The 72,089-nt window shown below is 34.1% G+C and overlaps 2 protein-coding genes across 2 annotated transcripts; one reads left to right on the top strand and one right to left on the bottom strand.

Annotated features, from left to right (window-relative positions):
* Window positions 1-24,447: 24,447 nt before the first annotated feature.
* LOC124890026 lies at window positions 24,448-38,618 on the top strand. The gene is made up of 4 exons (XM_047401920.1): window positions 24,448-24,588; window positions 29,335-29,509; window positions 37,469-38,031; window positions 38,117-38,618. Exons 3-4 carry the CDS (start codon window positions 37,484-37,486, stop codon window positions 38,196-38,198), a joined length of 630 nt encoding a protein of 209 aa, XP_047257876.1. The 5' UTR covers window positions 24,448-24,588; window positions 29,335-29,509; window positions 37,469-37,483; the 3' UTR covers window positions 38,199-38,618.
* Window positions 25,943-26,702, bottom strand: LOC124890023. Its single transcript, XM_047401917.1, has 2 exons — window positions 26,355-26,702; window positions 25,943-26,143 (listed from the first exon to the last, which is right to left on the bottom strand). Exons 1-2 carry the CDS (start codon window positions 26,700-26,702, stop codon window positions 25,943-25,945), a joined length of 549 nt encoding a protein of 182 aa, XP_047257873.1.
* Window positions 38,619-72,089: the final 33,471 nt, after the last annotated feature.

Genomic DNA, 72,089 nt, shown 5'->3' on the forward strand with positions numbered 1-72,089 from the left:
CAGCTTCTTTTTAAGGCATTCAAATACCTTCAAGCAATCATCATCGAAGGAAAACTTCACTTCTTTCTCCAAAAGTTTGCAAAGTGGATTTGCAACCTTCGAGAAATCTTTTATAAACCTCTGATAGAAGCCAGCATGTCTAAGAAAACTACGCACTCCCTTCACTGAAATGGGAGGTGGTAGTTTCTCAATAACTTCCACCTTGGATTGATCAACTTCTATCCCTTTTGCTGAAATTTTGTGACCGAGAAAGACGCCCTCCTTCACCATAAAATAACATTTTTCCTAGTTAAGCACCAAATTGAATTCAACAAATCGTTCCAAGGCTATACTCAGGTTTTCCAAACCCACCTCAAATGAATATCCCACTACAGAGAAATCATCCATGAATACCTCTATGGTGTTCTCCACCATATCTGAGAATATAGACATCATGCACCACTGAAAAGTGGTGGGTGCATTGCATAGCCTAAACGGCATCCTCTTAAATACAAAGGTGCCATATAGATATGTCAATGTCGTCTTCTCTTGATATACAGGAGAAATACATATTTGGTTGTATCCAAAATAACCATCCAAAAAGCAATACCATCCCCTTCCGGCCAATCGATCAAGCATTTGGTCCATAAAGGGCATAGGGAAGTAGCCTGAGCGAAATCAATGCATTCCTTTTATTTGCAACCATAGTCATGTCCCATTTTTTGGACACGCATTAAACTTGGCTCACCCATTTGCTGTCAGAAATAGGGTAAACCACTCCTACATCCAACCACTTAATAATTTTATTCTTAACCACCTCTTAAATTGGTGGGTTAAGACGATGTTGATGCTCTATGATTGGAATACAATCTTCCTCAAGTTGTATTTTATGCGTGCAGACGCCAGGGGAAATGCCAATAATATCTACGATGTTCCATCCTATAGCTCTCTTGTGCCTCTGAAGTACTAAAATAAGTGCATTTACTTATTGCTCACCCAAATCAGCTGCAATAATAATAGGTAGTGTGTTTTTGTTACCCAAAATCATGTACTGTAAGTGCCCAACTAGGTCTTTCAATTTCAACACCGGTGGCTCCTCAATGGATGGCTTAGCTGGTAGTGTTTGTCGATTAGCAAGGTCAAGGTCTATCATTTTAGGAGCATAAAGTTATGAATCCATTCCTGACAAGGCACAAATAGTCTTTTCATACTCCTCAATGCCTTTATGATCAAAGTTCATCAGAACTACGGCTAAAGGCTCGACAACAAGTTACTCCTCTCTTGACACCTCCTATTTGTCCTCATAATACACATCAACTATTGAGAACACACTTATTTATTCCTACTGCATCATTGATTTACACACATAAAACCGTACAACTTCATCATTCATCCTAAATAAGAGCTCATTCTCTCTCAAATCAATCAACACACTTTCAGTTGCGAGAAAAGGTTGACCCAAAATTATGGGCACCTCAAAGTCCACCTTGCAATCTAGAATTATGAAATCTGCAAGGAATATAAAGCTGGCTACCTTCACCAACACATCATACAAAATGCCAATAGGCTATTTTACTGACCTATCCGCCATCACGAGTCGCATGTTAGTGGGTGTGGGATTTCCCAGACCCAACTTTCTATATACAGTCAGGGCATCAAATTAATGCTTACTCCCAGATGATAATGCCTTGGCGAATTCTATAGTCCCAATTGTATAGGGAATAATGAATGTGTATGGTTCTGGCTTCTTCTGCACCAAGGTCCTTGTAGAAATAGTGCTACAATGATGGAGATTATCCTCCAATTCGTAGCTCATTGCTCTTTTCTTACTTACAAGGTTTTTTTTGAATTTAGCATATCCTGGCATTTGTTGGAGTGCCTCCACCAATGGCATATTTATTATCTACTTCTTGAGTATTGCCATGAATTTTTTGAATTTTGTATCATCAATTTTCTTCTTTAATCATTGAGAAAAGGGAGGTGGTGGTCTTGGGATATTTTTCAAAACTGCCTTCTTTTTCTTTTCTTTCTTTTTTTCCGGAGTATCATCAAAATTATCCAGCTTCTCAGACTCCACTGGACCTTCTTCTTTCGGTTCATCATTAACTATCTCATTAACTACATGTTTGCCTACAGGAGGGCTAGGTGGGAATCTCCATACATGAGCCATCATTCCACTGATTTTGGACCGTATCACTTGGTAACGTTCCGCTCTTCCTCTGGTTAAATTCTGTGGAGAGTTGGCTCATCTGCTGCTCCAACTATTTGAATACAGTGGAGTGCGAGTTTACCAACTGACTAATAGATGATAGTTCAGTCTTCATAGTAGTCACAACAGAGTTGGTAGCTTCCACTCTCTTCAATAACTTAGCCATCATGTCCTCTATGGACATCTTTTCAGAAGTTATTGTAGTAGCCTCACAATTTCCAGGAGGGACATAGAGCCCACTCCTATCATTGTTGTTCCTCCAATTTCCCTACTCCCTATATTTATAACTAGACTTATCATAATAATTCCGTCATTAATTCCTTTAGTCATTGCCTCAAAAACCCCCTTGATTATTAATATAGTTTGCCTCTTCTTTTGCACCAGCATTAACTCTATACTGAGATCCCACAGCTTTTACCTTCTCAGTCTTACCTGATAGCAAGTGATTGGTTAGCAAGTCCATCTGTGTTTTAAGGTGAGCCATGTCTTGGTCACGCTCCTCATCTCTTCTGCGTTGTTCCGCAGTAATACCCCCAAACACAGTGGGGCTAGCTACTACAGAGTCTCTGGTATGCCATGCCCGACTCTGTTTGGTCATTCTTTTTAGCATCTCTGAAGCCTCTGGGAATGTAAGAACAATAAATGAACCACCAAAAATATTATCAACAATTGGCTTTGTCACAGAGTTAAGAGCCCTGTACAAAGTCTCCATCAAGTGTATGTTTGTCATATTGTGGTTCGGATATTGTGTCAGCTTCTTCTTGAATCTTTCCCAGGTTTCATCAAGGCTTTAATTGGGAGCTACCTTAAGTTGCTGATCTCATCCCTCAACTGTACCCTCCTGGAAGGTAGAAAGAACCTTTCTAGGAAAGCTCCTTTCAACTGCCTCCAGTTGGTTATAGAATTGGGTGTCAGCTCATTTAGCCATAAATTTGCCTCCCCATACAGAGACAATGTAAACAATCTAAACCGGATAGCATTCTAGCCCACTCATGGGTTATCAAAAGCTTTACAGATAGTGACAAAATTCACCAGATGCAAGTTTGGGTCATCCCCAGGAAGGCCACCAAATGACCTCTTTATATTGAGGAGTTGAATCATAGTACTCATAATGTTGAATTTAGTCCCAGGTGCCAACGGTGGAGGAATGATTGAACCTGTTGCACCTGCTTTACCCACTCCATCATCATCATCATTGAGGTCATATTGGATCAGCTGGTACTCTTACCTTTCTTGGAATGGATGGTTCCTATTAACATTGCGTCGTACTGGTGCAGCTACTTGCTCTGCACGCCTTGGGTTACCAGGGTTTATCAACTCCTCATCTCCTAAATCTTCATACTCAGGATTTTGATGTCGTGCTTGTTAACCAACATTTTGCACATTCACCTGAGCTCTAGCTAAGGCTGCCAATCTGTCAGCCTCTTACTGTTCTGCCATTTTTCTAATTAGTTGTGGTTTCAGATTAAGTGGTAATAATGGTTCTATGGAACTTCTGGTGCTTGGCATACACTACAAAGATCCTGCAATAAACAAAAACAACAAATAAATGTAAAACTAAAAAACTTGACTAACAATCAGTTAGCACACTCGACTTTAATTTACTACCGTATTCCCTGGCAACGGTTCCATTTTTGATAATGCTCAAACTACACCTCTCTAATGAGAATGTAAGTGATCGTTGACAATATAAAACCCAACTAGGTTGGGGTCGAATCCCACAGGGAATATGGTGTGAACTTAAGTCGTTAGCAATTTAATCAACTGATAGCTGGATGTTTCCTGAAATAGGGGTTTTTAGTTTAGCAAGTAATTGTTGGTCACTTTAGTTACAGTGTTTGTAATCAAGAGTTTATAGAAAAACCATAATTATGTTCACTAGGGGTTTTGGTACTTGAAAGATGCTAATGGTGGTTCAAGATTCTCATAGTAGGTAGGACAACAAGTTATCTTTACCGAAGTTATGCCTAAATGTCTCTCGACCTACTTATGCATTTAATTACCTAATCCTCTTGGACTTAGGGAATTTATATTCATGACTAGATTTTACCTCAGATTAATCAACCTTGTTACAACGTCAATTATTAAATGGAAGTTTTAGTGGTTCCAAGTCCCTGTTGATAATTCACTTCCCATTATATTTGATTTCTTTCTCAAGCAAATCAAAGCAGGTGTTATCTATTATTTACAACCAATAGACGATAATTAAAACCTCAGAATTATCAAGGAGTCCTACCACCTTTTGAATCTTGAACACTTAGAACCTTATCAAGACTTAACCCTAGATCCCATAATTCAAGTTAAAGGAATTTAGCTGCTCATGGTGTAATAATTGAAACAACTAGTTATATTCATGATTTGAAAGATAAACTTACCACAAGATGAATAGAAACTAGAGATTCTCAGATTAGATTATAATAGTAATCCCAAAATAATGATGATAATCTCTTCAAAATAATTGCTTGTTCAAGTCAAGAAACTAGAGAGAGAAAATGTCAAAATACGTGTCTCCAAAAGATATTCCAAACTCTCAAGAAAACCCTAAACAAGACTTTAAATAGTTCAAACTAAATAAGGAAACAAAATCACAGAGTTTAATAATCCGTCGAATTAGGTGACGACATTCGTGACAACCTATCAGGAGGCTGACGACTTATCACAAATGTCGTTAGCTCCTCTTTGCTTTTAATACTCGCTGCTTTAGGCTGACGACAAACTGTGATGTTCTATCAACTTCTTGATAACTTATCACAAATGTCGTCAAGTCTCTACCTTAGCTCTCATGTTCTGCCTTGGGATGAAGATAATTTTGACGACCTATTAGCTCCTTGATGGATTATCACAAAATATCATCATAACTCTCAACTCAGGTGCATTCTTTATCTGGGGCTGACGATGAAACTGATAACTTATCACATGGTTGACGATTTATCAAAAATGTCGTCAGCCACACTTTTTTTGAATTACTTCAGATTTTAAATCCTTTACTTCCATCCTTGTTTGTTCTCTAGCATAATAGATTCTACTATAAAATCAAGCATAAAACAATCAAAAATGACAAAAGTTTCTTAATACATTGCAATTATTCTTAGTTTAAAGCCTCAAATATGTTAGCATTATCTCACACATCACTTTCCACCCTTAGACTGATGGGCAAACTGAACGCACCATTCAGACCCTTGAGTATATGTTGAAGGCTTGTGTAATTGACTTCAAAGGTAGATGGGTAGATCACTTTCCATTAATATAGTTTGATTATAATAATGCTACCATGCAAGTATTAAGATGGCTTCGTTTGAAGGTTTGTATGGGAGAAGATGTAGATCATCAATAAGGTGGTATGAAGTAGGTGAGACTCAGTTGTTTGGGCCAGATCTTGTTTATCAGGTGATGGAGGACATGAAAATTATTAGAGAACGACTTAAAATAGCCTAGAGTAGACAAAAATCCTATGCCACTATTAGAACAAGAGACCTAGAGTATGAGGTTGGTGATTGGGTGTTTCTCAAAGTCTCTCTTTTGAAGGGAGTTATGCGATTTGGGAAGAAAGATAAGCTAAGTCCTTGCTATATAGGGCCATACTAGACTTTGAGAAGTATAGGTGGGGTTGCGTATGAGTTAGAGTTGCTAGCAAGTTTGGGTTCTGTTCATTCAGTATTTCACATATCTATGTTAAAGAAATATATTGGAGACCTTTCATTAGTGTTGCCTGTAGAGGAGATCAAAGTGACAGACTCTTTATCCTATAAAGAAGAGCTCATAGAGTCTTGGATCACCAAGTTAGGAAACTGAGGAGAAAAGAAATAACCTCGGTCAAAGTATTGTGGAAAAATTAGAAAGTTGAGGAAGCAACTTAGGAATCAGAAAATGACATGAGAGATAGATACCCAGAATTATTTGATCCGGTGAATGACAAAATGAAAGGTACAATCCTTGTCTTATTTCTTTATGGCTTTATTATACTTTAAATCGTGGTTGTTTGTGTTCTGCGTCATCATTCGGGGATGAATGATCCCAAGGGGGGATAACGTAACACCCCACAAAATTGTCAATGCATTAGCTTGTGGTAATATGCTCTTAGATTTAAAAGACTAGAATAGTGTCAAAGAGACTTAGTCTCATTTTTGGATTCCAAAATGAGTAAAGTTTAAACCATATATAATTTACCTAATTTCAACTTTTGATCATGTGGGAAATTTAATGACTTTCCGTCAATATAAGATTCACCCAAATTCGATACCCGGGCAAGAAGTTATGGCTAATTTAAGCCCTAATCATAAAACACTATAATTTTGGTGCTTGGTGCATCGTGGAGTGGGTCTATTTAGCAATTGTCAAATTTCAGTAGCCTAGCACAATTGTGGCACATCGCGCTGAAGCTACAGGTCCCAACCAATGGGACAACGCGATGGCTTCGCATTACGGTGATCCTAAGAATCCCATTCGTTAATTTCTAGTGAGCCATCGAGATTGTGGCACGTTGTGGTGGCCCATAAAATTGGGCTCCCAGTTATATTTTTATTCCGTCTAATTAAGGGTACATTAGGTATTTTCTACCCTCTTTTCAACTTAAACATGGGATTTTAATCCCAAATGACCTCATTATTGATATTTTCATCAAAAACCATCAAGAATACTCCTTAGGGTTTCAAACAAAAAAACCCAAACAACTCAAGATTCAACCGTGGATTTTTAAAGTGATTGAAGATTTGGAATTCCCAAGCCATGGGCACCAAGAATCATCCTTTAATTTCCTAAATAGAGGTACGTGGGGTTTACCCTAAAAACTACAAGGGCTTAAAACCATTAGAGCATGATTTTTAAGATTTTATGCATGAATTTCAAAAGGGTTTTGGAAACTATGTTCTAATTTACATACTCCGAACGTTTTAATGTTACTATTGTTTTGACCTTGTGGTCTTATCCCTCAAATTTATTTACATGTATATGTATATGTATGGGTTTTGAGATTTACCATTGTTTGAGAGCATAAATTATGAACTCCCTCTCTTGTATTGGATTAAACTTTATGGTTTCATTGGATACAAGTTGAAATGCACATTTTATGATTTGAAAGATGTTTTCTCAATGTCCTTGTATTTGAATATGATTTCAAATTGTTGAGAGGGTGTTTCTTCATATAACTATGTGATGTTAAAGAGAAAGAATTGCATGAGATCGAGACTTTTAACATGACCACCTTTGTTTATTGAATCATTGATAAAGAGAATTAACTGCAAAGTTTTACATGAGTTTCTTCAAAGAATTGTTGATATGGTGGTCTTAAACTTCAAGATTTGAAAACAGAGATATAAATTACTATAAATGGCTCAAAGAATGTGATTTGCAAGTCAATGGTATGACGATACCATATATGTGTCTATGCCATGACAAAGTTAAAGATTTCAAAGTATGTTTTCAGAGCATGCATGTTTAAAGAACTAAAAATAGGCATAAAAAGGGGTAGGTGGTTACCTGAATAAGGAATGAGTTCAAGAAACTCTTAGCCTGAAACCGTATTTTTCGATACGGGTATATTATTATTGTATGCTCGCGACGGCTGTGTCGCATAGTAGACTCAGAGACTCCGACCCTTGCGGCACACTTGGGTTGGGGGCTTGGCTGCCGAATTAATGGAAGATCCCATATAGCCCATGGGATTACAGATTGTAGGGTACACCACCTAGCGCAGAAGTAAGACAAAGAGTGTCACAGATTTTAGATGATTTCGCCAAGTCTTTTAAAATGCCCATGTGATTTCTTACTATATGGTATGTGTATGAACTTCTTTAAATTTCTCTCATATATATTGAATATAAATAATTATTTTGGATTTGCTCTGCGTACCAGTACATCTGTATTGACCCCCCTCCCCTACGTTTCAGGTTCTGAGGCTCAGTTTAGGGGTCCAAATAAACTGTAGATAATTCAGACAGCAGATCAGTATATGCAGTGGTGAGCCTTCTCTATTCCAGAAGGCCTGCCCCTATCAGATTTTGTCATCTATTACAGTTTTGGTCTACTGGGGGCCTTGTCCCAGTTTTTAGATAGTCTTTAGATTTTTATGTAGTAGAGATTTCGCAGACTGTTCCAGATGTTCTTAGTGATTTTTGGATTTCATTCCTCATTGTTAAACTTAGTCCAGAGTATGACCATGTTTTCGTATCAGATTATATTTTTGCAACTTCTTTTATTATGTGAATGTTGTGCATAATTACCAGATAGAGTAGGACGCCTGGACCTTCTTGGTTCGGGATATCCGTCACGGCCAGGCCCTAGTTCGGGTCGTGACAGGCGATTTCTAATTCAATTCAAAACTTTCAATTAAGGTAATTTCCCCCCATGAAATCATCTTCAATTTCTTCTATTCCTTTTTTACGTTTTTTTTTCAAAAAAAATATTTCACATAATTAAAGCTATCTGAAATTTTGAGTGTTTCTTCGATTATACTTTTTTAGGCTTCATTTTTTGAATTACCATTATGAATAGAGATTCTAGCCCTTCTTTTAGTATTGGGTTTTCTCAATTAGAAAGTATCAAAGAATCTCAACAACTTGTAAACTTCGTTCCTAGAAATTTTGACTATGAATTTGTTGGTTTTGATGAAAATAGATCAAAACATAAAAAAAATCCCCAAACTATGAAAAAATTACGAAAAAATCATGCTAAGAAGGACAAGAAAAAAGAAAGTGGTTCTAAGAAAAGAGGACCCAACAGTTCTGCAAGTAAAGCTCCCGCCAAGAGAAGAAGAATTGTCGAAGCAATTTGTAGAGATGAGCTTCCTAAGGTAATTGCATGTTCAGATCTGTTGAATATTAGTCCGAGATACATATATTGACTTGGACGATACATTTAGAAATTCATTGTTTATCTGGTTCTTTGTTGCTAATTTTATATGTGTCTTGTGTTTTCTTTTTATAATGAAATTAATATAACAAAAGATACAGGTTCATAAGTACATAGATACATGTTATGTTGACTTGTATCTATGAGTTATTGTTAATGTTTTGATATGTATATATTGTTGTTTAAATTTTACTGAAATTCTTATTATAAGAGATACAAGTTATAACTTAATAGATACATGTTGTGTTAATTTATATCTGTGACTTACTGTTAATGTCTTGAAATGTAACCAGTGTTGTTTAATTGTTATTGAAATTCGTATTACACAAGTTTATAACTACATAAATACATCTTGTATTAACTTGTATCTAAAGTATGATGTTCTTATAGTTTTTGTATATATTGTACTGTCTAAATACAAATTTGTTGCATCTCAACTAATTTTATCATTATTGCTTTTTTATAATTTTAGGAATTGACTTACATTATAAAGGAAATTCCAACTCATCCTCTTAGATTTGTAAGTTCATGCAATTTAAGATTTAAGGATGAAATTAAAGAAGTTGTCGGCCAAGAAGTTTTTAACTTATTTGAGAAGACTATTTTTGATGTTATCTCGACATACCTCTTTCCAATTATATTGGACAAATAACAAAATATCTTTTTATACTCGAGATCAAGCAACCAAATCAAGAAGAGATACATGTGTTTGTCAAAAGGCCAGATTCTTAGATTTTCCATCTCTGAATTTTCTTTGATAACTGGCTTAAACTGTTTTGGTAATGTTGATGATTTCAAATATGATGATTCTTCTCCGAGTTGGCTTATGTGAAGGCATTTTCCTCAATTAACAAATGGGGTTGATAAGGAGGCATTAGTGGAACGTTTTCTGAAGGGAAATTTTAAAAACAAAGAGGATTCCCTTCAGATGGCAATCCTATGCTTCATCCATACATTCATTTACTCATAGATGAATGCTTCTCCCGTTCCATTTTCTGATTTCAAAATGGTTGAAGATAAAATATATTAATTCTTTCCTTGGGGTAAATTTTATTTCTATAGGTTGATGGCCTCACTTAGGAAAGAATTTTTTATGGAGAAGCAGCTTTATAGGTTGGGTGGAATCCCTCAGGTTCTTAATGTGTGGATGTTTGAACTATTTTCAAATGTTGATACCAAAGTTGATGTGAAAGAGGGTAATAACATACCTCGTGTATTGAATTGGAGGGTTGTTGCGGTCCGGCCTCAGTATAATTAGTTTATGATCAGAATATTTATCAAGGTATGATACTAATTGAATTTTTTTCATATATTTCATTATATTATTTTTAGTTGTTATCGTAATCATTTTTACTGTATAAAATTTTGGTACATAGTGTTCATATTCCAACATTGTTCCTATGGCCGAGGAGTTGGATAAACTTGATTTTCTGACAATTAGTTTTCCATCTGATCACCCTGGCACATCTTCGATGCCATCATCAACTGGAAATCCTGACAAGAGGAGTTAATAAGTCAATTTACCCCAAGTTTTCAAAGATCATGACAGTTTTGATGACTTTAGTATGACACATCAACAATTTTTTATGAAAGAATCGATACACGTATCTGGTACAGTATCTGCTTCTCTGTCAAAGAGTAGAAAAGATGTTCCTGTAGGACGAAGATCAAAAAGTAAAGAACAAAGTCAGAGTTGGGCCTCAAAAGAAAAATAGGCGACAGGTATTTCTATATCAACATCTGTTATAGTCTTTTCATAATGAAAATGTTTCTATATCGTGCTCTTTTTCATACTTAACAAAATAATGGTGAATCGAACAAATGCAGAACAAAGAGTAAATAGGTTGATGACTATACATTCACAAATAGGAAGGAGCTTTTGGTTAAAGTTGACTTAGATTCATTAGAGTCCAACATAAAGACATATGTGAAGACATACGTAAGGATCTATATTTTAAAGTCGTATAAATTTTTCGTTAGTATACATTTTAACTAACCAACTATGCATATTTATTAGATTGATATAAAATTGAATGATTTGGAGCGTGCGATGAATGACAGATTCTTTGAAGTTTTGATGTCATTGTAGTCGAAAAATAAAAATGTGGAGAAGGTAACATAATTTAAAACAACACACAGTTAATCAATACTATATTGAATTAATTCTTGCTGCTCATCCATACATTGTAGGAAAATGTTGCAAAACAAAGCCCCAAAGTGGGTCAATCTTCAGAAGATGTTGCTGTTTTTGAAGGTTATAGTAATCCCATCAGTCCACATTTTATCTGGGAAAAAATAGAGGAAATGAAGGTGGCCTTGGATACATATTTACTATTTTATATATCATACACTGTTTATATATCTCAGTGTTTACTGACTTTGCATGAGTATTAATTATATTGTTTTTTATTTTTTAAACTAATATTGTATTGAATAATCTTTTTCGTTGATAAAAAATCTGCAGGAAAACATTGTACAGTAGATTCGGCAAGATGGTGAGCCTTCAGATGACGTTGTTCATATTATGGTACCAACTAGTGCAGACAGTCCAGTGAAAGAAATGGATAAATCAGTTGAAATGAAGGAGGATAAATTCAATCAAGTACCATCACCTTTCAAAAGGTGTGAACAACAAGACAAGGTAATTAACATTCATTATGTGTTTTCTAATTAATATGACCTTTGTTTCATGTTTGAAACGATAAAATGTTAACTAAGACATACATGTAATAGGTTTATGCTTGTCATAATTTATTCAATGAGAGATACATTTTTTACTTTTTATATCTAATTTAACATTTATGTATCTAGTACAGTTAAATCAATTTAGTAGTAAGAATCTAATACAATTAAAAAAATAATGACAGTTCTTAAATATATATCTCATGATTTAAAATGAAATATAATGTTACTGTTTCAAATTATATTTACGATGCTGAAATTGAAAAATAAAGTGAGATTGTGGTTGAAGAAATAAAACTAATAGATAAGATTTTTCCAGTTTGAGAGCTTGATATGACATTGACAATTTACAAGCCTCCACCCAAAACTCCTGATGAGCATATGATTAGTGACACCGCAATTTTATCTGCCTTTCCTACACCAAAAAGGTTATGTCAGAAGTTAAAAAGACACTTGAGAAATGGAATAGGAAGCCGTCAATGATTTACCATTCACCTTTCTTGACCCATTTTGGATCAAGTTCAAAAGGAAAGAAAAAATTTCCTTTTACAAAGAGAAAAAATATCCATTTGAAGGTTATGAAATTAATGGGGATTCACCAAATGTAGAAATGAAAGTTTTTGAAGAATGGTTTAAAGAAGGCCTTTACATGCAACACATGAAAAAGTAAGTACACAATTTTTTATTATAAATTCATTCATAATATAAAGTTGATTACTTTTTTTTGAAATATATTATACTCTTATGTTACAGGAAAGATAAGAACGATCACTATAAGGTTAAATGTTCAAATCTTGGATTTTGTCAACTAGATTTCTTAGTTGCTTTTCCAAAATCCAAGAACTGGTTCTACCTGATGTACCAACCAAACAAGTGCTGGAATGATGAGGTATTTTCATAATGGATATCCAAATTCTAATTTTGTGACATCGTGAAAGTACATTTTCATTAGTATATGATGTGCATTTCAGTTTGTATGATATCTATGATGATGTGTTACAGACTATCACATGAGATTGTTACTTTGACTGCCTAAGTTAGAATAATTGTTTAAGCTAAAGATCATGCAATGTTACCTTGTATCTGTCAAATCCTAATGATGTCCTGACAGTAAAGATATTTTTGGGATGTTTTTACCTAAATGTATTTTGTATTAGATAGATAACAACAAAACATGTATCATTCTATATGAATATGTATCTTGTTCATTTTTTTCTATTTCAGTTTCCTGTATTTTTTCTCTAATTACCTCGGATATATAAATAATTTAATTTGTATCTCTTTCAATTTTAATCATTAGAGTTGTTTGCTCTAATATGTATTCCATTTTATTGCATTTTAAACAACATGTTGATGTCATCATGTAGTACTTACAAAATAAGTACAAGAACAAGAATTTTCCAATCAACAGATACACTACAATAGATTGCTTTTTCAAAGTGTTCATCGATAAGGCACATGTGAATTACTATGAAGCTAAAGTTGGTAAGAATCTTGCAACTTAAGATGCATCTGTAAAGACTGATGAGGTTGCTGATATGGAGATGTCATTGATTAACACCATAAATGGGTTGAGTCCACATGCAGGACAACCTTGACATCTGGTTAATGAGGTCCTTATACCCATTAACTATGATGGTGCCTTTCACTAGGTATTGGCAGTTATTGGTTTAAAGGATCGATCCATTCATGTGTACGATTCAATGGCCTCTTCATGGAAAAGACTAGAAACAAGTGAGATTGAGAAGTTGGTTGTAACAATTCCGACTTACCTTTAGTACAATGATTTTTTTTAGCAAAAAGTACCAATTGATTGTACTGCACTGGCAACCTACAAGGGAAAGACCGAACGTGATCCATTTCAAGTGGAATACATATCTGAGGTAGCACAACAAGATTCTGGAAGTTTGTAAGTATTACATTTCTTTTTGGTTGGTTTCATTAGCGTATACGTGTATATTGGTGTTTTTAATTAAATTAGTAATTGTGGAATATTTGTAGCTGTCTATGCTGAGTATCTAAGTGAGGGATTGGGCATTCCATCTTTGGTTATTAATGCCCAATACCATCGTCTGAGATATGCTACTCTTTGCAAGTATGGATTTGAAAAAGCAGAGCATGACTATTTTAGTGAGAATGACAATCCACCAAGTCCAAGGAGCAAGTTCGCACCAAAAGAAACATATCGTGTTTTGCATATTCACTAGTTGTTTATTTGTTAGCTAGTTGACTATTAAAAATATTGATGATGTTAGAAACTTTGATGATGAAGGTGATTTTAGATAAACATATATTATCTTTCTTTAATGATTAAGTACTTATATTTTGTCATCCATTATAACACAATGATAAAGTATTTAAATATATATTTATGTTTCGTTATATGTTTTTCTTACACTTTTTACAGACATTGTATTAGATACATATTTTAAAATATTTTACAATTGTATGTATCTAAAATAAAGAAACATAGATTACAATATAATGGTACTAACTATCACAATATTGCATTATTGTGTATATATAACATTTTTTGTTCCTACTAATACATGCTATCTCTAACGTGCATAACAATTTATTGCAGCACTTAATAGATCTAACTGTTAAAACTATTGACATATTAGAGTTTACAAGTGATACAAATTATTTGAACTTATATCTATTATTTTATATGAGATACATCTATCAAATTGTATGCATCTATTATAAGGAAACATGTTTTACTATATAATGATAGTGACCAACAAATTATTAAATTTTTATGTATCTATAACTGTTTTTTGTTAATCGGAATACATGTTTGACTATACCCTGCATAACAAATTAAAGCAGAACTTATATGACTACATCTTAATAATGCAGACAAATTATATTTTACAATTGATACAAATTATTAAAACTTGTACCTATAAATTTATGGAAGATACATCCTATAAGAATGTGCAACTTTTCAATCACTTAATATGGCAAAATTACTAATATACAATTTAATAACATTGTCAGTTCGATATATCTTAATTTCTATATGATGTGTAACTCCAAAATACATCATAATAAATATATATAACAAATTAACAAAGGAACAAAAAATCTATTTATTTCGGTAACTGTCATTCCTAAAAAAATTAACAAAAACAACAGTAACATCAATTAAAATGTCGAATCAAACAAATAAAAAATCCAGCAACAAGCTGAGAAACATTTCAACATAATTCATTAGCCAACTACATGGTCACCCATCCTTTGAAAAAAAGTTACAAGTACGCCTGTTGTGACCTTCATAACCACATCTCCCGCAACAATTCCTACTGGATGTGATTGTTTCACTTGATTTTTTGTGCCTTTTTAAAAACATTACAAAAGAAATTAAAAAAGGACGTAGAATATAATTATTGTGAAGAAGATAAAAAACAAGTACAAAAAATAAAAATACTTTGTAAAAAACTACCTAAATTACAATTTTCAGATGAAAATAGGAATTTTACATACATAGTAGAAGCAGAAGCAAGTGAGTATAGCTATGGAGGAGTACTCAAATACAGGTATGAAAACAAAAATATAGAATAGTATTGTAGATATTATTCAGGAACATTTAATAAAATAGAAGTAAAATGGGAAATAAATAGGAAAGAATTATGTTCATTATATAAATGTTTATTAGCATTTGAACAAAACAAAACTATTCCTATTCTACACTTATCAAAAAAGTCAAAAAACTAAAAATGGCTATACAATAATTTACATCTTAAAAGTCAAAAAGTAAACCTAACTTTTCACCAAAATACAAAAATATTTTACATGTAGCTTTTTTCTTGTCTTCTTTTCTTGGTTTTTTATATTTAGATTGGGATATCTTATATTTATTATATTTCTTATGTCTTTTTCTTTTCTTGTAATATTTTTTCTTCACATTCAAATTGGGGTGCTATTTTATCTTTGCAACATGCTAAATTCTTTATTAATGTTTTTTTCATTTTTAATTCTTCCCTATATTTTTCACATATATTCCTATACCATTGTTGTAAAAATTTTATCCTTGCACCTAGAGTATCTACTATTTTTGCTTCATTCCAACTTTTTATTCATTATTATAAATACTAATGAATAAAATAGACCAATCTCAAAACATAAGGAACTAAAACAAATATTATCTAAGAAACGAAGAGAATTAAAAATAAGAAAAGAAAGACTACAGTATAATTTAATTGTTGGAGTATGTCAAAAATCAATAAAAGCACAAAAAAGAGAAATATCATATTTAGAAGCTCTAATAGATAACCTAGAATACATACATCAACATGACTTATATACAATCAAATAGATAAAATGAATAAAGAAGAATTTATAATAGATGAAAAAATATATGAAAATCACGAAGGGTTAAAAATAAGAATAGTATTTTCTAATTTAGGAAGAAGATATAAGAAAATAGGTGAACATTTATATTTAATGTTAGGAAAAAAAAGAATTAAAATTAGAAGATAAATTAACAGCTATGGTAAGAATAACAAAAGAAAATGAAGAAATAGACAGGAAAAAATAAATAGAAAAAATAAAACAACAAACTACGGATGAAATACGAAAAATAGAAGAAATAAAAAATAATAGGATTACTGAGTTAGAAAAAGAATTACAAGTACTAAAAGATCTATATGAAAAAAGACAAAGAGAAAAAGACGAAAAGGATAAAGAACAAAAACTACTAGATGAAATAAACCAATTTAAAGAAACATTACAAATAAAAATAAAGAATTAAAGACCAATGAATTAGAAATAAATACAATAGATACTGAAAAAAATAAATGATTATGATTCAGAAGATAGTGACACCTATACTGTAACACCCCAATTTTCTGAATCGGAATGCTACAGGTGCTCATGACCCCGAAGGACCATAAATAAACCCATGACTGATATCTGTACCTGTAAACTGCATAATATACGTATAAAATGCAGAAAACATGAAAAATAGGCCATAAGGTTCAACTAAATAAAGTATCTGATAAGAACAATGTCTGAAAATGGTATAACAATACCAAAAAAAAATCTGAAATTACTATCTAACATGCTATAGTCTGGAAAGCCTCTAAACTGTCTGAATAAGGAGTTAGTGGGACATGTCCCCAACTAACTCCATCTAGCAACTGAACTAAAGTAGTAAATAAAGCAATAATCATATCGTCCTCGAATGAGAAGGACTCACTGCGAACTCTGAACACTGGAATGCTACTGCTGATCTAGAGCTCGTGCCTATGAACCTATGGTGTAATATAAGAGAAAGCACCATAGTGCAAATGTGTCAGTACGTATGAATGTACTGAGTATACGAGTGAGGTAGGCTAAATGCAAAGAGTTATGTGCATGAACAATACTGGCTGATATGAACGCGAGAATACATACATGCATACGTAACTGTAACTGAACTTGTGGATACTGACTACTGAGTCTAAATACTGACAACATGAGTGTACTGATACTGAGATACTGAATATATGAACGACTAATTCTGACAATTCGAATTATGAAGAACTGGTCTGATTGACTGTGCCTAACAGTCTTGAAACTGAATACTGAGTATGTAAATCACTAATAAGTGAGGAATTGATACTGTATTACTAAATACTGAGGGACTAGTACTATGTTACTGATACAAGAATAACTGTATATGACAGTTCTGATTATAAAGAACTGGTTTGGTTGACTGTGTTTGACAGTCCTGAAGCTGAATACTGATATCATGAATTCTGATAACTGATGTGACTGATAACATGAGTTCTAAGAACTGATATAACTAATAGCATAAGTGACTGTATCTAACAGTCCATAAATTTGAAGGAACTATCTGAGTTTTGTTCTATTTCTGATTTGACTATATCTGACAGTCCTGAAATTTGAAGAACTATCTGAGTTCTTTTACTGAGATTGGGACTGAAAATGTGGGAAGTAGTTGTCTAACCGACATACCGCAATAACGCATATAACTAAGTTAGGGTCCAGTCTCTGCTCCAACTGGAGGGGTGTTAATACCGCGCCACTGGTAAGGACAGCTGCGAGTGACCCTTATCAGGCAAGTACTCAAATAAGAACGGTGGGAACCCTAAACTGACAGGTTAAGCCACCTTATCAACCCTAATCTGACAGGTTAAGATGTCTCAACCTACGCTAGCTACGTAGTTCTGGAACACAAGGATGACTGCTAAAAATCACACCCTGAACTGGCAGGTGAGTTCCCATTCTTAGGTTCACTCGGTGCTAACTTCTACTCCTATCTGAAGGATACTGAACTGAATAACTAAGCTGAACTGAATAACTGAACTGAACTAATTAGCTGAACTGATACTGATTAATTAGACTAATACTAGTGGTATTGCTTAGCGAATTTAAACTAAGTTTACTGGATTCTGATGACTGATGGAATGTACTGAGTTTCGAGGAATGGTTGAGAGTACTAAAATTACTAAGATTAACTGTGAATACTGAGATTGTTGAGGTTACTAGCACTGAGATTACTAAGATTACTGGACTACTAAACTTACTGAGATTACTGAGTTTTCCTGAGTCACGTGGCTGACTGAATTCTATAGATCATGGCTCAACTGAGAGTATCATGATAACATGACATGGCTCTAGGCACACAACTACATTTTTCGGGTACAAGTATCCCCAGGACTCGATGGAAGGAAACTGACACAACTTGACTTTCTTGAGTACATGACCATCAATAACAATCTATAATACATGAGTGAGGGATTTCATGAAGTACATGGTCATCGTAATATCTAACATGAATAGGAATGTTTATAATCAAGTCATGAATCTCATATTCTAATATCATGGGCATTTCGACAACATATACTATTCATAACAATAGCATGGTAACCATTTAAGCATAAGGGAATGCAAACATGTAACATTTAGTTCATATTGTAATAATTTGGAGATAACTTATGTGATACTTCAAAATCATGATCTTGTTCATAGCATGGAAGACATATAGACACACTATGAATACATTCCCCAATCATCATGTACATTTCATTAACACATATATTGCACAAAAATGACAAGTGAGCTCTTTGAACATAATAGACTAGCATGAAATTATCATATAGTTCACCTCTAAGTTATAATACATGATTTCTATCATTCTAGGCATTTTATCAAACACCTTACATGCACAATCTTGAGCATAGGTGTACTTAACAAATTTAGAAATCTTGAACCACCTAAATTCATGGGTTTCCAACTAACATGCTTATACATTTCATGGAAACACATTTAGATACCATCTTAAAATACAATTAACAACCATCAACATGAACATAATCACACAACAACATAAAGATCATAATTTATTATTTAAAACATGGTTCTTGAGCTCCACGGATGAAAGGGATCCGTGGATGAACACTACGGATACATTATTTCTTAATTACATGAAGATTGATGGAGACAATTGCTTGAAGTTGAATCTTATATGAAAACCCTAGCTTGTGTTCTTGAGAGGATTTTGAGAGAAAGAATATGTTTTGATGAAATAAGGACTTAATTCCGTGTTTAGGCATTATATAGGGGTGGGAAAAGAACCATTTTGCCCCAAAAATGGATTGTTTAAGTCACCTGGACTACAACATGTGTGGTGCACACTTTATCGCACACATTAGGGTGTGCGTCGCACACCTTATCGCACACATTAGGTTGTGCGTCGCACACCTTATGACATACTTTAGGTTGTGCGTCGCACACCTTACGTTAGACGATGTACTCCACTTTGGAAAGTCATAAATTCTTGGTCGGGTGTCAGATTTGAGCAAAATTTATATCGTTGGAAAGATAATTCAAAGATCTTTCATTTGATATAGAGTATGTCCTCTAATTCAATATATACAAGTAGTTATGATTGATTGAAGTTGACCCAAGTTTTGACTCTCACTAAAACTTGAACGATAGGAAAACTTTCAACTTGTACTTGAGTTAGGGTACTTCTATGATCTATATTCATGCTCAAATAGATTCCTACACTACATAATTGATTAACACACTAAATTTACATAGGATTCGAGGCTTTTGAAATGTCTACGCATATGAATGATGGATTTTCATTCTAGTCCAAAATGTGGGGTATATACAGAAATTTTAGAAAAAATAGAAGATCTAGAAATTAAAGAAAAAGAAAAAGCAATTACTAAAAAATTAGAAGAAACAAACACAGAAGTAAATACTTTTGATACAAAAGAAGACAAAAACATAATATCTAGTACATCAGAAATAAGAAAATCAAAATATAGTTACAAAAATAAGTACAACCCAAAAAATGAATATAGATGGACACCAAAATAAATAGTTAATAAAAATTACAACTTCTTAGATTTAGACTGTGTAATAGACACAAATAAGATGATACAATTATGAGTAGGATATATATCAAAATGATTACTAGATAATAGCATAGACACAACAGATACACCAATAGAACTATATTTAGCGGATGATAGGATCGTAAAATCTATAGAAAAAAAGTATAATAAGTGCAAATTATTCAGTACCAATAACAGATAAAAATATAGATAAGTAATTAGTACTATATTGGAAAATATCAGGAATAGAGTTAACTCCAGGAAGTAAAATATTTACAGCAAGATGTAAAAATTTATATGTATTAACAACAAAGCAAAAAATAACTGGAAAAAATAAAATAAATAAAATACAAATAGAAAGCTCTTTTGAGCAATTTGTAAAAATAATAGATAATAATGATTATAGCTACCAAAATATAGATATAGAAGAAGATTTAGAAATCGTAAATGAAAGAATAGGAACATCAAGAAGAATATCTTATGAAAAAGCAGAACCATAAAAAATAATAGCATATGAGATAACTCCAAAACCTAACCTAACTCAATATTATATAATAGGAACAATAGATGAAAAAGAATATTTAATAATAATAAACACAGGACAGGAAGATAATTATATAATGAAATACTTAGTAAAAGCTGAAAAAATTAAAACAAATAATGATAAATTTCCAAACTTACCAAGATACCTAATAATTATTAAAAATATGACTGAGAAAGAAATTATAATAGGAGTCAGAAAGATAAAAATTGAATTTGAAGTAAAAGAAGCAATACAAAAAGCAGATATAACATTAGGAATAAAATGGTTGGAACAAGTAAAACCATACAATATAGAACATACCCAATTAACCATAACGTATAATAAAGAAAAATTGTTAATAAAACGAGCTTTAATATGAAAATATTTGTACTCATGAAGATAATAGTAGAAGGATATTATAATAGATATTATACGCCAATGATAGATACAGGAGCAGAAGTCAATTTATGTAGATATATTTGTTTACCAGAAAGTAAATGGGATAAGCTAAAAACACCAATTGTAGTTAAAGGATTTAATAATGAAGGAAGTCTAATTACATATAAAGCTAGGAATGTAAAAATAAAAATATGGGATAAAATATTAAAAACAAAAGAAATTTATAATTACAAACTAACATCAAAAGATATGCTTTTAGGAATGTCATTCTTAGATAAACTATATCCACACATAATAACTAAAACACACTGGTGGTTTACAACACTATGTTAACAAAAGGTAAGAGCAAAAAGAGTTATTAATAAAATAAGAAAGAAAACATATTGGATAAAAGAAAGTGAAAACATTACACAAAAATTAGAAAATATAAAAACTACTGAAGACACAATAGAATTAATCATATTCTCAATAAATAAGGAAGAAATGACCATATTTTCAATAGATAAGGTAGAAATAATTAAGAATATATTAAAGCAACTGTATAATGAAGATCCACTAAAAGGATGGAAAAAACATAAAGCTACTATAAAAATTGAGTTAATAAATAAGGATAGTACAATAACCCAAAAACCACTAACATATAATTTTGATGATCTAAAAGAATTTGAAATGCATATAAATGAACTATTAGAAAAACAATATATAGAAAAAAAGTAATAGCAAATACACTAGCCCAGCATTTATAGTAACTAAATATAGTGAACAAAAAATAGAAAAAAGTATAATGGTTATTGACTATAGGAATCTAAATGCAAAAACTATAACATATAATTACCCAATACCAAACAAAATACTAAAATACAACAAATACAAGGATATAATTATTTTAGTAAATTTGATTATAAATCAGGATTTTACCATTTAAAACTAGAAGAATCTAAAAAGCTAATTGCATTTACAGTGTTGTAAGGATTTTATGAATGGAATGTGTTACTATTTGGATATAAAAATGCACCAGGTAAGTATCAACATTTTATGAATAATTATTTTAAACAACTACCTAACTGTATAGTATATATAGACGATATATTACTATATTCGAAAACTAAACATGAACACCTAAAGTTATTAGAACAATTTACAAATATAATAAAAAATTCAGGAATAAGCCTAAGTGAGAAAAAGGCAGAAATAATGAAAAACCAGATAGAATTCTTAGGAATACAAATAGATAAAAACGGAGTAAAGATGCAATAAAATATAGTACAAAAAATAATAAATTCAAAAGAAGAATTAGATACAAAAAAGAAATTACAATCATTTTTAGGATTAGTAAACCAGGTAAGAGCATATTTACCAAAACTAGCAGAGAATTTAAAACCATTACAAAAAAAAATTAAAAAAGGATGTAGAATACAACTATAGTGAAGAAGATAAAAAAAAGTACAAAAAATAAAAATACTTTGTAAAAAACTACCTAAATTACATTTTCAGATGAAAATAAGAATTTTACATATATAGTAGAAGTACATGCAAGTGAGTATAGCTATGGTGGAGTACTCAAATACAGGTATGAAAACGAAAAAATAGAACATCATTGTAGATATTATTCAGGACATTTAATGAAATTGAAGTAAAATGAGAAATAAATAGGAAAGAATTATGTTCATTATATAAATGTTTATTAGCATTTGAACCATATATTGTATATAACAAATTTATTGTATGAACAAATAATACACAGGTACGATAGTGGCTAACTAAGAAAATACAAAATTCAGTTACAACAAAAGAAATACGGAGATTGGTATTAAATATATTGAACTTTACATTTACATTTGAAATAATTAATACTAACAAGAATATTATTGTAGATTACATATCAAGACAAAGCTACACAGATTGATATAATAGAAAATGATACACTAGAAGAAATACTCAAACCCTAACTACCCTTTCAATGAAAGTGGACACTATAGGCAATGAGGTAGAAAAGCTAAAGGCTAATGAAGGTAAACTGAAGTCTAAAGCTACAAGTCAGCCGCATGACTATGAAAAAGCAGAGCTATGTCGATCAGAAGACATCAAAAATCTAGAGCTAAAAGGAGATGTTGGGACACTCCATAAAACCCATAACCTTTATCAATCTACATCTGCAGGTACAAGAAAAGGATTTAGCAAACAATGATTGAATCTAAACAAAATATTTGATAAACCATTTATACCAAAAATACAAAAAGACCCTTTATTCGTACCCCCACAAACTACCATATATCTAGAAAGTCTTAACCAAGACAAAAGTCCTATAACCATATAACCAGGTCATATATAGAAAATATCCACAAGATATGAACTTATTTAAATCTTAAATCCAGAGCTATAAATATTCAAGAACCAAACACAGACTATATAACCCAAAAATTACAAGGATTCAACAATTTAATTGCAATACCAAAAACCAATCCAAACCTAGTTAGAACTTGTTTTAGTTACGGACTACTAAATACCGTATATACCCAAGATGGAAACGAATTAACAGCCATACCAGAGATATACAGAGCATTCACCATTTACAAAAAAATAACCAAAGGAAACCTATTTTTTATAAAGTTTTATACTGCACCAGCAGAGATATTATATGATGAAATTAAACTAGTTATACAGGTTGTAAAGATCAGATTAACCAGAGATATGATTATACCAGAAGATATTGGATAACAACCAGAAATACCTAAGGTAGAAATACCAAATTTCTACGCAAATAAATGAGTTATTGGGATATTTACGATTATTCAAGAGCTAGCAAATAATTATCTTAATAGAAACCCTATATGGAGCTACTATTCGCGAGACTAGCAAATGATCTATTCAAATTCAAGAGAGCTACGACAGTCAGATATGGAAGAATTCCAAAAATGGATAATGACATTACTCTATCCAGAAAGACAACCGACTGCAAGATCAATTAAAAAGGAATTTATTTTAGAAGAGCTATTAACAAGATATTACAAATTAATAGGTCATAAATATCCAGATCATTTATGTTCGAGATGTAATAGAGAAGATAATATTATCCCAGAAGTCCAATTAGAATAAAGGATAAAAATTAATCAAGGTAGGTACAAAATAAAAATAGATACAATAAACGAAGAAAAATCAACCAAGAAGATAAGGATCCAGCTGGAAGATAGACAACATGAGATAAGGAAATTGACATAAAGCAGAAAGCGACATAAAGAAGGACGGTCCAATAAAAAGATAAAGGAGAAGACAAGAAGAAAGCTACATGTAAATTATTTTTGTATTTTAGTGAAAAGTTAGGTTTACTTTTTGACTTTTAAGATGTAAATTATTGTATAGCCATTATTAGTTTTTGACTTTTTCGACAAGTGTAGAATATGAATAGTTTTAGGATTTTCATTTTGTAGATTATAAATAGAAAAGCCGTTGGCAATCTAAGGCAAGACTTTCTACACGGAAAGCAAGCCTCCTTGTACACAACCAAAATTTTCTTAAATATTCAATAAAGATATTCAGTTTTATAATCAGCTATGGAAAATCAAAGCCCAGAATCATCAAATCTACAAAAATAGGTATTTTCATTTATAATTATGAATAGCTAAATTCATAAATTTCTGACAATCATGATATAATAAAATAAGTTCATGTTAGTTACTATATAGTAGAATTATTTGAAGGATAATATGTTTTGAAGTTTATTAGCAAAGAAGAAAAAGAGAAAAATTCCCAGAACTATGCCATCCTAAAGGTGAAACCAGTAAGGCAGAGAAGCCGTGATAGGGTAGTAACCAGAGTTGAGGCGATGTTTAGGGAAGAAGTATTCAAACGTTCCATGCTAATAGTGACAGAGGAGCATAATTATCTAAGGATAATCTAGTACATAGTGATCTAAGATGATCATATTTTTTTATGTATATGATTGAAGGGAATATTTTGAAATAAGCATCATATGAAATAAAATGACTAACTACTTATCGGATGAAATGATAGATAGGGTCAAGATACTTATTTTGTATATACTTAAGGATATAGAAATAATAGATATAAGAAAAATCATATGGGAAAAGATACTTGATTTTGAAGATGAGTTACTAAATACTGAATGGATAGAACACGAGTTAGAAAATGTAGATTTTGATGGTAGATATTATTATTCAGATTGGTATTACTCAGACTAAAATGATAAATTATGAATACTTAGAATATTGGAGGAGAGATATGGAGCAAATAAGATTGGTAGAAATACTTATGAAAAAGATCTGCTTGACTACATAAAAACTAGAAATATGGAACATATAGTATACCTTAAAAGTAATATAGAAGAATTAATAAGGTTAAAACAAATAACTAAAGAATGCTATGACATAGCATTTCAACACACATGATAGAAGCAGTATCCAAGTTAATTGGTATTTATCTAACAGATATTGGTCTATATCTATATTTATATATTATGAAAAAATATAATCCAAGTACACCCCCTACCCCCCAAAAAAAATAAAAATAAAATTGGTATGGTTAAAAGTAAGAATAGTATTTTCTAATTTAGGAAGAAGATATAAGAAAATAGGTGAACATTTATATTTAATGTTAGAAAAAGAAGAATTAAAATTAGAAGATAAACTAACAGCTATGGTAAGAATAACAAAAGAAAATGAAGAAATAGACAGGAAAAAAGAAATAGAAAATATAAAACAACAAACTACGGATGAAATACGAAAAATAGAAGAAATAAAAAATAATAGGATTACTGAGTTAGAAAAAGAATTACAAATACTAAAAGATCTATATGAAAAAATACAAAGAGAAAAGGCCTTCCAGGTGGATGTTTATATTTTGGTGGTAACACAACTTCGTCCATAACTTCTCGTGGCACAATCCAGTCCTTATCGGGCATTGGAAATATCGATTCTTGATACATCTTCCTTAATGTTTAGGATAGTAAAACTCAGAGCAATAAGACTTCATATCAACTACACGCTTTCTTTTTAGAACTGCAATCGCGTGTTCACAAGTTATCTCGTCCAATTGGAATCTCCCACAACTGCAAGTCCTTCTATCAAGACATACAATGTACTTACTTCCGTCATCGTAAACCGAATACACATATGTTGATGAATCACTAACCTACAATATTAATTGTAATATGTTAATACACACACACACACACATATATATATATCGATCTTTTGTATAATATTTTTATATCACTTCAAACAAAATAATTGATGCATTTACTGTAACATTTTTCAAAACAAGATTATAAAACAAATAGCCTCTTCTACCATCAATCAAATATTATATAGTATGTCAAACAAAAATAAACATCTAAACTAACCTTAAGCCTTGAAGATTCTGAAGTATTTAGCTGAAGAATTCCTTCGAATCTACTACCAAGTGACGTGTTTGTATAAGATGCTCTTTCTCTATTCTTGCAGTTCCACTTTCCAAATAATTTTCTAGCCTGCTCTAGAAATTCGATTATCGGCAACTCACGTGCTAACTTCAGTTTACCATTTATACACTCTGCTATATTTGAAGTCATCGTCCTACCTCTGTTAACAGGTGCATACACGTGTGCCCACATTTCAAATCCTGCATTCTCAAGATAAGACTTTATCCTCTGATTAATCTTCCCAACTTGATTAAAAAAATCAAAATCATCTTTACGGTATGCCTTGTCCATAGCTTAGTAAATATCGCTAAGTCTATCTTTACTCTTCCTAAAGTTTGAGCAAAAATTCTTCCACAAATGCCAAATGTAGGCAAGATGTGACACATTCAGATATACAATGTCGACAACCTTTATTATTCTTTCATGACGATCGGACACACCACACATACAGTTGCGCTCTCCAAAAGCAATTCTGAAATTTTTGAAAAACCAAGTCCATGAATTGTCATTTTCACTATCAACCACACCATACGCTATCGGAAGAAGGCGTCCTACAATTTTGATAATAAAAAAACTCACGACACTGATACAAGTACACAATTTATCAAACAAAAAAAATATAAGAGATAAAAAAGATTATTATCTGAATAACATCATAGAATAACTATATGTAAAAGTAAAATTTAATTACCTACTCCATCAAGCATGCTTGTGGAAACAAATGTACCTTTATATGCTCTACTCAAATGCGCACCATCAACAACAACTACAGTCCTGTAATACTCGAATCCAATCTTCAAAGGTTGCAACGCAATGAAAAAATACATGAATTTATTATCCTCTGCTTTATGCATTCTAATATGTGAACCAGGATATACAGAATTTAACATGTATGCATATCTAACCATTTGTCGATAACCATCCACATGTTTCTCCCTTATCATCTCAATCACACGTTCTTTAGCCCTCCAAGTCTTCTGATAGTTAATGTCTACACCAAAAGCATTTTTAATATCTTCGATTATTATTCAAAGTGTGTATTCTATTGTAATTTACAAGTTTTAGAGCAGTAAAAATACTAACAAACCCAACTATAGCTTAAAGTTGAGTAAAAACTTGATCTTTTAACGGACATGTGTGGACATTTTAGAAAGCTCTAACTTTAAAAAGTTCAGTCCCCTGCTGACATGATGCTTTAAATATCCAAACACAATCCTCCGAATGGAATCGTAGGACATAGTTGAATCAATGAAAAAAACACTTCAAATATTTTTCCTTCACTTACTGCCAAAAAATAGATTAATAGATACATAAACCACAAAAAATTGTACAACATATATCTAATATAAAACTATTATGTTTGCTTCGTATGTTGATATAGATAAAACTAAAACACAACGAGATGCATAATTAAACATAAATATATAAACTGAGATGCAAGATGATCAAAATGTATCTTTAGCATACAAAAATATATCTTAGCTTTATTAGTCTACTGTCAAAAATTTATGTGAAACAATAATCAACAAATCTTAGATACAAAATTAAATAAAGGTGCAGATTATTAACGACAACTGATACATAAAGAACCATAACATACCTTTTCTTGTCTGATCTTTTAGCATAGAAATTGAAGAAATGCTCAATTGCAAATCTTGCCATAACCGAAATTAGAGTACCCTTATCCTTATAGATTTGTCCAACCTTAACATCACTATGTTTACAGTCAATCATGATCTTGTTCCCCTTCCTATCCAACAAAGGCAAAGGAGCAGATGATCAGGTTTGTAACTAATTAATTTCACAACTTTTTCTGATGGACTTTCCAAACACATTATTGCTCCCACATTCCCATCCAACAGTAATTAACTTGTATACTTATATAATGTAGTGAAGATGAGTGGATAGATTCCAGAACCACGCTCAGTTTTCTTAATTTTGATATACAGCTTCACACACATTTCGTTACGAATTAACAATGGACAAACATTTCCTTCAAGAATGTAACGAGTCTCAATTTTTTTCCTGGTTTTATCTATTTCCAATTCTTCGACAATTGTTGCAATCAGTTTTTCATAAGTTACATGTTCACTTATCATAATTCCATCGCTCTTATATCCCACAGAGTTGATTACGTCAACCCAAACACCAGATGAGATTATGTTAATTACGTCAACCCAAACAATTCTTTTTTAATGCTAGGTTATTCGTTACATCCCTTAAAACATGCTAGTTAGTTTGATTAAAACATGTATCCATAATATGTATCTAAGTTAATTAACTTATTTCTTCAATGGTCAAAAGTTAGGATTTTATGAGATTTATAAAAAAGATGAGATTTTTTGTAAATACTGGTAAACATGTCGTTATATATGTAACTTTTATGGAAAATTACTTGAATAAACAACTTAAGTTTTTAAACTACTAAAAATCCCCCCACTTCTAAAATATTACTTAAATCCCAATATTTACCACTTTTTGGTAAAGTTGAGATACAAGTTTTAACCTCCTACTAAGAAGTGGATTGTGTGCCAAAAAATAATCCATTTATCCTCTCTGTACACCGTTGAATCATGGGTGGTTTCTAATCTAATTTCTCCATCTAATTCAAAAATTTCAAGTAAGGTAATTTTCCCCCATAAAATTAGCTTCAATTTCTTCTATTCCCTTTTTACTTTTTTTTTTTCAAAAAAAATATTTTGCGCAAGTAAAGTAGTCTAAAATTTTGAGTGTTTTGGTTGAGTGATTTCTTTGATTATACCTTTTTAGATTTTATTTTTTGAATTACCATTATGAATAGAGATTCTGGACCTTCGTTTAGTCTTGGGTTTTCTCAGCTAGAAAGTATCAAAGAATCTCAACAACTTGTAAACTTCGTTCTTAGAAATATTGGCTATGACTTTGTTGGTTTTGATGAAAATAGGTTAAAACATAGAAACGATCCCCAAACTGTGAAGAAATTACGGCAAAAACATGCTAAGAAGGACAAGAAAAAAGAAACTGGTTCTAAGAAAAGAGGATCCAACAGTTCTGCAAGTAAAGCTCCCGCCAAGAGAAGAAGAATTGTCAAAGCAATTTGCAGAGATGAGCTTTCTAAGGTAATTGCATTTTTATATCTGTTGAATACTAGGCCGAGATACATATTTTGACTTGGATGATACGTTTAGAAATTCATTGTTTATCTGATTCTTTATTGCCAATTTTATATGTATCTTGTATTTTTTTATAATGAAATTAATATAACAAAAGATACAGGTTTATAAGTACATAGACACATGTTATGTTGACTTGTATCTGTGAGTTATTGTTAATGCTTTGATATGTATCTATTGTTTTTAAATTTTACTAAAAGTCTTATTATAAGAGATACAAGTTATAACTTCATAGATACATGTTGTGTTAACTTGTATCTATGACTTACTGTTAATGTCTTGAAATGTATCTAGTGTTGTATAATTGTTATTGAAAGTTGTATTACAAAAGATAAAAGTTTATAACTACATACATATATCTTGTATTAAATTGTATCTAAATTATGATGTTCTTAGAATTTTTGTCTATATTGTAGTGTCTAAATGTAGATTTGTTGCATCTCAACTAATTTTATCTTTATTGTAATTTGTTTTTGTTTTTAGGAATTGAGTTACGTTATTATGAAATTCCAACTCATCCTCTTAGATTTGTAAGTTCATGCAATTTAAGATTTAAGGATGAAATTAAAGAAGTTGTCGGCCAAGAAGTTTTACACTTGTTTGAGAAGACTATTTTTGGATGTTATCTCAACATGTAACACCCCGAATCTATACCTCGGATGCTACACAGTGCTTATAACCCCAAGGGACCACAAGCTAACCCATGACGGATATATGCTATGAGTACTGAATCATAATGCTGTAATAATGTGGAAAATAGGCTGAAATGCCATAAGGTTCAAAATTTGAATACTGATAAAGAATATCAATATAATAATAATTTGCAAAACTGAATAATATCTGATAATCTAGTATTAAAAGCCTCTAACTGAACTGTCTAAAAGTGGAGTTGATGGGACAATCCCCTAGCTAACTCCGACTACTAAAATATTAAAGCTACTGAAATAAAGACATATCCTCAATAGGTAAGGACTCACTACTAAATCTGATACTGCTGGCTGAATCTGTATATGCGTAGTCGGGAATCTGAGTATCCAAACCTATGATATAAGACATCATAGAGCAAAGAGAAAGTATGCGTCAGTACATGGAATGTACTGGTATGCTAGATGAGGTAAGGCTGAATTCAAGGATTTATATGCATGAACAATAATTGACTAAATGATACATGGATAACTGAAACTGCTATAAATACTGAGTATGCAATACTTTACATATACGTGTATACTGTAACTGAACTTTTATTGAAGCTGAGTTCTAAGTTTTGATAAGTGAGTAACTGATATCTAAAATTACTAATAACTAAGTTACTGACACTGATTGACTATATCTAACTGTCCTGATTCTATAGAACTGAACTGAGTTCTATATTGAGACTAGAACTGAGACTGTGGGAGGTAATCATCTAACCGACATGGCTCTTTCTGAATTGATTGGGGTCCAACTTGTAACCCCAGTTGGAAAAGTGTCAGTACCGTGCCATGGGTAAAGATAAGTTGTTGAGTTACCCTCATCTAGCAGGAACTATAATGAGAATAATGGAACCCTCAGCTGGCAGGTTGATATACCTCATCAACACTCAACTGGAAGGTTGATGTCTCAACCTACGCTGGATACGTAGTTCTAGAACATAAGGACTGCTTCTAAGGATCACACCCTCTACTGGCAGGTGAGCCCCCACCCTTGGATTCACTCGATGTTGAATCCTACTCCTAACTGAATAGATACTGAACTAATTATACTGAGCTGAAGTAGACTAATACTGAGTTCTATAACTGACTGAGTTCACTGAGTTCTGTTAACTGGCTTAGTACTACTATTTCGTGTCATAACTGGGACTATTCTATAACTATTGTAGCTCTAGGTAACAACTAGATTTTCAGGTATTGAATACTCCCAGGACTCAATAGCATGAAAGTCAAGCATAACATAATCTTGAAAAGCATAGCAATGTCCACTTGTTCATAATTCATTAATAGAGACATTTTATCAAACACTTGTAGAGCATAAACTTGTACATATGCTAGCATGTCATGATTACACTATTTAATTCAGATGGACATTCTATTATCCACATGGAGAGCACAACTTAATGCATATAATCATGGGAAGTATGTAAACATTGTAACTACAACACAGAAACTTGCAAATTCAAGGACTATAACATGGGAACTATGCAATTCAACATACATGCTATTTCAATTTCATGGAATCTATAATTAATCATGGATTGAAACTCAATTAATATCATGAATATGAATACAATCCAATTTCAAGTATGTAAATAATGAATCAATCATCTTGTAGTTATAAAAATGGATTCTTGGACTCTATGGGTGTAAGGAACCCATAGATGAACACCTAACATACCTGAATTGATAAGTTCTTGTAGTTCTTGGTGAGTTTCTTGAGATTTGCTCTTGGTTGCTTGAAGATTAGGGTTTGCTAATTGAACGAGAGCTTGTTGATTTTGTGGGAAAAGTTAATAAATAATGGGTTTTAAAATGTTTTTAGGGATTAAATCCCATATCTGGGGGTTTTAAAATCATGGGAAAAGACTAGTTTAACCCTGGTTGAAACTTTTAATTTATGTTAAAATTTTTCAACCCGGGCCCTTGGCGCGATGTGGTGCTATCATGCCGTGTCACTGGAAATTGACAACTGGTAAATTGGCTAGTGGCGCGACGTGGTGGAATCACATTGTCATACTAGATACGAATTTGGGACTCATCGTGATGCAGTGAAATCGCGTAACTTCACTGGAAAAAAGGACAATTGTGAACTGGGTCTATGGCGTTACGCGCCATTATCGCGGAGCAACACTAGAATTTCACAACTGCCATTTGGCTGGCTTCCACGATGCGGTGAAGTATCTGTTGGCACACTGCTTTACCAAATATGCTATAACTCTTTACCCGGGTATCGAATTTGGGCGAATTTTATATCATTGGAAAGCTGACTGAATTTCCCATGCAATGGTAAGCTCTAAACTAAAAAATAATGAGTATTTTGAAAAATTTGTATAGAATAACTCATGTACTGAGAGTTAAATTAAGCTAGGGAAATACGAGGTATTACAATATCTCTCCCTTGGGAACATTCATCCTCGAATGAGACTGATTAAGTTAAGAAACACTGATAGACTAAGTTTTTACATAGAACATGAATATCTAATTCATGGAATATATGACTGAAACTACTGATAAGCTGAGTTTTCATGCTGAATTTGCATATCTGATGCATGAGTACATGGCTAAACTGATTAATGAATGCATGACTGAATATGCAACAGTAAAGAATACCAAGTTTATAACTGTAAGTAAACATGGAACTTAGTAAATCTATGGAAGACTCTTACCTTAAGTTGAATCTGAATTTGCAGAGAAGAGATGAGGATACTGGGTTCGCATATCTGCTTCTTCTTCCCAAGTAGCTCTCTCAATGGACTAATTCCACCAAAGAACTTTGACCAAGGGAACTTCTTTGTTCCTCAGTCTGCGAATCTAATGATCGAGGATCCAGACTGGAACCTCTTTAAAAGAGAGATTATTCTAAATATTTACGCCCTATAAAGGAACTATGACTACTGGGTCACCAATGCATTTCTTTAGCAAGGAGACGTGGAACACTGGATGTACAAAAGCTAGATATGAAGGCAACTCAAGCTCGTAAGCTACCTTTCTGAAATGACTAGGAATTCTGTAAGGATTGACATATCAAGGACTGAGCTTTCCCTTCTTGCCGAACCTCTTTACCCCCTTCATGGGAGAAATTTTTAAGAATAATTATCACTAATATCAAGCTTGAGATCTTTTCTCCCCACATCTGCGTATGACTTTTATCGGCCCTGGGCAGCCCTAAGACTTTCCCTGATCAACTGAACCTTCTATAAGGAATCAAACACTAAGTCAGGCCCTACTACTACGACTTCACCCGCCTCAACCAACCAATTAGAGTTTTGCATATCCTATCATAAAAAGCCTTAAACAGAGCCATCTGAATACTGGAATAGTAACTGTTATAATATATGAATTCGATAAAAGAAAAGTGGTCATCCAAACTACCTTTAAAATCAACAACACAGGCACTTAAAATATCTTTTAGAGTCTGAATAGTCCTTTCTGCTTGACCATCTGTCTGAGGGTGGAAGGCTGTACTGAGGTGAACTTAGGTACCAAGACCTTTTTAGAATGCTTTACAGAAGTGAGAGGTAAAATAGGTACCTCTATATGAGATGATAGAAATTGGAACTCTGTGTAACTTGAACAACACTCTGATATAGAGTTTGGCGTAGTCCTCAAATAAATAGGAAGTATGAACTGGCAAGAAGTGAGCTGATTTGGTCATCCTGTCTACAATGACCCAAATAGAATCACGCTGATGATGAGTACAAGGCAATCCTATCACAAAGTCCATATTCACTTCTTTCCATTTCCATATGGGAATATTGAACTCCTACAAGGACCTACTAGGTTTCTGGTGCTCAATCTTAACCTGCTGACACGTTGAGCACTTAGCTACAAACTCCATAATATCTCTCTTCATCCTACTCTACCAATAGACCTCCCATAAATTACGATACATCTTAGTGTCCCCTGGATGAATAGAGTAATGCGTATCGTGTATTTCTGTAAGAATTCATTGCCTCAAGTCATCTACACCTAGCACGCATAGCCAACCCTGGAAATGCAACACACCATCTCCCTCTTGGGAGAAAACCTCTACTTTATAACCTCTGACTAACTCTTTCAACTTAATAAGGATGGGATTTCTATCCTGCTTTTCCTTTACATCAAAAATCAGAGATAATTCTGAACTATTCTGCACCCATACAGTACCTTATGTTGAATCGACTAAGTGGACACCTAGTCAGGAAAGCTGATGAACTTCCCGAGCTAACTTCTTCTTACCATTCTCAAAATGAGCCATACTACCCATAGACAACCTACTGAGAGCATCTGCCACTACATTGGCCTTGCCCGGGTGATACAAAATACTCATGTTATAATCTTTTAGTAATTCTAACCACCTCTTCTGATGTAGATTCAAATCTTTATGATAAAATACATACTGGAGGCTCTTGTGATATGTGAACACATCCACATGCACCCCATATAAATAGTGACTCCAAATATTTAAGGCAAACACTATAGCTGCTAACTCAAGATCATGGGTAGGGTAATCCTTCTAATGGGGATTAAGCTATCTAGAAGTGTAGGCTATAACCTTACCTCTCTACATGAGGACATAAACTAAACCTACTCTGGATGCATCATACTACAGAACAAACCCATCTAAACCATCTGGTAGAGTTAAAACTAGGCATAAGGTGAGTCGAGTCTTTAACTCCTGAAAACTCTTCTTGTAAGAATCTGACCATCGGAACTTGACTTTATTCTGAGTCAATCTGGACATGGGGGATGCAATAGATGAAACCCCTTCAACGAACCGATGGTAATATCTATCTAAACCTAAGAAACTCCTGATATTTGATGGAGAAATAGGTCTAGGCCAGTTACTCACTACTTCAGTCTTTTGAGGATCAACTCTAACACCATAACTGAAAATAATATAACCAAGGAATGCTATTGACCTTAGCTAAAATTCACACTTACTGAATTTGGTGAACAACTGATGAGCTTTGAGAGTCTGAAGTACGATTCTAAGATGATCTGCGTGATCATTCTCACTATGGGAATAGATAAGTATGTCATCGATGAAGACTATAACGAACATGTCCAAGTACTACTTGAACACGCGATTCATTAAGTCCATGAAATCTGATAGGGCATTAGTAAGACCAAAGACATGACTAGAAATTTGAAGTGACCATACTGAGTTCGGAAAGCTACTTTCAGAATGTCACATTCTCCAACCCTGAGCTGATGATAGCCTGATCTGAGGTCTATCTTAGAAAAGTAACTGACGCCCAAAAGTTGGTCAAACAAGTCATCGATTCTAGGAATTGGGTATTTATTCTTGACTATTAGTTTGTTCAACTGATGGTAGTCTATACACAATCTGAGGGAATCGTCTTTCTTATGCACGAATAAGATTGGTGCACCCTATGGGGAAATGTTAGGTCTGATGAACCCCTTATCTAATAGTTTCTTTAACTATTCTTTTAACTCTCTAAGTTTATCTGGTGCCATTCTATATAGTGGAATAGATATAGGCTGAGTGTCTGGAAGAAGGTCTATTTTGAAGTCGATTTACCTTATGGGAGAACTCCAAGAAGATCTTCAGGAAACACATCAGAGAATTCATTACCAAAACTAAATCAAGATTGGGAGTCTCTAAACTAGATTCTTTCACTCACACAAGATGATAAACGCATCCCTTGGATATCATTTTTCTCACTCTAAGTTATGAAATCAACTGACCCTTCAGCGTTGGGGTACTACCTCTTGATTCAAGGATTGATTCATTTGGAAACTAAAAATGAACAATTCTGTTCCTACAATGAACTGAGGCATAGCATGAATAGTGCCAATCTATGTCGAGAATGACATAACTTTTTGAGATATCATAATCGGATAGTTCTTGTATACCCATCAGGATATGATAGATTTACCCACTTGTGTAGAAACTTAGAAAGGCTCTTCTAGGATTTCTAGACTGACTCCGAAGTTAATGTCTATATAAGAAGTTGCGAAAGACAAAGAAGCTCCTGTATCTAGCAAGGAATAAAAATATAAATGGAAGACCTGTAACGTTCTAGTAACCACATCAGGAGAATTTTCCTGATCTTGTCTAGGTTGAAGTGCATAAAACCTATTTGGGCGTTGCCCACTGGTGGCACTGGAAGCGGCACCCTGGTGATTTAGGTGACCGAACTGAGCTGGGGACAATTATACTGACCCTGAGAACCTGGCTGAGGATAATCTCTGATTATATGGCCTGGCTTTCCACACCCAAAATAAACATCACTGCCAGCCCTGCAGATACTCTGATGATTTCTGTCGCATTTATATCATAGGGGATTTGTTTGAGCACTGCTGACACTACCCTGAGATTTAGAGCCTGGAGCTCTACCCTTGTTACCGTTTCTGAACTTAGGTACCGGAGCACTAGTGGAGGACGAAGTTGGAACCAAAGATTTTGGGAGAAATTGAGAACAATTACCACCCTTTAACTTAGGTTGAGTGAAATTGAAACTATCTGTTCTATCTTTCTTATTCTCTCTCGCTTTCTATTTTTTCGTATTCTTAGCTTCTTCTATCTGCTGAGCATGGACCATGAGCCTGGATATGTCCATATCCTTAATTAACATCATTGTTCTGCACTTCTTAACCATACTTTCTGGCACCCCAGACACAAACTTGCTCATTCTAAATCTTAGATTTTGTCAACAAGATTTCGTAGTTGCTTTTCCAAAATCCAATAACTGGCTCTACCTAATGTACCAACAAAACAAGTGCTGGAATGATGAGATATTTTCATAATGGACATCCAAATTCAAACTTTGTGACATCGTGAAAGTACATTTCCATTAGTATATTTATTTCAGACTGTATGATATGCATTTCGAATTTGTGATATCTACGATGATGTGTTATAGACTATCACATGAGGTTGTTACATTGACTACCTAAGTTAGAATAATTGTGTAAGCTAAAGATCATGCAATATTAACTTGTATTTGTCAAATCTTGATGATGTCCTGACAGTAAAGATATTTTTGGTATGTTTTTGCCTGAATGTATTTTGTATTAGATACATAACAACAAAACATGTATCATTCTATATGAATATGTATCTTGTTCATTTTTTTCTATTTCAATTTCCTGTATTTTCCCTCTAATTACCTTAGATATATAAAGAATTTAATCTATATCTCTTTTAGTTTTAATCATTACAGTTGCCTGCTCTAATATGTATTCCATTTTATTGTATTTTGAATAGTATGTGGATGTCATCATGTACCACTTGTGGAAGAAGTATAAGAACAAGAATTTTCCAATCAACAGATACACTATAGCAGATTGCTTTTTCAAAGTGTACATCGATAAGGCATATGTAAATTACTATAAAGCTGACGTTGGTAAGGATTTTGCAACTCAAGATGCGTCTGCAAAGACTGATGAGGTTGCTGATATGGAGATGTCATTGATTAACACCATCAAGGGGTTTAGTCCACGCGCAGGCCATCCTTGTCATCTGGTTAATGAGTTCTTTATACCCATTAACTGTGTTAGTGCCTTTCACTGGCTATTGACAGTCATTGATTTAAAGGATCAATGCATTCATGTGTACGATTCAATGACCTCTTCACGAAAAAGAACAAAAACAAGAGTGATTGAGAAGTTGGCTGTAATGATTCTGACTTACCTTCAGTATAGTGATTTTTTTAAGCAAAAGGTACCACCTAACTGGACTACATTGGCATCCTACAAAGGAAAGATCAAACGTGATCCATTTCAAGTGGAATACGTATCCGAGATAGCACAAAAAGATTTAGGAAGTTTGTAAGTATTACATTTCTTTTCGTTGTTTTCATTATCGTATACGTGTATATTGGTCTTTTTAATTAAATTAGTAATTGTTATGCAGGGATTGTGGTGTATTTGTAGTTTTCTATGTTGAGTATCTATGCAAGGGATTAGGCATTCCATCTTTGGGTATTGATTCTTAAGAACATCATCTGATATATGCTAGTCTTTTGTGCAAGTATGGATCTGAAAAAGCAGAGCATGACTATTTTAGTGAGAATGACGATCCACCAAGGCCAAGGAGAAAGCTTGCACAAAAAGAAACATACCGTGTTTTGAATATTCAGTAGTTGTTTATTTGTTATCTAATTGGATATTAAAAGCGTTGATGATGTTAGAAACTTTGATGATGAAAGTGATGTTTAGATAAACATATATTATTTTCTTTAATGATTAAATACTTATATTTTGTCATCCATTATAACGCAATGCTAAAGCATTTAAATATATATTTATGTTTTTTTATATGTTTTTCTTACACTTTTTACAGACATTGTATTAGATACATATTTTAAAATATTTTACAATTGTACGTATCTAAAATAAAGAAACATTTATTACAATATAATGGTACTAACCATCACAATATTGCATTATTGTATATATATAGCATTTTTTGTTCCTTCTAATACATGTTGTCTCTAACGTGCATAACAATTTATAGCAGAACTTAATAGAGCTAACTCTTAAAACTATTGACATATTAGAGTTTACAAGTGATACAAATTATTTAAACTCGTATCTATTATTTTATATGAGATATATCTATCATATTGTATGTGTCTATTATAAGGAAACATATTTTACTATATAATGACAGTAACCAACAAATTATTAAATTTTTATGTATCTGTAACTATTTTTTGTTTATCGGAATACATGTTTGACTATACCCTGCATAACAAATTAAAGCAGAACTTATATGACTACATCTTAATAATGCAAAAAAATTATATTTCACAATTGATACAAATTATTAAAACTTGTATCTATAAATTTATGGAAGATACATCCTATAAGAATGTGCAACTTTTCAATCACTTAATATGGCAGAATTACTAATATACAATTTAATAACATTGTCAGTTCAATATATCTTAATTTCTATCTGATGTGTAACTCCAAAATACATCATAAAAAATAGATATATAACAAATTAACAAAGGAACATAAAAGCTGTTTATTTTGGTAATTGTTAATCCTAAAAAATTTTAACAAAATCAGTAGTAACATCAATTAAAATGTTGAATCAAACAAATAAAAAATCCAGCAACAAGCAAAGAAACATTTCAACATTATTCATTAGACAATTACATGGTCACTCATCCTTTGGAAAAAAGTTGCAAGTATGTCTGTTGTGACCTTCATAACCACATCTCCCACAATAATTCCTACTGGATGTGATTGTTTCACTTGATTTCTTGTGCCTATTTTTCTTTGGCCTTCCAAGTGGATGTTTGTAGTTTGGTGGTAACACAACTTCGTCCATAACTTCTTGTGGCACAATCCAGTCCTTATTATCGGGCATTGGAAACTTCGATTCTTGATGCGTCTTTCTTAATGTTTCAGGATAGTAATATTCGGAGCAATAAAGCTTCATATCAACTACGCGCTTGCTTTTTAGAACTGCAATTTCATGTTCACAAGTTATCTCGTCCAATTGGAATCTCCCACAACTGCAAGTCCTCCTATCAAGACTACTATGTACTTCTTGCCGTCATCGTAAACTGAATACACATATGTTGATGAAGCACTAACCTATAATATTAATCATAGTATGTTAACACATAGATACATATCGATCTTCTGTATAATATTTTTGTATCACTTCAAACAAAATAATTGATGCATTTACTGTAACATTTTTCAAAACAAGATTATAAAACAAATAGCCTCTTCTAACATTAATCAAATATTATATAATATGTCAAACAGAAATAAGTATCTAAACTAACCTTAAACCTTGAACATTTTGAAGTATTTAGCTAAAGAATTCCTTCGAATCTACTACCAAGTGATATGTTTGTATAAGATGCTCTTTCTCTATTCTTGCAGTTACACTTTCCAAACAATTTTCTAGCCTTCTTTAGAAATTCAATTATCAGTAACTCACGTACTAGCTTAAGTTTACCATTTATACAACCATTTATACACTCTGCTATATTTGAAGTCATTATCCTACCTCTGTTAACAGGTGTATGCATGCATGCCCACTTTTCTAATCCTGTATCCTCAAGATAAGACTTTATCCTCTGATCAATCTTTCCAACTTGATTAAAAAAAATCAAAATCATCTTTACGGTATGCCTTGGCCATAGCATAGTAAATATCGCTAAGTCTATCTTTACTCTTCCTGAAGTTTGTGTAAACATTCTTCCACAAGTGCCAAATGCAGGCAAGGTGCGGCACATTCGAATATACAATGCTGACAGCCTTTATTATGCTTTCATGATGGTAGGACACAACACACATACTGTCGCGCTCTCCAAAAGCAATTCTAAAATTCTCAAAAAACCAAGTCCATGAATTTTCATTTTCATGTCAACCACACCATACGCTAGCGGAAGAATGCATCCTACAATTTTGATAATAAAAAAACTCACGACGCTGATACAAGTACACAATTTCTCAAATAAAAAAAACATAACAAATAATAAAGATTATTATTTGAATGAATGACATCACAGAATAACTATACATAAAAGTAAAATTGAATTAACTTCTCCATCAAGTGTGCTTGCGGAAACAAATGTACCTTTATAAGCTCCACTCAATTGCGCACCACCACCAACAACTACAGGCCTGCAATACTTGAATCCAATCTTCAAAGGTTGCAATGCAATGAAAAAATACATGAATTTATTATCCTCTGCTTTATGCATTCTAATATGTGAACCTGGATATACATAATTTAAAATGTATACATATCTATCCATTTGTCGTTAACCATCCGCGGGTTTCTCACTTATCATCTCAATCGCACGTTCTTTAGCCCTCCAAGCCTTCTAAGAGTTAATGTCTACACCAAAAGCATTTTTAATATCTTCAATTATATCATTCGGAGTGTGTATTCTCTTGTAATTGACATGTTTTGGAGAAGCAAAACCACTATCAAACCCAACTGTAGCTTTAAGTTGAGTAAAAACTCGATCTTTCAACGAGCATGTGTGGATATTTGAGAAAGTTCTAACTTTTAAAATTTTAGTCCCCCGCCGATATGATGCTTTATATATCCAAACACAATCCTCTTAACAACATCGTAGGACATAGCTGAATCAATTAAAACAAAACTTCAAACTTTTTTCCTTCACTTACTGCCAAAAACAGATTAATAGATACATAAACCACAAAAAATTGTACAACATGTATCTAGTATAAAAATATTATGTTTGCTTCATATGTTGATATAGATTAAACTAAAACACAATGAGATACATCATTAAACATAAATATATAAACCAAGATGCAAGATGAGAAAAATATATCTTTAGCATAAAAAAATGTATCTCGACTTTATTAATTTGTTGTCAAAAATTTATGTTAAACAATAATCGACAAAAATTAGATACAAAATTCAATTAAGGTGCAGATTATTAACCACAATTGATACATAAAAAACCATAACATACCTTTTCTTGTCCAATCTTTTAGCATAGAAATTAAAGGAATTCTTAATTGTAAACCTTGTCATAACAGAAATCAGAGTACCCTTATCCTTATAGATTTGTCCAACCTTAACATCGCTATGTTTGCAGTAAGTAATGATCTTGTTCCCTTTCTTATCCAACAAAGGCTAAGGAGCATAAGAATCATATTTGTAACTAATTAATTCCGCAACTTTTTATGATGGACTTTTCAAACACATTACTGCTCCGACGTTTCCATCAAACAAAATTTCACTTCCAGACATATCTAATGTAGTGATGATGAGTGGATAGGTTCCAAAACCACGCTCAGTTTTCTTAATTTTGATATACAGATCCACACTCATTTTGTTATGAATTAACAACGGACAAGCATTTCCTTCAACAATCTAACTAGCCTCAATTTTTTTCCTGGTTTTGTCTATTTCCAATTCTCTGGCAATTGTTGCAATCAATTTTTTCTAAGTTACATGTTCACTGATCATAATTCCATCACTCTTATATCCCACATAATTGGTTTCATCAACCCAGTCACCGAAATGATGTAACAGCACTGAAATAGTAATTTCAAATACACCAACAAAATTAACAAATCAAAAAAAAGTAGAGGTCATCCAAACTTTTGAACAATCCATAGGAAGTTTATGCTATTTCAAAATAGATTATGTGATAGGTTTTTTATTAGAATGGTGAAATAACAATCTAATTACCATAAATCATGGAATTTTATTTTGTTTTTATCATAATTAGTTAGATTAATTGTTGTTTTAATGCTAGGTTATCCGTTACATCCCTTAAAATGTGCTAGTTAGTTTGATTAAAATATGTATCCGTAGTATGTATATAAGTTAATTAACTTGTATCTTCAATGGTCAAAAGTTTTGATTTTACAAAATTTTAAAAAAGGATGGAATTTTTTGTAAATACTGGTAAATATATCGTTATATATGTAACTTTTACAATATATATTTGTGTATGAAGCCATTAAGAAAACAAATCAATGTTCACTCGAACAAGGCCCAAACATACCTTAATAATTGAATTGAGCTAAACATATTAAAGTAGGGCTTACCAACAGGAGTAGATGAATTTAGTGATGGGTTGCGCCATGTGTGCACATTCTTGAACTTGCATCATGAATTGACACAACACAAGAGACGTCAATGCATGAAATGTATTGGTATCTAAAATTGGGAAGGGAAACATAACATAGTATACATGTATGAAACTGAAACAAGAGACTCATAACAAAGGGACATGGAACAATATATACATAAATCATCAATTATGAAGGTAAAATACAAGTTAGCATCATTAATTAGCTATTGAATTGGATGGTATAACCAACATCAATACATAATACGCCATGAGCTATATTGGTCTGATCAAAACCTGATCAACTGAGCTCCAATCATATATATCGCATGAATTAGTATCCTTCTGTATATAACATCATCAAGGTATGCCAAATCATTCTCACTGAGGGAATATGAGAAGTCATAGAAATTATAGAATGAACCATGCCTACGTCCGTAAACATAGTTTCCAATAGTAGGTTCCTTTTACTCACAACTTCTCAATTAACCATCTAATTCTTTTAAGTCCATATTATAAAACCATCCAATAGATTTGTAAAGGTTCATATAAAATTAGTGCCCTCACATCATACTAGTAAATTCATGAGTTCATAACATAAATAAACTTTATAAATGTTGTGGGAATATTATAGTACTTAGACAATTTATGAAAGGTAGCACAAAATGCTTCCTTGAAAAATATAAAAAGAAAGGGGGTTTTAAGAAAAAAGGAACTTCATGGGTTAGAACTTTCAAAATTGATTCACCATTAAATTCGTGAACTTCATATATGTCTCAAAAGGGATCATAACATTTCATGATTTCATAGGGTTTATGATTTACTCAAGTTTATAAGAAGAAATTTAAAAAGTTCATATACGAGGTTAATCGAATGGGACAAGAACCAGAGTGAAGGGCTCTCTTGAATACAATTGATGAATTGAATACCTTACTAAGTTAACATAAGATATGACTCTAACCCTAGACTATCAAAATGACACTAAAATAGTTATAAGGAGGTTATAGCCAAAGAAATTGTGATGTTGGGCAACTTTACATATGTAAGACCCACAGAATCCTAGCTTAACTCAGTCCTTTAGAGCATGAAAAGAGGTTTCAGACTAAGAGATTTCAGCTAAGTATTTATTCTTAGTACTATTTTTTAGCCTTCTTAAGTTGGCAATCTGATTTTTAAAACCCTTATGACCTTAGAATGTCGATCTTTGGATTGAATCATGATCAGGTGTGTTAATAGGTCACATTGGGTGAGTTTTGGATTTTTTGGATGTAGTTTAAGGCATGTTTGGGAGTCCAAAATAGTGGATCAATGCGATCTTAATGCGTCATATCGCCCATCGCGTCGAACTGGATTTTTCACTAGCCTTCAGTGCAAATTCTAGTGAGCCAATGTGATATCAACGCGTCACATTGGTTATCACATCGACCATCGATGTGACACCCAGAGCGTCATTGGGAACGATCTCTGCACATTTAATTTCGCATCCAGAGGGGTAATTAAGTCATTTCCCTACTTCTTATCAGCCCCAAAACACGAAATTAATCATCCAAAAGAGCAAAATCACTCACTTTCTCTCAAATACTCTCAAGAACAAAAACCTAGAGAATCCAATTTCAAGTTCAAGCTCCAAGAACACGCCATCAATCTTCACGAATTTGATTATGAAGGTATATTAGGTGTTCATCTAAGGGTTTCCATCCACCCTTGGAGTTCAAGAACCTCTTTTAAAACTATAATTTAATTGTTTTCATGAATTTCATGTTGAATTAATTGTATTCATGTTCATGATATTATATGGGTTTTAATCTATGGTTTACTACAAATTTCATGAAATTAAATTAGAATGTGTGGTGAATTATATGATTTGCATGTCAAACCCTTGAAATTTCAATTGATTATTATATCCATGATGTCATGTGTTGACTATACTTATGTGAAATAACTATGCTCTCCAAGTGTTTGATAGAATGCCTATGTAAATTGAATAGTGAAATCATGATATATCAGCATATGGTCCCATTCATATACAAGTTCATGTATCTCAATTGTTTGACAAAATGACTAGGTGAATGTATTGTTAACAAGTATTTATTGTTATGTTTTTCAAGATCATGCCATGCTTTAATTTCCATGCTTTCGAGTCCTGGGGGTATTTAATACCCAAAAATATAATTGTTTACCTAGAGCTATAGTAGTTATAGAACAGTCTCAGTAATGTCACAAATAAAAGTACTCAGTCAGTTGCAGAACTTAGTGAAACTCAGTATCAGTCCAGCTCAGCTCAGTATCACGAACAATGTATTTAGTTAGTTAACAAAACTCAGTGAACTCAGTCTAGTTCAGTCAGTTAGCAAGATTAGTAACAGTTCAGTCAAGCCTAGTACAATCTAGAAATTAGTTTAGTTAGGAGTAGGAATTAGCATCGAGTGAACCAAAGGATAAACGCTCACTTTCCAGTAGAGGGTGTGATCCTTAGTAGCAGTCCTTGCATTCTAGAACTACGTAGCCAGTGTAGGTTGAGATATCAACCTGCCAGTTAAGGGTTGATAAGGTGTTTTACCTTCCAGGTTAGGGTACCACCATTCTCATTCATGGTACCTGCCAGATGAGGGTGACTCTTTAGCTTATCTTTACCCGTGGCACGGTACTAACACCCTTTCAGCTGGGGTTACAGGTTGGACCCTAATCTATTCAAAGAGGGATATTTTGGTTAGATGATTACCTTCACAGTTTAAGTTTTAGTTTCAAACTCAGTATAGAACTCAGTTCATTTCTATAGAATTAGGACTGTCAGACACAGTCACCCAGCTCAGTATAGAACTCAGTTTAGTTATACAGAATTAGGACTGTCAGAAATAGTCACCCAGTTATTAGTAACTCAGTTCTCAGTATTTCAGTATTCAGTGATCTCAAATACAGTAAATTAGATTTAATGCAACATTGTATAATCAGTATTTACAGTAATTTCAATTATATATGTACTCTCATTCAGTTATACACATGTTACTCAGTCAGTTATTGTTCATGCATATGAACCCTTACATATTAGCCTAACATACTTAGCTTACCAGTACATTCAAAGTACTGACACATACTCTTTATTTTACACTATGATGTCTTATATCATAGGTTTAGATACACGGGCTCCTGACCGTACTTAGCAGCCCATCCTATCAGCAACAGATTTAGTGGTGAGTTCTTATAGTTCGAGGATAGAGTTATAATTTTAGTATTTCAATAGTTTTGTATATTCAGTAGTTGGAGTTAGTTGTGGACTTATCCCATCAACTCCACGTTCAGACAGTTTGAGGTTTTCAAGCAAGATTATTTCAGATAGATGTTTAACTTTTGGTATTTATTAATTAGTATTCATTATTTATTTTTAGATCATGAACCTTATGTCATTTCAACCTATTTTCTGTATTATTTTAGTATTATTATTCAGTGGTCACAACAGGTGCCAGTCATAGGTTAGATTATGGTCCTTCGGGGTCATGAGCACCGTGTGACATCTAGGGAGCAGACCTGGGGCATTACAAACTTGGTATCAGAGCCTAAGGTTCAATAGAGTTCTAGGGAGTCTAAAATCCACATCTAGTAGAGTCTTGTGCATGGGTGTGTAGTGGGCCACACTTATGGATAAGAGGCTATGAGACATTTTTAGAAAAAATTTCCCTTCTATCAGTATTCATGTCGTACAAGTGGGCATGAGATCAAGTTAAACTCTCTGTATAATCTAAGTTTCCCTTCTGTTTATAGAATATGCCTCCTAAAAAGGCTAACGAAAAAAGAAATGGAAATCAGCCAACACTTTCGCCCATTTAGGTACATCTCCTAAATGAGAATGTTTCTCCCTCCAAACTCAGGACTGCTGTCACTGCCTTAGCTTATTTAGTAGTTTCTCAAAACAATAAACTGGCTATCATCCTATCTAGGCTTATGGCTCATGCTCTGCAGAGTGAAAAGGAGAAGTGTAGAGAAAATAAAAGAGAATAAGAGGGCTAGAACGTCAAGGACAAAGAGTGGCCAAGAAAATCATCCTAGCCAAAAATATGGAAAAAACTATCAGGACGTGTGTAGGGCTGGTAGTGGGTTGTGTTTCGAATGTGGCAAGCTAGGTAATAGAATCAGAGATTGTCCTCAGTCAGGTTCTCAGGGTCAGTACAATTATCCTTCAGCTCAGTCCAGTTGCCCAAATTAGTAGGGTTCCAATTCTAGTGCCACCAGTGGGCAATGCCTAAACAGGCTTTATGCATTTCAGTCTTGACAAGATCAGGAAAGTTCTCTTGATGTGGTCATTGGTAAATTACAGATTTTCCATTTATATGTTTATGCTTTACTAGATCCAGGAGCTTCTTTGTCCTTTGTAACTCCTTAAATAGATGTTTATTTTGGAGTCATCCTAGTAGATCCCTTCTCAATATCTACCCTAGTGGGTAAATCTATCATAGCCCGATGGGTATACAGGAACTGTCTAGTTATGGTATCTCAGAAAGTTACATCAGCAGACTTAGTAGAGCTAGAGATGATGGATTTTGATTTGGATCCACTCATGTTATGCTTTAGTTGACTACAGAAACAAAATTGTCTATTTTTAGTTTCCAAATGAACCTATCCTTTAATGGAGGGGTAGTACTTTAGCACTTAGGGGTCAGCTTATTTCTTATCAAAGGGAGAGAAAAATGATATCTAAAGGGTGTGTCTAACATCTTTTTTAAGTTAAGGATTCTAGTTTCGAGACTCCTAGTCTTGAGTCAGTTCCAGTAGCATGTAAATTTCCAGATGTGTTTCTCAAAGATCTTCCTGGAGTCCCTCTCAAGTGGGAAATTGACCTTGAAATAGACCTTCTTCTCAAAACCCATCCTATCTCTATTCCGCCATATAGAATGGCATCAGCTAAACTTAGAGAGCTAAAAGAACAGTTAAAGGATCTCCTAGATAAGGGATTTATCAAACCCAGTGTATCCCCTTGGGGTGCACCAGTCTTTTTCGTGCATAAGAAAGATGATTCACTCAGAATGTGTATTGAATACCGTTAGTTGAACAAAGTCACGGTCAATAAGAAGTATCCACATCCCAGAATTGATGACTTGTTTGACCAACTTCAGGGTGCTAATTAATTTTCTAAGATAGACCTCAGATTAGGCTATCATCAGCTCAGAGTCAGAGAATGTGACATTCCAAAAACAGCCTTCAGAACTCGGTATGGTCACTTTGAATTCCTAGTCATGTCATTTGGTCTTACCAATTCCCAAACAACTTTCATGGTCTTTATAAATCGCGTGTTCAAGTATTACTTGGACATGTTTATCATAGTATTCATTAACGATATTCTTGTCTACTCCCGTAGTGAACATGATTATGCTGACCATCTAAAAAAATGTTGTAAACCCTCAGAGCCCATCAGTTGTTCGCCTGATTCAGTAAATTCTAATTTTGGCTAAGGTCAGGAGCTTTTCTTGGTCATATAGTTTTTGGTGATGGCATTAGATTTGATCCTCAAAAGACTGAAGTAGTGAGAAATTAGCCCAGCCCTATCTCTCCATCAGATATCAGGACTTTCTTGAGTTTGGATGGCTATTATCGATGGTTTGTTGAGGGATTTTCCTTTATTACATCCCCCATGTCTAGATTGACATAGAAGTAAGCCAAGTTCCCATGGTCAGATTCTTATGAGAAGAGTTTTCAGGAGTTGAAGACTCGAATCACTACAGCCCCAGTTTTTACTTTACCAGATAGTTTAAATGGGTTTGTGGTATATTGTGATGCTTCTAGAGTTAGTTTGGGGTGTGTTTTGATACAGAGAGGTAAGGTCATAGCCTATTCCTCTAGACATCTTAATCTCCATGAAAAGAACCATCCCACTCATGATTTTAAGTAAGCAGCTATAGTATTTGCCTTAAAGATTCAGAGGCATTACTTATATGGAGTACATGTTGATGTGTTCACAGATCACAAAAACTTATAGTATGAATTCTCTCAAAAACATTTGAATTTGCCTCAGAGAAGGTTGTTAGAGTTGTTGAAAGACTATGACATAAGTGTTTTGTATCATTCCGACATGGCCAATGTAGTGGCTAATGCTATCAATAGGATATCTATGGGTAGTGTTACTTATATAGAGGATGGAAAGAAGAAGTTAGTTAAGAAAGTTCATCTTCTTGCCCAACTAGGTTTCCACTTAGTCGATTCAATAGAGGGTGGCATATGGGTTTAGAATAGTTTGGAATCATCTCTTGTTTTTGAAGTAAAAGAAAAGTAGGATAGGGATCCCAGTCTAGTTTATCTAAAAGAGTCAGTCAGAGATCAGAAAGTAGAGGTTTTCTTCCAAGGGGGAGATGGTGTGTTACGCTGCCATGGTAGACTATGTGTTCCATGTGTAGGTGGTGTGAGATAGCGGTTCTTATATAAGTGCATGGTGCATGCTACTCGATTCACCCGGGCACCACCAAGATGTACCGTGACTTGCGGGAAGTCTATTGGTGGAGTGGGATGAAGAGAGACATTATAGAGTTTGTAGCTAAGTACTCGACATGTCAGCAGGTTAAGATAAAACATTAGAAGCCTAGTGAGCTATGCAGGAGTTTAGTATTCCCTCTTAGAAGTGGGAGGAGGTGAACATGGATTTTGTGAAAGGTTTACCCCATACTCATCATCAACATTATTCAATTTGGGTCATTGTGGATAGGATGACGAAATCAGCTCATTTCTTACCAGTTCATACCTCTTATTTAGCCGAGGATTACACCAAGGTCTATGTTAGAGAGTTGGTCAGATTTCACAGAGTTCTGCTGTCCATCATTTTAGATAGAGGTACACAGTTCACCTCTTATTTTTGGAAAGCCTTCCAAAAGGGTTTTGGTACCCAGTTCACCTCAGTACAACATTTCATCCCTAGACAGATGGTCAAGCAGAAAGGACCATTCATACTTTAGAAGATATGTTAAGAGCCTGTGCCATTGACTTTAAGGGTAGTTGGGATGACCACTTGCCTTTGATTATGTTCGCATATAGCAACAACTATCATTCCAGTATTCAGATGGCTCCTTTTGAGGCGCTCTATAGAAGGAGATATAGATCTCTCATTGGTTGGTTTTAAGTGGGTGAGGCCATAGTGGTAGGGCCTAACTTGGTATTTGATACCTTAGAAAAAGTTTAGTTAATCAGGGAATGGCTTAAGATAGCTCATAACCGACAGAAATTGTATGCATATATACGTAGAAAGGATCTCGAGTTTGACATTAGTGATTATGTGTACTTGAAAATCTCTCCTATGAAGGGAGTGAAGAGGTTTGGCAAGAAGGGTAAGCTCAGTCCCCTCTATGTCGATCCTTACCTAATTCTCAACCATTTGGAAAAGGTAGCTTACGAGCTCGAGTTGCCTTCAGACTTAGCTTCAATGCACCCAGTGTTTCACGTCTCCTTGCTTAAGAAATGCATTACTGACCCAGCAGTTCTAATCCCTGTAGAGGGTATAGATGTTCAAAATAGTCTCTCTTATGAAGAAGTTTCAGTCAAAATTCTTGATCATCAGGTTCGCAGACCAGGGAACAAAGAAGTTCCTCTAGTCAAAGTTCTTTGGCCGAATCAGTCCGTTGAGGGAGCTACTTGGGAAGCAGAAGCAGATATGAGGACCAAGTATCCTCACATCTTTTTAGCAAACTCAGATTCAGCTTAAGGTAATAGTTTTTCTTGAATTTACTCAGTTCCATGCTTAGATTACCTTTACAAACTCTGTATCGGTTCCAGTTGCATAACATCCTTATATTAAGCTGTAATACCCTATATTTCACAAAATTAACTTAACTCTCAGTTCATGAGTTATTTAATATAAAATTTTTGAAACGCTCAGTATTTTTTAGTTTTGAACTTGTTAATGAGTAGGAACTTCAGTTATCTTTCCAACGATATAAAATTCACCTAAATCTGATAACCGGGTAAGAAGTTATTGCTATTTTAAGTTCCAGTCATTAAACACCATCATTCAGGCCAGTAGCACATCGCGGAGTATGTCAAAATGGCAATTGTCAATTTCCAGTGAGGTACCACAATACCGGTGCGTCACGCCACAACTTATTTTCACAATTGTCCATTTCTAGTGTACCAACGTGATTCCACTGGGTCGCGGTGAACTTTCAGGTCCCAACCAAAGTGGAAATGCGATACCACCACATCACGCCACCATGCATTTTCCCAGTTGGCAATTTTTAGAGATATGGCGCGATAGTGTCGCATCGTGACAGGTGCCTATTTCGAAAAATTTCAACGGCAACTAAAGGTTTTGTCCAGGGTTAAAATAGTCTTTTTCCATAATTTTAACATGCCCAAATACAGGATTTAATGCCTAAAAATGTTTTTAAGTCATTACTCACTCAATTTATCTCCAAATTAAAAGTTTTCTCTCTCAAAACTACAAACCCTAGCTTCAAGAAAACAAGAGCAATCTCAAAGGATTCACCAAGAACTTCAAGAAACTCACAAATTAAGGTATGTTAGGTGTTCATCTATGGGTTCCTTTCACCCATAGAGTACACGAATCCATTTTCAAAATACAAGATTGTTGAATTATGGACTTCCATGCTTTAATTTAATTGAATTCATGTTCATGTTATTGTTGGGTTTTAGTGCATGATTAAATTACATGTTTTTATGAAATTAATCATTGTATGTGATGAATTGCATGATCTTTATAATAAACCCTTCAATTTGCAAGTTGATTGATGTAGCCATGATAACTATATGTTTTTATTATTGTATAACCTAAGCATGCTCCCTATGTGTTTGATAAAATGCCTATGTGAATGAAATAGTGCCATTATAACATGATTGAATGTATTCCCCATTTATGTATAAGTAGATGCATTACAAGTGTTTGATTAAATGCCTCTATGAGTGAACTATGGACAAGTAAACATTGTTTTGATTTTCAAGAGTATATTATGCTTTATTTTTCACGCTATCGAGTCCTGGGGGTATTAAATACCCGACAATTTAGCTTTTTATCTAGAGCCAGTGCCAGTTATAGAATAGTCTCAATCCTGTCACAATTCTAGTACTCCCAGTCAGTTACAAAACTCAAGAAAATTTAGTAAAATCAGTATCAGTTTTGTCCATTTCAGTATAGTCATTTCAGTGTCTTTCAGTTGGGAGTAGGATTCAACACTGAGTGAACCCAAGGATGGGGGATCACCTACCAGAAGAGGGTGTGATCTTTAGAAGCAATCCTTGCATTCCAGAAATACATAGACAGCATAGGTTGAGACATCAAACCTGCTAGTTGAGGGTTGATGAAGCTTTTTACCTGTCAGATGAGGGGTCAATCATTCTCATTAGAGTACCTTCCAGATGAGGGTAACTCTTTAGTCTTTACCCATGGTACGGTACTGATACCCTTCCAACTGGGTTCATAGGTTGGACCCCAAATCAGTTATCTTATTTGGAGCATGTCGGTTAGATGATTACCTCCTACAGTCTCAGTTTTAGTCTTCAAAATAGAACTTAGTTTAGTTTTACAGAATCAGGACTATTAGATACAGTCAACCAGTATCCATAAATCAGTTATCAGTAACTTCAGATATCAATTACTCAGGACTTAGCTTCAGAAAAGCTTAGCCACAGTATTTATTTATATGCACATTAGTGCATACTCAGTATTTACAGTAGTATCAGTTATCTATGTACTCTCATATTTAGTTACTCTATATCATGTAGTAAGTTATTGTTCATGCATATGAACCCTTGCATTCAGCCTTACCTCATCTAGCATACCATTACATTCCACTTACTGACGCATACTCTTTCTTTATGCTATGATATCTCATATCATAGGTTCAAACGCTCAGGTTCCTGACCGCACATAGATAGATTCAGATTTATCCAACAATAGTAGATTACCAGTGATTTGTTATCATTTGAGAATGTTCTTTTATTTTATTATTTCAGTAGATTCATTATTTCAGTAGATGGAGTTAGTTGGGGGATTGTCCCATCAACTCCACTTTCAAATAGTTTCAGTTAGAGGCTTTTCAAACTAGTTTTCAGATAGTGTTCAATTTTACAGATTATTATTTTAGTTGATACACATTATCAATATTTATAGATTTTGAACCTTATGTTATTTCAGCTTATTATTCCATATTTACTATAGTATCATGTTTCAGTACTCATAGCAGATATTAGTCATGGGTTAACTTGTGGTCCTTCGGGGCCGTAAGCACCGTGTAGCATCCAGAGTGTACTCTCGGGGGATTACAAACTTGGTATCATAGCCTAAGGTTTAAAAGAGTCCTAGAAAGTCTGAAAGTCACATCTAGTAAAGTCTTGTGCATGGGTGTGTAGCTTACCACACTTATGAACAGAAGGTTATAAGATGTTTTAGTAAAAGTTTCCCTTCTTTTAGTATTCATGTCATGCGAGTGAGCATGAGCTCAAGTTAAAATCTCAAGTCTAATTCGTTACTTCCTTTTGTTTATAGAACATGCCTCCCAAAAGGACTAACAAAAAAAAACTAGAAATCAGTAAGCACCTCAGCCCATTCAGGCAGATCCCTCGATGAGCATGTCTTTCATGTAGAATTCAGAGCTGCATTCACTACTCTGGGTAATTCAGTAGCTGTCCAAAATGAATGGACAACTGTTGTTTTGGCCAATCCAGTGGCTAATACTACTGCAGCTAGGATTCGGGACTTCACCCAAATAAATCCTCCCTTACTCCCAGGATCTAAGTTAGAAAAGGATCCATAGAAGTTTCTCGATCAGGTTCAGAAAGTCATGGATATCATGGGAGTGACTTCCAGTAAGAGTGCTGAGTAAGCTACCTATCAGCTACAAGACGTACCCCATACATTGTTTAAGTAGTGAAAGGTAGACAGGGGCGCAGATGCAGAGCCCATAGAGTGGGAAGAGTTTTCTACTACTTTTCTAGAGAGATTTTTTCCTTCGATCTAAGAAAAACCAAGGTATTAGAGTTTATAAATCTCAAAAAAGGTAGTATGAGTGTAAAAGAGTATTCTCTCAAGTTTACTCAGTTAGCCAGATATGCTCCCCGTGTAGTAGAAGACAGTAGGTCCAGAATGAGCAAGTTCGTATCTGGGGTATCAGATAGTGTGGTTAAAGAGTGCAGAACAATGATGTTGATTAAGGAGATAGACATATCCAGGACCATGGTCTATGCTAAGCAGATAGAAGAGACTAATATCACAGAGAGAGAGAGAGAGGGAGAACAAGAGAGCTAGAACATGTAGCTTCAATTTCAATTAGCCTAAGTCAGAAGGCGGTAACCATTCCCAGTTTCATCCAAAATCTTAAGTTCCATCTCCTTCCTCAGCCAGTGCTCCAGTACCTAAGTTCAAAAATAGTAACTATGATAGGGATCCAGGCTCAAAATCTCATTGTAGTGTCAGTAGTGCTCGAACAAATCCTCTTTGTTAGACATATGGAAAAAACCATAAGGGTGTCTGCAGAGATGGCAGTGATGTTTATTTTGGGTGTGACAAACTAGGCCACAGAGTTAGAGATTTTCCTCAGTTAGGTTCTCAGGATCAGTATAATCATTCTTCAGCTCAGTCAGGTCTCCTAAATCAGTAAGGAGCCGCTTCCAGCGCCACCAACAGGCAACACCTAAATAGGCTTTATGTACTTCAGTCCAAACAAGATCAGGAAAATTCTCCTGATGTGGTTATTAGTACATTACAGATCTTCCATTTACATATTCATGCCTTATTAGATTCAGGATCTTTTCTATCTTTTGTAACTCCTTGCATAGCAGTCAACTTTAAGTCATACTAGAAAATATTAACAGGACCTTTCTTAGCGCTTACTTTAGTAGGTAAATCTATTCTAGCCAGAAGAGTGTACAGAAATGACTCGGTTACAGTATGTTAGAAAAATCCTTTATTTAATTTTAGTAATGGAGTCATTCAATTTTAGTTTCCTGATGGAACAATCATTAAATGAAGGGGTAGTACCTCAATTTTAGTTGGTCTAAGTTTAAATCTCTAGATTGAACTAGTAGAAAAAGAAGTTGAGAATTCTAATTTAGTTAGTGTTGAGGTTGCTATATGGTGATTTTTAGAGCAATAGAAAGCTAAGAATCATTTATCAGCAGGAAGTACTAGCAGTGGATCTTACATTATCAGGAGTAGTCCTTTAGAATGAGATTAGTGTTTACGAGTATTGTCATATCTCAAATTCTAGAGTAAAGTGGTTGTAGTTTGATTTAGAGTTTATTAAGTGCCTTACGGTCTTAGAATAATGGCTTTAAGCTAAGGAGGAGATGTTAGTACAGGCAACCAAGTGAAGCTTTCAGATTTTAGTAGTAATGCCAGTATGTATAGAAAAGCAGTAGGAGAGGTTGATGCCCAACCCATCCTTACCTCAGTGCAAAGTTTTGCACTTCAGCTATCATGATATCTACTCATGCAGTACATGTCAGCTTTATGATCCAAGCCTATATTCGTGCACATCAACGAATATCATGTACGCTTATAGTTCCTAGTTTAAGGAGTTCCCGTTCACTCAATATTTTGAATTATGTTCCATGAAAATAGAAACTCCAAACTCAGGTCATCCAGCTCATGACTCATATACTCATGCTTTATAGTGTCTTCAATTCAGCATTCAGTTCCAAACTCAATCCAGTTCTAGGTTTTCTTGACCAACGTGTACGGTTATCAGTTATTCAGTTGTCAGTATCTCAGTATTTCAGAATCATTCCATGTGCTTAGTCTTACATTCCTAGATAATACCATTTCCATAAATTCTTTCTCAGTTACCTCATGTTCCTCAGTCAGTCCTTACCTCAGATGTATAGTACTTTAGAGTTTTAGTCCAGTTATTCAAGTTAAGTGCAGTTCAATCTTACATGACCATCATCCAGCTATCAGTCATTCAGTTAATCAGATAAGTTAATATGTTTATGCATTCATACTCAACGCCTATGTGGACATTTTCAGTAGCCTCAGGTGAAGTGTTGTACTAAGATGGAGAGTATAGTTGAGATAGTATTTGAGGAATATTTCTAAGCTTAAAAATTTATAGTTTTAGTGCATAAGGCTTAGTCACTCTATATTAGATGATATTTCGTAGGTGTTGCCTCATATATTCCCTATTTAGATGTCTTATTCAGACCATGCTAATATTTTTTTGATCCCTAAAGTCAGTAGAACTGTATAGAAAGAGTGTTAAGAAATGCCCCAGTTGAGTATAAGTTCTCAGAATGAGTTATTCCATAAAGCCAAGAATTCAGTTTAGTAGTCAGGCAGACAAGTTTGTATGGTTTTCCCATCTTTCTGCCTAGTCTCCCTATCAGAAGTCTCATGAATATGCCCATTCCAAGATGGAGCATCCTAGTAATTATGATTTCAGGCCAATTTATGTATCATGCCTCAGTTTCAGATCTCAGATATTCAGTCATGATTTAGTTCGTAGATGCCTCATGCATCGTCTTAATTTCCTCAGAATCCTAGCCAAGTCAGCATTCTTTGGGGGACATAATGTCCCAAGGGGGAGATACAATATAAACCTCTGAGTTCTTATAACCTAAGCCTTCCATAATCTTTTCACATAATGAATCTAGTTTGGAGTAGTGGGTACTCCCAAGTTGACACTCAAGTCCCAATCTCAACCGTAAACCATGTATTCAAGGAATCCGTTCAGTTCATGTATAACATTTCAGGCTTAGTTTTGTTTTCATATTCCCGTTTATGTGTGTCCAGTAAATGATCTCGAGTTAAGATCAGTGATTCTATCTTCTTGAAAATCTCTCCCATGAAGGGAGTAAAGAGGTTCGACAATAAGGGAAATCTCATCCTCGATACATCAATCCTCACAGTATTTTCAGTCATTTCAGAAAGGTAACTTACAAACGTGAGTTGCCTTCAGATCTAGCTTCAGTACATCCAGTATTCCATGTCTCCTTGATAAAGAAGTGTATTGGTGACCTAGCAGTCATAGTTCCCTTAGAGGATGTAAACATTCAGAATGATCTCTCTTTTGAAGAGGTTCCAGTCTAGATCCTCTATCATTAGGTTCGCAGACAAAGGAACAACAAAAAGTTCCCTTAGTCAAAGTTCTTTGGTGGAATCAATCCTTTGAGGGAGCTACTTGGGAAGCAGAAGAAAATATGTGGACCAAGTATTCTCACCTCTTCTCCACAAACTCAGATCTTGGTTAAGGTAACAATCTTCCTTAGCTTTACTCAGTTCCATGTTAAGCTATAATTATGACTTGGTATCTATTACCATTGCATATTCAGTCATGCATTCATGAATCAGTTCAGTCATGTACTCATGTATCAGATATGCATGTTCAGTATGAAAACCCAGCTTATTAGTAGCTTCAGTTATGTATTCCATACATCAAATATGCATGTTCAGTGTAAAAGCTCAATTTGTCAGTAGTTTATTCATGTAATCATGCATCAAATATGCATGATCAGTGTGTAAATTCAGTGTATCATTGTCTCAACTTAATCAGTCTCATTCGAGGATGAATGTTTCCAAGGGGGAGATATTATAATACCCTGCATTTCTCAAGCTTAACTTAACTCTTAGTTCATGAGTTATCCAATATAAAATTGTTGAAACATTCAGTATTTTTTAGTTTAGAGCCTGTCAATGCGTAGGAAATTAAGCTATCTTTCCAATGATATAAAATTTGCCTAAATCCGATAACTAGGTAAGAAGTTATGGATATTTAAAGTTTCAGTCGTTGAACATAGTCATTCAGGCCAGTAGCGCATCACGGAGTATGTCAAAATGGCAATTGTCAGTTTCTAGTGAGGTACCACGATATCGGTGCATTGCGCCACAACTTATTTTCACATTGTCCATTTCCAATGTACCAACGCAATTCCACTGCATCGCGGTGAACTTCCAAGTCTCAACCAAAGTGGCAATGCGATACCACCGCGTAGCGCCACCATGCATTTTTCTAGTTGGCAATTTTTAGAGACACGATGCGATAGCTCCGCGTCGCACCAAGTGCCTATTTCAAAAAATTTTGACGGAAATTAAATTTTTTGTCCAGGGTTAAAATAGTCTTTTCCCGTGATTTTAACATGCCCAAATACGGGATTTAATCCCTAAAAATGTTTTAATTCATTACTCACTCAATTTTTCCCCAAATTAAAAGCATTTTCTCTCAAAACTACAAACCCTAGATTCAAGAAAACAAGAGCAATCTCAAAGGATTCACCAAGAATTTCAAGAAACTCACAAATTAAGGTATGTTAGGTCTTCATCTATGGGTTTTTTTCACCCATAGAGTCCACGAATCCATTTTCAAAATACAAGATTGTTGAATTATAGACTTCCATGCTTGAATTGAATTGAATTTATGTTCATGTTATTGTTGGGTCTTAGTCCATGATTAAATTACATGCTTTTATGAAATTAATCATTGTATATGTTGAATTGCATGATCTTCATGATAAACCCTTCAATTTGCAAGTTGATTGATGTAGCAATGATAACTATATGTTTTGATTATTTTATAACCTAAGCATGCTCCCCATGTGTTTGATAAAATACCTATGTGAATGAAATAGTTCAATTATAACATGATAGCATGTATTCCCCATTCAAGTATAAGTAGATGCATTACAAGTGTTTGATTAAATGCCTCTATGAGTGAACTATAGACAAGTATACATTGTTATGATCTTTATGAGTATATTATGCTTTATTTTTCATGCTATTTAGTCCTGGGGGTATTTAATACCCGACAATTTAGCTGTTTACCTAGAGCTAGTGTCAGTTACAGAAGAGTCTCAGTCTTGTCAAGATCAGTAGTACTCTCAGTTAGTTATAAAGCTTAGTCTATTATAGAACTCAGGAAAATTCAGTAAACTCAGTATCTATTCAGTCCAGTTCAGTATACTTAATTCAGTGTCTTTCAGTTGGAGTAGGATTCAGCACCGAGTGAACCCAAGGTGGGGACTCACCTACCAAAAGAGGATGTGATCTGAAGAAGCAATCCTTGCATTCCAGAACTATGTAGCCAGCACAGGTTGAGACATCAAACCTACCAATTGAGGGTTGATGAGGTGTTTTAACCTGTCAGATGAGGGTTCCACCATTCTCATTAGAGTACCTTCCAAATGAGGGTAACTCTTCAGTGTCTTTACCCGTGGCACAGTACTGACACCCTTTGACTGGGGTCACAAGTTGGATCCCAATTCATTTATCTTATTTAGGGCATGTCGATAAATGATTACCTCCCACAGTCTCAGTTTCAGTCTTTAGAATAGAACTTAGTTCAATTCTACAAAATCAGAATTGTCAGATACAGTCAAATAGTATCAGCAACTTCAGATATCAGTTACTCGGTATCAGAATTTAGGACTTAGCTTCAAAAAAGATTAGCCATAGTATTTATTTTTATACACATTAGTGTATACTCAGTATTTATAGTAGTATCAGTTATCCATGTACTCTCACATTCAGTTACTCCATATCATACAGTTAGTTATTGTTCATGTATATGAACCCTAGCATTCAGCCTTACCTTATCTAGTATACCAGTACATTCCACGTACTGACGATACTCTTTCTTTGCTCTACGATGTCTCATATCATAGGTTTGGACGCTCAGGTTCCCGACTGCACATAGATAGATTCAGATTCAGCTAGCAGAAATAGATTAGAAGTGAGTCCTCATCGTTCAAGGATGTTTTTTTATTTTATTATTTTAGTAGACTCAGTATTTCAGTAGATGGAGTTAGTTGGGGGATTATCACATCAACTCCACTTTCAGACAATTTTATTTAGAGGCTTTTTAGCCTAGTTTTCAGACAGTGTTTAATTTTATAGATTATTATTTAAGTTGATACACGTTATCAGTATTTACAGATTTTGAACCTTATGGAATTTCAGCCTATTATTCCGCATTTACTACAATATCATGTTTTAGTGCTCACAGCAGATATCAGTCATGGGTTAGCTTGTGGTCCTTTGGGGTCATAAGCACGGTATAGCATCCAAAGTGTACTCTCGAGGAGTTAAACATGCATACCATCATGAAATAACTCAGTCATGTGTCATGTCTTCAGAATTCAGTCATGCTTCAGTTATGCATGTTCAGTATGAAAACTCAGCATATCATTAGTTTCAGTCATGTAATCATGCTTCATTTGTGCATGTTCAATATGTGGACTCAGTCTATCAGTATTAGTCAGTCTTATTCGAGGACAAATGTTCCCAAGGGGGAGATATTGTAAGACCCTACAGAATCCTAGCTTAACTCTGTCCTTTAGAGCATTAAAAAAGGTTTCAGACTTAGATTCAGCTAAGTGTTTATACTTAGAACTATTTTTTAGCCTTTTTAAGTTGGCAATCTTATTTTTACAACCCTTATGACCTTAGATTATCGATCTTTGGATTGAATCATGATCAGGTATGTCAATAGGTCACTTCAGGTGAGTTTTTTACTTTTCAGAAGTCCTTTAAGGTATGTTTGGGAGTCTAAAATAGTGGATTAACGCAATCTCGATGTATCGCGTCACCCATCGTATCGACCAGGATTTTTCACCAGCCTTCAGTGCAAATTCTAGTGAGCCAACGTGGTATCGATGCATCGTGTTAGCTATCGCATCGACCATCGATGCGGCGCCCAGTGCATCACTGGACACGATTTTTGCTCATTTAATTCTGCGTCCATAGGGGTAATTAAGTCATTTTTTCCATTCTTAATCAGCCCCAAAACACGAAATTAATTATCCAAAGGAGCAAAATCACTCACTTTCTCTCAAATACTCTCAAGAACAAAATCCTAGGACATTCAATTTCAAGTTCAAGCTTCAAAAACACGCCATCAATCTTCACGAATTTGATTACGAAGGTATATTAGGTGTTCATCTAAGGGTTTCCTTCCACCCTTGGAGTTCAAGAACCTCTTTTAAAACTATAAGTTGATTGCTTTCATGAATTTCATATTGAATTTAATTCTATTCATGTTCATGATATTATTTGGGTTTTAGTCCATAATTTACTACAAGTTTCATGAAATTAAATTAGCATGTGTGGTGAATTATATGATTTGCATATCAAACCCTTGAAATTTCAATTGATCATTGTACCCATGATGTCATGTGTTGACTATCCTCATGTGAAATAACCATGCTCCCCAAGTGTTTGATAGAATGCCTATGTAAATTGAATTGTGAAATCATGATATGTCATCATGTGGTCCCATTCATGTACAAGTTTATGTATCTCAAGTGTTTGACAAAATACCTAGGTGTATGTATTGTTAACAAGTATTTATTGTTATGCTTTTCATGATCATGCCATGATTTACCTTCCATACTTTCGAGTCTTGGGGATATTCAATACCTAAAAATCTAACAATTTACCTAGAGCTACAGTATTTATAGAATAGTCTCAATAATGTCACAAACAGTAGTACTTAGTCAGTTAAAGAACTCAGGGAAACTCAGTATCAGTCTAGCTCAGCTCAGTATCATGAAAAGTGTATTCAGTTAGTTAATAGAACTCAGTGAACTCAATCCAGTTCAGTCACGTAGCACAATTAGTAATAGTTCAGTCAAGCCTAGTACAGTCTAGAAATCAATTCAGTGTCAATTCAATTGGGAGTAGGAATCAACACCGAGTGGACCCAAGGATAGGGCTCACCTGCCAGTAGAGGGTGTGATCCCTAGTAGCAGTCCTTGCATTCCAGAACTACGTAGACAGCGTAGGTTAAGATATCAACCTGCCAGTTGAGGGTTGATAAGGTATTTCATCTGCCAGTTGAGGGTACCATCATTCTCATTCAGGGCACCTGCCAAATGAGGGTGAAAATTCAGCTTCTCTTTACCCGTGGCACGATACTGACACCCTTCCAGCTAGGGTTACAGGTTGGACTCTAATCTATTCAGAGAGGGGCATGTCAGTTAGATGATTATCTCCCACAATTTCAGTTTCAATTTCAGACTTAATATAGAAATCACTTCAGTTTTACAAAATTAGGACTATCAGACACAGTCACCTAGCTCGGTATAGAACTGATGTTGGGTGTATTTATGTATTTTAGCATTACTATTCTAGCCTTTTTAGCCTTGATTTGAGGATGATTCTTATGTTATATGTGTTGATAATGATATAAATGAGCATTTATGTGTCCAAGTATGTGTTTACAATGTTTAATGGTATTTTCACATGAGTTTTGATTCAATTTGAGCATTTAGAGTTCAACCAAGAAAACTAGTGTAACTAGCTTGAGCTAGGTGTTTTTCTAGTCTATTGTGTTTGGTTCTAATGTGTATTAATAAGTTAATAAGGTTGTTATTATGTATTTATATGTTAAACAACTTATTTATAATGTTCAAGGGTCAATTGGATCAAGAGAAGAGTCAAAACAACGAGTTAAAGCTCAATGTGAAATTAGCCTATGCTTAGCTCGTGTTTCTAGTCCATCATTGAGGATGTTGTGTTGATTTGTGCTCTAATTGTTGTGTTTAATGTTATAGGATGCTTTTTTAATTGATTATGATGTTATATTAAGGGTATAAAAGCTTCAAATCAAGTGGAAACAACTTAAAAGGCTTGGAAATGACCACGGAAACACTAGATGGAAGCTGGACGGAGTTTTGGACCCCTGGAAAGTATTGAGCGCCTGTGGACTATAGGAGATGCCAATGGACGTGTGAAAAACATCACTAGATTTATAATAGGACCAAGGTTTTTACCCATAAGCGTGTGTAGCTTATAATTGGGTTTAAGGAGGCTCCTTAACGCATTGAAATCGAGACGAGCTACTGAAATTTGATAGATTTTTTGACAATTATGAACTGGCATGTCACCGCGACGCGGAGGTGACCAAAATTGGGATAATTCTGCCCAGCTGAAGAAAAAAAGTGTGGAAACCCAATCCAAGTCAGTTTATATAACATCCCAAACTCCGTTTTAAACATCTTGGAACCCCCTAGATCACTTGGGACATCATTGGAGGCTACCACAACTTATTTTTAGGTTTTATCATTCTTTAATTTAGTTTTTTTATGGTTTGTATCATCATTCCAAGGGATTGTATGATGAATATTTTCATTCAAGGCTAAACCATCTTTTCGGGGTTAAAGCACTTCGAACAATCATACTATATTATTGAATTTCATTTGTCAATTTGCTTATCTTAGTTGTTGATTCGTAGGGTTAATTGCATGATCATGGTTTCCCAACCTCTATCTTTTACCTAATATGAACATTACAACTACATCGTTGAGCAGGGATGCAATAATCCAATTAAGTTAATTAAAGCTATTATCCTACGTTTAAATTAAGTATGGCGTCTAAATACATCTCTGTCCTAGATGCTAAGTTTAATTCTTTATTTTATAAGAGAATAAAAACCCAAACTTTGTTTATTCCCATGTTCTATCTCCCTGTTACCTCTTCTGAGATCAAAAGGTCGACAATATATGTATTTTAAGGGTGATCAATCCATAAAATAATTAAAACAAGAATAAAGCGAATTAAACGAAATTAATCCAAAACAATAATAATCATGTTCTTGGCTTTAACCTCGGAAAGAGGGTTTAGCCTTGAATGAAAATATTCATCATCCAATCCCTTGGAATGATGATACAAACCATAACAAAATACTAAATTTAAGAATGATAAAACCTAAAAAGAAGTTGTGGTAGCCTCCAATGATGTCCCAAGTGATCTAGGGTGTTCCAAGATGTCCCAAGATGTTTAAAACGGAATTTGGGACGTTATATTTATAGAATACAAGTTATAAACCGACTTGGATTGGGTTTACACGCTGTTTTCCTTCAGATGGGCAGAATTATCCCGATTTTGGTGGCCTCCGCATCGCGGTGACATGCCAGTTCACAATTGTCAAAAAATCTGTCAAATTCCAGTAGCTTATCACTATTTCAATGCATCATGGAGCCTCCTTAAACCCAATTATAGGCTACACGTGCCTATGTTTAAAAAATTTGGTTATATCTTTAATTCATTGATATTTTTCATGAGTCCATCAGACTCTCCTACAGTCATCACGCGCTCAATACTTTTCAGGGGTCCAAAATTACATCCAGCTTCCATCTAGTGTTTCCGTGGTCATTTACGAGCCCTTTTAAGTTGTTTCCACTTGATTTGAAGCTTTTATATCCTTCATATAACATCATAATAAATTAAAAAAGCATAATATAACATTAAACACAACAATTTAGAGCTCAAAACAACACAACATCCTCAATGATGGACTAGAAACACGAGCTAAGCATAGGCTAATTTTACATTGAGCGTTAACTCATTGTTTTGACTCTTTTCTTGATCCAATTAGCCCTTGAACATTATAACTAGGTTTTTTCACATATAAATACATAATAAAAACCTTAGGAACTCATTAATACACATTAGAACCCAACATAATAGACTAGAAAAACACCTAGCTCAAGTTAGTTACACTAGTTTTCTCGGTTTAACTCTAAATGCTCAAATTGAATCAAAACTCATGTGAAAACACCATTGAACATTGTAAACACATACTTGGACACATAAATTCTCATTTATATCATTATCAATACATATAGCATAAGAATCATCCTCAAAGCAAGGCTAAAAAGGCAAGAATATTAACGCTAGAATACATATATACACCCAACATCACCACCCCACACTTAAAGCCTTGTTCGTCCTTGAACAACTCTTAACTATAAACACCATGAGATGAAGATACTCCAAACCTCTATTTCATGTAAGACACTCAAGCTAGCACTATAATGACTACACGGAATGCAAGTTCACAACACTAAGCATGTTATACACAATTGAAAGCTCAAGAATCCTACTCCCAAAACATCCTATCCTTAAGAATGGACTCCACAAGTAGCAATATCATACATATCGTTCAATCAAGAACATCATAAAAATAATCCACATTCATCAAACATGTGCCCCTCACAACATGAGAGTTACCCATAATCACTCACAATTATGAAATTCATAACATAATGGGTATAGGAATCAAGTTACATTCACTCTCACAAAGAATTCACAAGTTACATACAATGAACCATAGGCTTTCCCTTAGTGTAGTGCTCCACTAATAGTCGAATGTAAAGTTTAGGATCAATTAGGGCTTTTTCTGGTTGTAATGTAGGCTAAGGGATGGGTGGGAACTATTTGGAAATAGTGATTAACCTCTCTAAGCTCTTTTATACACTACATCATACATTTAAAACCAATATCCAATAACCAAATTACACTTTTTCATCCACCCATACCTTCTATTTTTTTATCCCATCTCTTTTAAGCATTTTCACAAACACTTGGTGGACGTATAGTTTACTACCACAAGAATTAATTTTTATCTTACTTTTCTATTATGGCAATATTTATAACATCATTTATATCACATTAATCTACCATAATTCAATTATAAACACTAATAACTCTTGCCTTGGAGCATCAATTTCACCTTTCTCTTCTTTAATTTCTCAAACTCCTTAGCAAATCAATTTTTCATTAAAGCACTTAGGAGTTTTTTTTGGATCAAATTATGGTCTATCAAAGAAGGGATTAGGCTACTTATGAGGCTACCAAAGAAAATAAGCTAAAGAGTCAATGGGGTTTAACTAGGATAATGCACAATGGGTAGGACAAATAGAAGGTATAAAATAAGGCTATCAAAGAAATGCCTAAATCATCTGCTAAACTCACACTCTTTATTTTACTTCGCATACACATCGGGCAAGTTCTATACATTACATGCAACAAGGAATATATAATAAAATCACATCACACATGTCACATGCTTGAATCAATAGAATCATCATAGACTCCCAACCAAACAATAGCATGAATTCAAATTTAAGCCAAAAATTTTAAGAGTCAAAAACTTGAGCCTAAGAGTCTCAAAGTAGTAATTCCACAAATAAACATCTTATACAAAAAAAACCACTTGCATCATGCAATCAACAATAGAACCAACTCAAATATCTCACTTATTCTTATCCTAAAAATTTTAAATTGAGTCAAAATGTGGGAATTTCCCCCAAACTCAGTTTAGTTCTACAGAATCAGGACTGTCAGAAATAGTCACCCAATTATTAGTAACTCAGTTCTCAGTAGTTCAGTTATCAGTGATCTCAATTACAGTAAATTAGATTTACATGCAACATTCCACAATCAGTATTTACAGCAGTTTTAGTTATATATGTACTCTCATTCAGTCATAATCATGTTATTCAGTCAGTTATTATTCATGCATATGAACCCTTGCATACCAGCCTACCTCACTTAGCATACTATTACATTCAAAGTACTGACGCATACTCTTTTTTTGAGCTATGGTGTCATATATCATAGGTTCAGACGCACAGGCTCCTGACCGTACTTAGCAACCAAGCCTATCAGCAGCAGATTTAGTGGTGAGTCCTCATAGTTCGAGGATAGATTTATCATTTCAGTATTTAAGTAGTTCAGTATATTCAATAGTCGGAGATAGTTAGGGACTTGTCTCATCAACTCCACGTTCAAATAGTTAGAGGCTTTCAAGCTAGATTATTTCAAACAGATATTTAGTTTTTAGTATTTATTTATCAGTATTTAGTATTTGTTTTTAGATTATGAAATTTATGAAATTTTAGCCTATTTTCTGTATTATTTTAGTATTATTAATTAGTGCTCACAGCAGGTGTCATTCATGGGTTAGTTGTGGTCCTTCGGGGTCATGAGCACCTTGTGGCATCCGAGGTGCAAACCTGGGTCATTAAAAACTTGATATTAGAGCCTAAGGTTCAACAGAGTCCTAGGGAGTCTGAAATCCACGTCTAGTAGATTCTTGTCCATAGGTGTGCAGCGCACCACACTTATTGACAAGAGGCAATGAGACGTTTTAAGAAAAAGTTTCCATTCTTTCAGTATTTATGTCATGCGAGTGAGCATGAGATCAAGTTAAACTCTCTGTATAATCCAATTTTCCCTTTCGTTTACAGAATATGACTCTCTTAAAGACTAACAGAAGAAGAACTAGAAATCAACCAGAACCTCCACCCGTTTAGGTAGATCCCCTAAATGAGAATGTCTCTTACTCTGAGCTCAAGACTACTTTTACTGCCTTAGCTTATTCAGTAGTTTCTCAGAATAATCAATTATTTATTATCCTATCTAGGCTTATGTCTTATGCTCTACAGAGTAAGGAGGAAAGGCACAAAGAAAAAGGTAGAAAGAATAAGAGGGTCAGAACATCAAGGACAAAGAGTGGCCAAATAAATTCTCCTTGCTAGAAATATGGCAAAAACCATCAGGATGTATGTAGGGATGGTAGTGGGTAGTATTTTGGATTTATAAAGACAGGCCATAGAATCATAGATTGTCCTCAGTTGGGTTTTTAAGGTCAGTGCAATCGTCCTTCATCTCAGTTCGATCACCCAACTCAGCAGGGTGCCGTTTCCAGTGCCGCAAGTGGGCAATGACTAAATAGGCTTTTTACACTTAAGTCTTAATAAGATTAGGAAAGTTATCCTGATGTGGTCACTGGTACGTTACAGATTTTTCATTTAAATATTTATGCTTTGTTAGATCCAGGAGCTTCTTTGTTCTTTATAACTCCTTATATAGTTGTTGATTTTGGAGCCAGTTATGAAATCCTAGCAGAACCCTTCTCAATCTCTACCCGAGTGGGTAAATCTATCATATCCTGATGGGTATACAGGAATTATCTAGTTATGGTATCTCAGAAAGTTACATCAGCAAACTTAGTAAAGCTAGAGATGACAAATTTTGATTTCATTCTCAACATGGATTAGCTTCACTCATGCTATGCTTCAGTTGACTGTAGAAATGGAATTGTCTATTCTTAGTTTTCGAATAAACTTATTGTAATACCCCGATGTTTCTAAGCTAGGAAACAAACCATTTTTCCTACATATGAAATTTCTTATCCTGTGATTCATACTTGAGTACATGACTTACAATGAGTATCCTAGTGATAAGATAGCTTATGATGCATTAAGCATGTTCATATGAGTCACTTAAGGTAATACAAGCTAAGAGTTTTTGAATCCATCAAGTTTTAGTGTTCGATTTCATAAGGGTCATATTTGAATGAGTATAATTCATTGTTAATGTGGTATTTCTGCATATTTCTATCCACCAAATTATATAGAGTCGAATTAGCTTTCTAACGATACCAATTTCATCAAAATCTGACACCCGAGCTAGGAGTTATGGCTTTGTGAAGTATAGTGCGTCGCCTAACCAATCGCATATGGCCACTAGAGCACCTATGGAAATATAAGTGATAGCATATGCGGCGCCTATGTAGATATAGGCGATATCATATGTCGCGGATATCTTATGGTTTCAAGTGACTTAAACACTCCGCTTTGAGTTATTTTGAGGGTAATTAAGTCTTTTAACACTTCTTACACGTCCCTAAACTTAACCATACAAAATATATAGCTCCTAATTATATTATAACCCTACTAACATTTTAAGTTCATCATCCAAGAGCACTAAAAGAGAAAAACAATTAGGGTTGCATAATTAAGCTTGAAGATCTAATTTCAAGGAAATTCCTCCGTCAATTATCAAGAATCTTCCTACTAAGGTATGCGTGAGTTGATTTATGGACTCCTTTCATCCATGAAGCTCAAGAACCATCTTCTAAATTATGTATTATGATGTTTATGTTGTTGGTGGTTGATATTCATATGGTTGGAGTTTGATGATGCCTAAGATGGGATCTTTGTATATTTTGTGTGAGGATATGGTGGTATTTAATGTATAAATATGTGAAATTGGTGGTTGACTATTTGTAATCTTGATGAATCCACCTACGCCTAAGATGTGCATGTAAGGTGTTTGTGAAAATACCTAAGGGAATAGAAATCATGCTTTTATGACATAATAAGTCCTAAATGACTATTCCATGTTCTAAGTTTATGTTCAACGTGATCCCCACGCTATTGTCCTGAATTGAAGATGTTGTATGAGATGCTCATGATATTGTTGTGATATTGAATGACTATGTTATTGAAGCCATGCAAGTATATACATATTGTGTGCATTCCTGATCATGTGATAGTTTATTGAGAATCATTCTTATTATGAAATCCTTACTTATGATATTGTGAATTGTGGACTCTACTCTTATGATCAAGTCAGTTATGTGTGTTAGTTTCCTTCCATCGAGTCCTCGGGGTACTTGTACCCGAAAACTATAGTTGTGTGCCTAGAGCTAGTGTCATGTTTCAAGACATTCTCAGTCAAGCTATGCTCCATAGATTTCAGTTAGTTATGTGACTTAGAAAAACTCAGAAATCTCAGTAGTTTAGTAGTCCTAGTAGTTTCAGTACTCTCAGTCAAACCTCAGATCTCAAGTAGATTTTTCATCAGTCAACGAAACTTAGTGAATTCAGCTTAGTTCAGCTAAGAAAATATTATCAGCTCAGTTAATCAGTTTATAAATCAGTTTAGTTTAGTTAGTCAGTTTAGCGCAGTTAATCTTTTTAGAGTCTTTCAGTTGGGAGTAGGGACTAGCACCGAGCGAGTGCAGGGATGGCAGTTTTTACCGTTATAAAGGCAGAGTCGTTAGTAGTAATCTCTGTACTCCATAACTATGTAGCCAGAGCAGGAAAGGAGTCACCCATCAGATTATGGCTATAATTGACTATTATATTGCCTTAGGCTTGATTTCCTATTCAGGTTCACCCGTCAGAGAGGCTTGACCATAGTAGAGGTCTCTACCCGTGGCACGGTATTGAAACCCTTCTAATCAAGTCAAAGATTGGACCCCACTAGTATAGTATCAGGGCATATCGGTTAGGTTACTACCTCCCACAGTCACAGTTACAGTTACAGTAACAGTTTCAGTATCAGTCTTCAAAGTAGAAATCAGGAACCAGGACTATCAGATACTATCATCGATCTAGTAAGGAACTCAGATAGTTCCATTGATTCCTAAACCATCCCGTCAGATAGGCTTGGTCCCATATTTAGATGATTATTATTAGATCTAGAGGTCACCCGGTAGACATGCTTGATCTCAATCTCAGATTCAGTCAAGTATTCTCATTATCAGTTTCAAAGATCACTCGTTAGCTAGGACTGATCTCAGAATTAGATATTCATATACAATTTAAAACTCAGATAGTTTTCCTCAGAATTAGGACTGTTAGATACAGTCATCTATGTTATCAGTCATTCAGTATCTTAGTATCACGAAACTTATGTTGTCAGAGTTCAAACTCAAGTAGTCAGTATCTCTACGAGTTCAGTAGCAGTTTTGTATGTATGTATATATGTATTCTCACATTCATATTAGTCAGCATGTTCATGCATATAAACCCCATGCATTTAGCCTACCCCCACGTATACTCAGTATTTTAGTTATACTGATGCATTTGCGCTATGGTGCTTTCTTTTTATGTTACACCATAGGTTCTGAGGTGCAGATTCCAGATTAGTAGTAGCAGTTCAGTAAGCAGTGAGTCCTCATCTTTTGAGGACATGATCATTACATTTATTATTCTAGTATTTCAGTTTATTTTCAATTTAGGGAGTTAGTTGGAGACATGTTCCTTCAACTCCTTATTCAGACAGTTTAGAGGCTTTCAAACAATTATAGATTTTTCATATTTAGACTTTAGTATTTTCAGTTTTGTTTTGGTATTGTGATACCACCTTATTTTAGATATTTTATTATTCAAGATTGAACCTAACGCCCTCTTTGTTCATGTTTCCACATTTTATATGTATATTATGCAGTTACAGGTACAAATATCAGTCATGGGTTAGCTTGTGGTCCTTTGGGGTCATGAGCACCTGTAGCATTTCGATTTAGAAAATTGGGGCGTTACACCTATCCTTGAATGGAAGGGTAGTACTTCAGCACTTAGGGGTCAGTTTGTTTCTTACCTAAAGGCGAGAAAATGATATCTAAAGGGTGTGTCTACTATCTTGTTCGAGTTAAGGATTCTAGTTTTGACTCCTAGTCTTGAGTCAGTTCCAGTAGCATGTGAATTTCTAGATGTGTTTCCCAAAGATCTTCCTGGAGTCCCTCTCGAGTGAGAAATTAACTTCAGAATAGACCTTCTTCCTGATACTCAGCCTATCTCTATTCCACCATACAGAATGGCACCAGCTAAACTCAAAGAGCCAAAAGAACAGTTAAAGGATTTCCTATAAAAGGGATTTATCATACCCAGTGTATCCCTTTAGGGTGTACCAGTCTTATTCTTGCATAAGAAAAATAGTTCTCTCAGAATATGTATTGACTACCGTCAGTTGAACAAAGTCATGATCAAGAACAAGTATCCCTTCCCAGAATCTATGACTTGTTTTACCAACTTTAGGGTGCCAGTTACTTTTCTAAGATAGACCTCAGATCAGGCTATCATCAACTCAGAGTCAGAGAAAGTGACTTTTGAAAATAGCCTTCAGAACTCAATATGGTCACTTTAAATTCCTAGTCATGTCATTTGGTCTTACTAATGCCCCAACAATGTTCATGGTCTTGATAAACTGCGTGTTTAAGCATTACTTGGACATGTTCATCATAGTCTTCATTGACGATATTCTTTTCTACTCCCGCAGTGAACATGATCATGTAGACCATCTCAAAATAGTGTTATAGACCCTCATAGCCCATCAGTTGTTTGCCAAATTTAGTAAATACTAATTTTCGCTAAGGTCAGTAGCTTTATTTGGTCATATAGTTTTTGGTGATAGTATTAGAGTTGATCCTCAAAAGTCTGAAGCAGTGGGAAACTGGCCCAAACCCATCTCTCCATCAGATATTAGGAGTTTTTTGGGTTTGGATAGCTATTACCGATGATTTTTTAAGGGATTTTTTCTATTGTATCTCCCATGTCTAGATTGACACAAAAAAAAGCCAAGTTCCAATGGTCAGATTTTTGTGAGAAGAGTTTTCAAGAGTTGAAGACTCGACTCACTACAGCCCCAGTTTTAACTTTACCAGATGGTTGAGATGGGTTTGTGGTATATTGCGATACTTCTAGAGTTGGTTTGGGGTGTATTTTGATATAGAAAGGTAAGGTCATAGCCTATACCTCTAGACAGCTTAAGCCCCATGAAAAGAACTATCCCACTTATGATCTTTTATTAGCAGTTGTAGTGTTTTCCTTAAAGATTTGGAGGCATTACTTGTATGGAGTACATGTTGATGTGTTCACAGATCACAAAAGCATACAGTATGTATTCTCTCAGAAATGTTTGAATTTACATCAGAGAATATGGTTAGAGTTGTTGAAATACTATGACATAAGTGTTTTGTATTATCCAAGAAAGGCCAATGTAGTGGCTAATTCTCTCAGTAGGAT

This window comes from Capsicum annuum, unplaced genomic scaffold, assembly GCF_002878395.1.
Source record: "Capsicum annuum cultivar UCD-10X-F1 unplaced genomic scaffold, UCD10Xv1.1 ctg1001, whole genome shotgun sequence".
NCBI lineage: Eukaryota > Viridiplantae > Streptophyta > Magnoliopsida > Solanales > Solanaceae > Capsicum > Capsicum annuum.

Excerpts from the sequence above, each read along its gene's own strand:
- LOC124890023 (XM_047401917.1), bottom strand. The coding sequence starts at position 26,702 with ATGGACAAGGCATACCGTAAAGATGATTTTGATTTTTTTAATCAAGTT. Across the intron at positions 26,144-26,354 it reads CAGAATCTTCAAGGCTTAAG|GTTAGTGATTCATCAACATA; the intron begins GTTAGTTTAGAT and ends TTAATATTGTAG.
- LOC124890026 (XM_047401920.1), top strand. The coding sequence starts at position 37,484 with ATGTACCACTTGTGGAAGAAGTATAAGAACAAGAATTTTCCAATCAAC. Across the intron at positions 38,032-38,116 it reads CAAAAAGATTTAGGAAGTTT|GGATTGTGGTGTATTTGTAG; the intron begins GTAAGTATTACA and ends ATTGTTATGCAG.